Source organism: Euleptes europaea, chromosome 15 (assembly GCF_029931775.1).
Source record: "Euleptes europaea isolate rEulEur1 chromosome 15, rEulEur1.hap1, whole genome shotgun sequence".
NCBI lineage: Eukaryota > Metazoa > Chordata > Lepidosauria > Squamata > Sphaerodactylidae > Euleptes > Euleptes europaea.
The window spans coordinates 41,632,602-41,701,635 of record NC_079326.1 but is presented as its reverse complement, the minus strand read 5'-3'; the positions used below and the strand labels follow the sequence as shown (position 1 = coordinate 41,701,635).

General features: G+C 49.5%; 6 protein-coding genes across 6 annotated transcripts; all 6 read right to left on the bottom strand.

Annotated features, from left to right (window-relative positions):
• Positions 1-5,442: 5,442 nt before the first annotated feature.
• Positions 5,443-8,091, bottom strand: HOXD8 (homeobox D8). The gene is made up of 3 exons (XM_056861388.1): positions 7,525-8,091; position 6,236; positions 5,443-5,738 (listed from the first exon to the last, which is right to left on the bottom strand). The coding sequence occupies exons 1-3, from the start codon at positions 8,089-8,091 to the stop codon at positions 5,443-5,445; spliced, it is 864 nt and encodes a 287-aa protein (XP_056717366.1).
• A 7,595-nt stretch (positions 8,092-15,686) lies between these two features.
• HOXD9 (homeobox D9) lies at positions 15,687-17,230 on the bottom strand. Its single transcript, XM_056861433.1, has 2 exons — positions 16,426-17,230; positions 15,687-15,928 (listed from the first exon to the last, which is right to left on the bottom strand). The coding sequence occupies exons 1-2, from the start codon at positions 17,228-17,230 to the stop codon at positions 15,687-15,689; spliced, it is 1,047 nt and encodes a 348-aa protein (XP_056717411.1).
• A 4,292-nt stretch (positions 17,231-21,522) lies between these two features.
• Positions 21,523-24,280, bottom strand: HOXD10 (homeobox D10). Its single transcript, XM_056861384.1, has 2 exons — positions 23,418-24,280; positions 21,523-21,801 (listed from the first exon to the last, which is right to left on the bottom strand). Exons 1-2 carry the CDS (start codon positions 24,193-24,195, stop codon positions 21,524-21,526), a joined length of 1,056 nt encoding a protein of 351 aa, XP_056717362.1. The 5' UTR covers positions 24,196-24,280; the 3' UTR covers position 21,523.
• Positions 24,281-33,813: 9,533 nt separating this feature from the next.
• HOXD11 (homeobox D11) lies at positions 33,814-35,526 on the bottom strand. The gene is made up of 2 exons (XM_056861392.1): positions 34,884-35,526; positions 33,814-34,049 (listed from the first exon to the last, which is right to left on the bottom strand). Exons 1-2 carry the CDS (start codon positions 35,524-35,526, stop codon positions 33,814-33,816), a joined length of 879 nt encoding a protein of 292 aa, XP_056717370.1.
• Positions 35,527-43,832: 8,306 nt separating this feature from the next.
• On the bottom strand, positions 43,833-45,122 carry HOXD12 (homeobox D12). Its single transcript, XM_056861393.1, has 2 exons — positions 44,564-45,122; positions 43,833-44,071 (listed from the first exon to the last, which is right to left on the bottom strand). Exons 1-2 carry the CDS (start codon positions 45,120-45,122, stop codon positions 43,833-43,835), a joined length of 798 nt encoding a protein of 265 aa, XP_056717371.1.
• Positions 45,123-58,253: 13,131 nt separating this feature from the next.
• HOXD13 (homeobox D13) lies at positions 58,254-60,630 on the bottom strand. The gene is made up of 2 exons (XM_056861391.1): positions 59,898-60,630; positions 58,254-58,508 (listed from the first exon to the last, which is right to left on the bottom strand). Exons 1-2 carry the CDS (start codon positions 60,628-60,630, stop codon positions 58,258-58,260), a joined length of 984 nt encoding a protein of 327 aa, XP_056717369.1. The 3' UTR covers positions 58,254-58,257.
• Positions 60,631-69,034: the final 8,404 nt, after the last annotated feature.

Here is a 69,034-nt window from a genome sequence, read left to right as displayed (position 1 = left end):
GCTTATATGTCGTGGCTTATTCGGCTCGGCAGCCAAAAACTCCAGGGAAGACGGGGAGGAGGGAGGAATTACTAGAGGCCATACTGCAGAAGGCAGGTTCCTGTAGGGTTTTGCCCCCCACCCCCAACATAACCCTCTTGCTCTCCTCATTTGCCAGCAAGACTGACTCGGAAATGTAGCCCTCTGTTTGGCGCAGTGCGAAAGGGCGAGGAAACATCTTCCCCTCCGTTCGTACAAGTCCTTTCATTGCCTTGGGGTCGCTAGAGTGAGAATCGTAGCTTGCCTCTTTGCCCGGTTTTTTTCCCCCAGATTGGGGGTAGGAGGAAGCGACAAATAAGTAGATAATAAAATAAACCAGAGCTGGGGCCGAATCTCCGATCCCTGTCGAGGTGTAGCCCCCTTTTATTTTCTTTCCAATGTTAAAAATTAATCCTGGTGTCCCCAGCCCCGAAGGGGTTTCTCCTAACCGTCCTATTCTTCTGTGTTTCTCAGTGTTTCGCCAGCCTGCCTTTGGAGGGCCCCAAAAAAACAGCCCCTCTCCCCAGGCCGATTTATGGAGCGTCTCCGGTGTGGTCGAAAAGGGCTTCCGCAGAGGTCTGCCAGCCCTGAGGAGGGCGCGCGATCGACCCAAACCCTCCTTGCCTGCGGATCCATGGCTGTGTGCCGGGAATTGTTCTGTTTGCTGCAAATGTCGCAGCTGGATCTACATGCGCGAGAGGCCGAAAGGAAGAAGAACCCTCTCCTCCAAAAACTTTAACCAGTCTCTTTCGAGGGGGACAACAAAATATATGCAGAGAGAAGTATTCAGAAGTGAAGAGAGTTATATTATTTGAACGGGTGGTTAGGATTTGCTCCACCGCCCCCCTCCCCGGAAAACAGTGACACAATCTTTGTCTGTTGATGCAACAATTCAAGAGTCCCAAACATATTTTCTGTTTCTCACTGTAAATCAAAGGGCTCCTTTATACAGAACGATTTCTCCCAATGATGTTTATAGTCCATATTGTGGGATTAGTTAGTCAATGCTTTCCACTGAAAAACAAGGCTCCTGCCATTCTGACCGGTTTCTAACTGGATTCCGGATTGGTTTCTATTGTTTTGGCAGATTGCGTCGCGGGGGGGGGGGAGGCATTCTGGAAAGTACCGCAGATTCGCTCCTTGGCCAAATTTCCAAACGGTTTCCAAAATGGACGCTTTTAAAGAAATCGACAGATTTTAGGGCTGTGGGGTATTCGACGGCTGGAACCGCCATTACAGCTTAGTTAGAAGCTACGATCTGTAGTTAGAAGCCACGATATTGATTACGTTCGTTGTAAAGTAAGTGGATACATTGTTTCCGGATAATGCATTCTTTAAAAGGGGTCCACTTTTACACACACACGCACGCACGCACGGCCACACTCTGTGTTTAGTGGGCTAAGCATTGGATAGTTCCTAATAATTTCTTTCCCCGGTTAAAACAGCCCGTCTGTTAGGAGAGGATCAAAATGGACTGGACCTGCAGGCAGAACTGGGGCCTAAAGTCACTCTGGTCTTGCTAAGATTTCGACAGAACAATCAAACTATTTTGGAGAGGTGCCCCCTTTTAATGTTGCATGTATCTTTTCAAATCTTTATATCGACACAACAGCCAGGACAACTAAACCTTCCGCGCCGGTTTGTGGAGGTTCCCTGGCCTCAGATCCTCCTAGCTAACCACGCATTGACCACTGGGACGTTTTGCCGCATTTATGCAAATTCATGCACCAAATTGTTTTGCGTCTCCATTTTTGCTGCAGTCCCCTCTACGTGTTCGCCTCCCCGGCCCGCCCTGGCGCTCCTAGCGGCGCTGAGGTCCAAGGCATCAGGTTCAGATGGGGAGGGGCGGGGGGGGGGTTTGCACCGGAATGAGGAAAGAACTTAGGAAATTAGACTGCTGCTTTCCCCCCCCAAACAAAAGAGGCTCTTTCAGCTCTAACAGAATTAGTGCAACACAGAAGAGAGAGTCCACCTAACTTTTCACTGACAACGTAGAATCCGGATTAATTGATCGCTCTCTCTACTGAAATCAATAAAAAGGGCTCAGTTTTTTTGGCTGTCTTACTAATACACGGGAGAGGGGGCATTCAAAGGGCTGGCCTTCCTTGTTTTGAGCAGTCCCTTCCTGATCGTGTGTCAGGGAGTGTGCCAAGAGGTCTGTCTTCTTCTGGGCTCTTCACAGACCTCTCTGGGCAGGAGCCAGCAAAATTCCCAATTGACCTGGTGTATTCAGAGGACCTCTGAGTAGGGGGTTATTTCAGAAGGAAGGGGTTCTTCTCCGATGGGGCGTGAGATCAACCCCAGTTTTAAGGTCCCTCTCAGCTACAGTCGCCTGGCCTCTTGAGCAAGAAGTTTTAAAATGATATGACTGATTTGAGAAGACATTTCTGAATGTTGCCGGGAAAAATACCAGGGCTGGCCTTCCGGTGTGAAAAGAACCTGGGAGAAGGAAAATGAGATGTCTGGGGGGATGGGGGAAACAGGACAACAGGGTGGAAAACTCCACTGCAGCCATTGGCAACATTCAGTCCCATTCACTTGGGCTCTGGCTATCATCCTGAGGATACTTACCTGGGAGTAAGCTCCTCGAACCAAATGGGGTTTATACAGGCATACTCCTGCAACCGAATCGTCTGGGAAACGGTGGAAGAGATTCTGCTCTCTTTTTTGCCTTTTGTACTAGAAAAGATGCATCCCCTCCCTTTATTTCTTGCAGGGGGGGATGCGGGTAGAGAACAATGCAAAACAAAGCAGCTGGTGTGCACGAGATGCCTGTCTCCCCCCCATCATGTCCTTATTCTTTGAAAATAATCTATGATTTTTTATTTTATTCTATTTGTAAGTTTCCTGGTGTGTATTTTTTTAAAGTCCTAGACAGGCTCTGGACGCAATCCAAGGAAACCTGGAGTCAGTGACATTTCAGACTCACAGGTGAACTACACATGTCAGCCACCGTCCAGCAGAGAAGAGGCACTCTTGATTAAAGAGGCCTCAAGTACATTTGGACCCACCCCCTCCCAAAATGCTAACCTTCATCTATTAACTTCATGCCATATTTGTGGAAGCAATGAAGAAAACTGCTCAGATGTGACTTTCGGCCTTTGTTTCTCTGCACTGTTCAAGCCTTTGACCAGCGCTGCAGTTAATCAAGTCCCAACGTTATCTGTCCCAGTCAAAAATGGCAGATTGCTCAGTCTTCCCATCTGTACTATGGGGCTAATGACATCGTTCCACCTCGTAGGGATTTCTAGTGACGTATGCGCAGTATCTGACCACTCAGGAAATACTCTGTGCTGTATTACTGTTACTATCATGACTATTAAAACTGCTACTGGTGCCACTAATAACTATTGTTAGTGATTTTTGTTTGTTTGTTATACAAACAGCTGTACTGGGCTGAAGAGCTATTTCTGCTTATCAAAGCAGGCTTTGTTCAACGGTTCTAGGTTTGGCACCCTCTGTTGCACCAGTCCAGATACTGGAGATTAAAATGGAAAGGACAGCTGTTGAAGTAATCTTTACAAAACAAACAATCGTATTCACTGTTAGTAATACTCCAGTATGCTGCTGTTTGCTTTGACAATTAGTATTAATTATCATTTCTATTCATCGTTAACTAATCAGGTATTAATTCTTATATTGAAGGTTTTATCGTGTGGCATTAACATTTTCTGGGAAATCTTGAGAATTTAACTTGTGGTTTGAATGGGAATGCTTTTTAGTCAAGCTTCTATGTTAGTTATAATCGAAACCACACACACAGACGTTTTAGGTTATGTCTCATCTTCGCATATGGAAAGATGACGCTGGTGGGTCAGAGAAAGCCTTCGCCAGGCTTTAAAAGAGGCTCACCAGAGGGCCCTAGAAACACATGGGGCAACTGTGATGGAGACAGCCGGCCAACGCGATTGGATCTAGCACTGCGATAGACTGCTCCAGGTTATAGAAGGCCTCTCTTGGCTAACTCCCACAGACAGGCAGACAATCTTGAACAACAAACCGAGAAACCCCCCATTGTTTTCGTGCATGCTGGAAAGTAAATCTCACCAGGTCTGATGGAGCCTGCTCATGAGTAGGTGGGTGACTGCTTGGTCTCAAGGCTTATAATAGAGCAGCCAGATTCTTAACGTGCTTACTGTAAAGTAAGACCCATCGAGTTCAGTGTAGCGCTTACTGCCTTGTAAGTGTGTACAGTGCCCTGACCTGGATGGCCCAGGCTAGCCTGATCTAGTCAGATCTCAGAAGCTAAGCAGGGTCAGCCCTGGTTAGTATGTGGATGCGAGACCACCAAGGAAGTCCAGGGTTGCTGTGCAGAGGAAGGCACTGGCAAAACCACCTCTGTTAGTCTCTGGCCATGAAAACCCCAAAAAGGGGGTCGCCATAAGTCGGCTGCGACTTGACGGCACTTTACACACACACAAGTGTGTACAGGACGGCAGCCTGAATCAGCACCGGTATTCTCTGGATCTGAGCTCCCGATCAATTAAACTTGGGCGTTTAGTATTACCTCTTAGCCCCAGGGGCGTTGCACTGACCTTCGAAGCTTAACAAGTTTTCTTGGGAAGAAATAGCTTTGGGATACATTACAAAAGAAACCTGCAAGATTGCAGCCTGTGGGACTGCGGTTACAGGGAACCTGAGGGGCTGCTCATGCTCCCAAGGCTGGGATACACGAGTCTCCCATACAGGCCACCCACTGGACCTGCATTCCCCCCCCCCATGTTGAACACTGAGGAAAGGCATTCAAAACAACGGCAACAAAACGCAGAGAGGATTCTGCCTGCTCTCGCGTTGTGCTCAGATTCTCTGATCTGAATGCCCAAAACCAAACTGATTGAACCAACCCGTTTCTATGAGACTGAGAAAGCAGAGAGAAGAGATTGTGACTTTTTTTTTTTGCACTGGAATAAAATTTCATTTTATTTCGATCAGTTACTGATAATTAAGAAGGTTTCATTGTAAGGTAGTTCCTTTCCCACCCACCCCCAAAAATCATTTAAATCTCTTCATTAATTTACTTTACAAAAAAAAAAATAAGTGGGAGAGATAATTTTTCCCCCGAGATAAATACAGGTGCAAAACTCTGCTGATTGGATTCCTAAAACAGATCTGACAATTCGTCCTTAGAGCAAAAGAGAAAATCGCCCCCTAAGAAAACCACGTACAAAATTGCTAGGTTGCTTTTTTTTGGTTAAGTATCAAATTCCAGATGAAGAAAAAAAATATGTGCAGCAGTCAGTTGAGACTCCGGAGAAGTGTAGGAACAAATCAAACTCTCACCTAAGCACAGAACTGTCCTAAGGTAGCTTGAAAGACAAGGTGGGGACCCTTGCGTCAAAGGTGCCTGAGAAGGAGGGAGGGCGGCCAGGAGATGCCCCCCCATGTGTGTGCCATTGTCCTTAGCCAAGGTTCTGGGGGGGATCCTTAATCCGTGAGGCCATCTCCTCCGCCTTCTAGATCATCCTCAGCCTCCTTCTTGGCTTCCCCGCTCTCCTTCATCTCTTGCCTGGCCGCTGGGAATTTGTCCTTGTTGTTCTCTTTCTTCCATTTCATCCTCCTGTTCTGGAACCAGATCTTGACCTGCCTCTCGGTGAGTCCCAGCGCGTGAGAGACCTCGATCCTTCTCTTCCTGGTCAGATAAGGGTTAAAAAGGAACTCCTTCTCCAACTCGAGAGTCTGGAAGCGGCTGTATGTTTGTCTTCCTCTCCGCCTACCAGGAGCTGCTGTTGGGGGGTGGGGGGGGGGGGAGAGAGAGACACACACACAGCGTTTAAAAAAGAAGAAGAAAAAGACACCAAGACGTTCAGGAACTCGGATACCCTATCGATTTCCTCAACACGAAAATAATTATCGGGGGTCTTCCCTGGTGCGCACATTCTAGGGGCCAATTGAACTCTGCCGGGAGTAGGTTTAGCGCACCAACAACAGCGGCTTTGGGGCAGTTTATTCAGGAGAACCTCTGTTTAGCAAAGGCTCCTTCTACACGCGGTTACTGGAGAGTAAGCCCGGTGGAATTAGCAGAAAGAAAGAAAAGAGAGACTTGGAGAAGGGGAATTCGGCCTCCCCCGTTCAACCTAGTGGTCTCATCCGGGTACTCCAGTCAAGCTGTTATGTACGCGGGGGACTGGGGGGGGGGGGGGTCGCTCCTAGGCCCTGCCCGAAACAGGCCCGCGGATCAAAGGAACTAACTCGGAATGGGAAGGCGGGTGTGTCGGACCCTGCCTCCCTAAGCGCTTTGTGGCTGGGCCTGAGAAGCAGGGGTGGATTTGGGGCACAGCGAAGTGGGAAAGGGACCGTATACACTCAGAAGGGGGCGGGGAAGAAAACAGCCATAATAGTATTTATGTTATATTCATAGTATTTATATTATATTTATAATGAGAGAGAGAGAGAGAGAGAGAGAGGCAGACAAAGAAAGAAAGAAAGAAAGAAAGAAAGAAAGAAAGAAAGAAAGAAAGAAAGAAAGAAAGAAAGAAAGAAAGCTTTGTGGCCGGGCCTGAGAAGCAGGGGCGGATTTGAGGCACAGCGAGGTGGGAAAGGGACTGTACACATTCTGAAGGGGGGGGGATATAACAGCCGTACCAGTATTTGTTATATTTATAGTATTTATATTATATTTATAATAAGAGAGAGAGAGAGAGCAAGAGAGAGAGAGAGAGAGAGAGAGAGAGAGAGAGAGAGAGAGAGAGAGAGAGAGAGAGAGAGAGTGAGCAAGCTTTGTGGCGGGGCCTGAGAAGCAGGGGCGGATTTGAGGCACAGTGAGGTGGGAAAGGGACTGTACACACTCTGAAGGGGGGGATATAACAGCCATACCAGTATTTGTTATATTTATAGTATTTATATTATATTTATAATGAGAGAAAGAGGGAAGAGAGAGAGAGGGAAAGAGGGAAGAGAGAGGGAAAGAGAGGGAAGGAGAGAGAGACACACACACACACACAGAGAGAGAGAGAGAGAGAGAGAGAGAGAGAGAGAGAGAGAGAGAGAGAGAGAGAGAGAGAGAGAGAGAGAAAGAAAGAAAGAAAGAGAAGAAAGAAAGAAAGAAAGAAAGAAAGAAAGAAAGAAAGAAAGAAAGAAAGAAAGCTTTGTGGCGGGGCCTGAGAAGCAGGGGCGGATTTGAGGCACAGCGAGGTGGGAAAGGGACTGTACACACTCTGAAGGGGGGGATATAACAGCCATACCAGTATTTGTTATATTTATAGTATTTATATTATATTTATAATGAGAGAAAGAGGGAGAGAGAGAGAGGGAAAGAGGGAAGAGAGAGGGAAAGAGAGGGAAGGAGAGACACACACACACAGAGAGAGAGAGAGAGAGAGAGAGAGAGAGAGAGAGAGAGAGAGAGAGAGAAAGAAAGAAAGAAAGAAAGAAAGAAAGAAAGAAAGAAAGAAAGAAAGAAAGAAAGAAAGAAAGAAAGAAAGAAAGAAAGAAAGAAAGAGAGAGAGAGAGAGAGAGAGAGAGAGAGGCCAGAGTCCGCCTGACGGGCCTGTGGCTGCGGCGCCCAACTTGCGGTCTCATCCAGGGGAAGAGGGGCGCCGGCGACGCGCCCTGATTTAAGCGCTCTGGTTCCTCGCCAAGGTTCGCGCCGGACGATTTACAGTCGGCGTAGTGGACCAGCTCGGCCTCCGGGTGCGTCGTAAAAAGCGCCTGTCGCTGTAAGTGCTCGTATCCGAAAAACTTGGCCGCTTCCCCGGGACAAGGCGGGCCGGCGCAGGGGGCCTGCGGAGGCGGCGGGTAGGCGGCGGGGCTCCCCCCGGCCAGGTGCGGCGGCGGCGGCTGGTGCTGGTGGTGGAGAGGCTGCTGGTGCTGCTGCTGCTGCTGGTGGAGGTGGTAGTACTCCGGGCCGCTGCCGCCGCCGCCGCCGCCTGGGCCCGGGCCCGGCGGCGGGGGGAAGCCGGAGGAGGCGGCGGCGGCGGCTGCCGCAGCGGCCGCGGCGCTGTTCCCGTAGAGCAGGGCGGCGGCGGCGGCGGCGGGCGCGAAGTGACAGTCGTAGTACGCGGGGCTGATGGGCGGCTCGCCCCCGCCGGCCGCCTTGTACTTGGAGTAGAGCGGGTTGACGAAGTAGGAGCTCATCGGAGGGAGGGAGGGAGGGCGGAGGGGGGCAGCCCCGGCGCCGCCGCCGCCGCCGCCGCAGCGGTCGCAGGAGGAGGAGGAGCAGGGCCCGTCGAGGCCCCCGGGCCGCCGCCTGGCTCGACCCCCGCCGCCCTTACTCGCAGCTTACTCCGTCCCCGGGCGCTGGGGCTGGCGCGGCGGCCTCTGCGCTGACCAGGGCTGGAGCAGAAGACTGACCTGCCTGAGTGCTTTTACTATTTCCTATTAGGCAGCCGCCCGCAGGCCCCGCCGCCGCCCCACACTCACTGGCTCGCTCGCACGGACCGGGAGCTCGGGGCCTCTTGGCTGCGCCTTTCGCTGACCTCCCGAGGCAGAAAAGGAACAGCAACAAAACAACCGGGGGGGGGGGGGGAGAAGCCCTTCCCGACCAGCCAGCCTAACTACCCCACCGGCTGCCCAGACTGGCAGCCTGCCCCCGTCCCGCCTCCCCTTCGGACCCCCAGCGGTGTGCGCACTGGCTTGGAAGCGCACGTTTCTCCGCAGGCCACTGAGCCGAGAGAGACGCGCAGAGATCCGCGCCCGATAAGAGAACCGGCTGCCGCGGCGAGCCAGACAGCCAGGCCCGGGCCCCTCGGCTCTGTTTTAGACCCCCACCCCGCCCAGCTCGAGGGGAACCAGAGCGGAGGGGAAGGGGGCAGATGTGGGGCGGGGTGGTGGTTAGAGCCCGGAGCCGAGGCCCCGGGCTCGGTTCCAGGCCGCGGGGTCAGACCTCGAGAGGGAGGGGCTTCTGAACATGTGCAGAGTGTTCCGAAGTACATCTCTAGGACTGGGGAGGAGGGACCTCCCCTTCCAGGTCAGAGGGCAGGGCTTGGGGGGGGGGGGCAGCCGGGAAAGGAGAGGAAGGGACCAGAGAAGCGCTCTGGACAGTGCCGCGGGAGAGGGGAGGATGCGATTCCCGCGCTCAGATCCAGCAGTATTTGTCAAAGGCGGGCCGGAAAGGTCATGAGCCAGCGAAAGGGAGGAGGGCAGCGGGACTGAGCCCAAGCAGACACTAGGCCCAAATCCCCAGCTAGGAGGAATGCATGGGAATTTGCCATCGGTTGCCATGAGAGTTGGGGTTCGAGCGGCCGGTGCTGCTCGACAGGAATCTGTTGCTCTGTATTTTCCGGGAGGGAGGGAGAAGGGGGGCAATGGTGGTGGTGCGGGGGGGGGGGTCGGTTTCAGGCCAGTAGGCCGGTCGCAAATGAGATGCACATTTCCCCTTGACGCTGGCCGCGCTTGGCTGCGGCTCCCAGATTAATTGATACTTAATGGAAATCATGACCATGAATAGCATTGCCGGCATTTCGCCCTGGGTGGACGTCATTAGCCAAGCAAGGGAAGGTGGGGTGGGGGTACGAAGATTGGGATGGTGGGTGGGTGCGAGCTGGCATCGCTTGAGGCCGGGATCGGCAACAAGGAACCGGGGAGGGAGGGAAATCTCTGCAGGATCGCGCAGTCCTTTATTTCTGGCGCGGTGGGCTGTACCTTACGCGCCGCTGCTCGGCTGGAAACCTCTTCCTTCTTCGCAAGAGTCACCGAAGACTTGACTCTTCTTTGCTGGGGGAAAGGGGGGGGAGACACCCCCTTGGAAGCTCCGGGGCGGCCTGGATTGTGAGGGGCGCAGAATGACTGGGTGCAGAGGCCTTGAGACCAGTTCGTGGGAATCCCAGCATATAACCCCCAGTCAGACATACCCAGTCAGGTTCCGAGATGTAATAACTAATGGGGCTACCTACAGTACTACAGATGGGGGAATTAATAACATATCTTTAAAATAAACTTCTGATAATCAAGGGCAATGCAATTTATTAGTATTCTATCGCCACAAAAACGATGCGGGCGAAATACCATGTCAAGTCTGATAGAAATATATGTTAGGCAAAATCTTTATAAATTTCCCATTTATACATGGGAAGTTTTGCCTTGGGTTTGCCACTCTCTAGATACCCATTTTCCCCATCCGAATTCTCAAAACTCTGCATGGGGGCTTATTGTTGAGTTTGGAGAATTTGGATGGGGAAAATGTGCATCTAGAGAGTGGCAAATCCAAGGCTAAACCTCCCGTGCATAAATTGCCTTTATTTCCTCCCTCCCTCCTTACTATGGCTTAATATTTTTTTTGTTTGTGTTTCTTTCCCTCCTTACTATGCTTTAATATTTGGGTTTCTCTCTCTGTGTGTGTGTGTGTGTGTGTCTTTGTTTGCTTTTGTTTTTAACCAACCATGTTTTTTTAAAGAAAAAAAAGCATCTCTCTTTCCCCCCCCCCCCTGCTTATTTATATGTCCTAACAGAATTTCTTATACTTTTGCTCCTGGGAAGGCCGATTCCACTTAGTCAAGGAAGAATTTCTCTATAATAACGCAGGGAATCTTTCAGTGAGAAAGAAAACACTGTTGTAAGAGGGGGGGCAGGGAGATCATACGAATTCAGGAGAATTCCCACCCCCACGCACCCCGCTTCGGTCCCAGTTCTAAAACACTCGAGTTGTACCAACCGTGTTTGCTGAGCTGCAGATCCCTGCCTGGGAATTTGCGGTGGGATTAGCCGTCCCTTGTTGCTTAAACTGTGGAAAGTACATTTCTTCGACGTGGTGAGAAAGGCGCAGGTCAGATGAGCAGGGAATGCTTTTCATGTCTAGACGTAGGCCCTGGGGTTGAAAATCTCCTTCTTTGCAGAGGAAGGGACGGTTGAAGAATCGGAATAAACCAGGCCTCGATATTCGGACTCCACAACTGTTGCATGGATTTCAGATTTATCTGAGCGAAGCTAGTCGCAGAATCCACACCCACCCACCTGAACTCCCCTTACGGTGGTCTTTCTGGAACCTACAATGGCATCGTTGTCCTAGAACTTGGTTGTTTGTGGGTTGGTTTAATTTCCTTGGGTTGGCTAGATATAACAAAACACGTACCTTGAAGAAAACTCGCTGGCCTATGGTTTTAACAGCGAATTTAAAAAATAAATGCATTTTTCCAAGAAAAATACCTGTGTGTTTGTTTGTTTTTACTGCAAAATATCACATGGTTCCGAGGCCAAAAACCAAATGCAAGGGTAATCGTTAATGCAGCAGAAAATCCTTTTGTCCCTGTTGAACCATATACATGCATATATACACACACACTTACATACGTTTATATATAGCTGTTAATTATATAAAGTATGGGTTCCACAGGAAAGAGAACTTGTTTCTTTTTACATCTTTCCATATTTTAATTAATATTTATTATTTGGTACTGTGTTAGTGATTGTTTGGGGTTTCCTCTTTATATTACATATAAGTGCTGAAATATTTAAAAAGGTTGTTTTTTAAAGAGAGTCCCTTTAAAAAAAAAAACCCGACAAACTTACCTTTCCTCCAGTGACGATTCCATGAACAAAACTGAGTTTATTTCGTACATGTTTACGTTTTTCAAGAACAGAATAGAAATTTGCCAAACCCAGTCACAAGCAATTTGGAAACAAAGTGTAATAATAATTACCAACAACCATAAACCGCTCCCGTTACTATTTCCATAAGAATTTGGATTAAACTTGATCATTCCTTGTGTGTGTGTGTGTGTGTGTGTGTGTGTGTGTGTTTGTGTGTTGTTAAACACCGAGAAAGAATTTTCGTGTTGAACTTCCTGTTGTTATTTTAAATATTTTAAAATGGCCTGGCCTCATCTAGAGACAGATTTATTTTTTCACATGTCTCTGGTTTGTAATAATTGAATGTAGCGTCATAAGCAAATTAATAGGGGCGGGTAGATTGGGTAGTGCTGAATGAGCACGCTTCCCAAGCGCATTAGTTTGGTCGTAGTAAAGATCCTTAATTAGGTCGTGCTCATTTATTTTTGGCTACAAACACCAAATTCGTGGAATTTAATAAAAAAACAACAACAGCCTGTACATATTTAATCAACACACAATCCTGGTCAGATACAGAACAAAAAAAAAACTAGGTTTCGAACAATGGAGCAACACCGCCCTCTAGTGGCGACATGAAATCTTGATCAGCAATCCAGTGGCGTTTCACGACTGTGCTCCTTCTAACAACGAATTTGAAGGAAACGTGTTAGCTTCAACTCTTGACTTCCGTGGGTTATAGAAATACCGTATGTTCCCCCCCCAAAAAAATTCAGTCGACTAAGATGACTTAATACGTCATTCAAAACAAAAAACACCCTAAATGAGCGTGCAATTAGTACAACGGTTTTACAAATACTCTTGACAAGTAAAAACCGGGGCACACCGTCCTAAATCTTGAGTGACAAGGCATAATTCGTAACGCATATACAGTGTTGATCCTTGTTAGTAAGGCCATAGGGCTCGTTCATTCATCTGCGTTTAAATGAATCGAGTTAAATAATGTATTGGGGTGTTGTTTTAATATAAGGCCTGGGTGACCGCTACATCTAGAGAACGAGCCTAAACCGGTCTACTCCGAAGTAAATCCAAATTTCTTCCATGGAGATTACTCCTAGGAAAGTATTTTATAGGACTTCGGCTCTGGTTCATGTGTTAAGTTTTCGTTTTATTTTATTCTCAGGTTCACAACTATTCTGCCGTGAACTTGTCTATTTCATTATCTTTCTTACAGCAAGAGATGGTCAAATTTCGGTCTCCAGTGCTTATTAATGTTGGGATTGTAGGATACCCACATTTCTGATTCAATCACAAGCAGGGAGGCTTCTCTGTTAAAAACAAAGTTGTAAACCGATTGTTGGAAGAGTGTCTGCTTTTTCTCTGTAGCCACAGAACTCTCTATGTTGCCATTTTGAAATCCATAAACCTGGACTTGGGGGGGACGGACCTCGGCAAGTTTACATTAGTTTCAGTCCAAACTGGGCCTCAGGTCTTCTTGCTCCGGGGGCCTCGCCTCCAAGGTCTATGTCCCCACAGATCTAGCCCCGCTTCCGGCCTCTCCGTAGCGCCACGTCCATAACCTCATTCATGACTTCCCAAAGCAACTCCCGCCTTTCCACCACAGCGCCCCAAACCCACCCGAATAGGTCTGAATCCCCTCCGTTTTTACGGGCCTCTCCCGCTCCCCTTGGCCTCCTCGGGTGGCAGATCTGAAATTTATAGTCCAGGTTTTAAGACCTGGGCTTTGTCTGCCTGGGTGTTTTATCCTAACAAACACAAACATCAAAAACAAGATGGGTCCCGAAGAAAGAGCCATTGCGTATCGTAAACTCATTAGGTCCAGACGTCTAGCCTTCTCAATGGCTTTATGGTGCCCCGTTTCTTCCTGTTTTTTTTTTTTTTTTTAAAGGAATGATAGGTAGGAGAGCCGGCCATGAATGGGGGAGGGGGGCGACACCTTTCCCCTAGGCCTTTATCACTGTTGTGTGTCTTGGGGTGGGGAGGCGAAGGGGAAAGGGGGGGCAGAGATAGCATCGACAGACCCCACAGGGCCCCTAGGTCAGGTCTCTGCCGCTGCGTCCTTCACAGTTAGATCTTCTTTCAAGTCGTTGAAGGGGCCGGCTTGTTTGGAGGGTCTTAATTTCCTCGCAAATGCCCACCCCCGCCCTCTTTTCTCCAGCTAATTCCGGACGTTTTCCTTCTCTCTTCCCTCTGTCATACATAAGCTCTGTCTTACTTGTGCTCGTGTGCATCACGGGCACGATCCAACCACCCCAAGTCCCGTTCATTGAATCAGCGGAGGTGAGCAGGCGCTTAGGATCGAGCAGGACTTGGAAAGGGCGAGAGGTGTCTGTCTCTATGCGCACACAGGCCCAAACACAAGCCCCATAGCTCTCTTTCCCTATCGTTTGGCCGAAGACCTAAGGGTTCATAAATGTTTGATGGAAGTGGGCATCTTATTAAATACCCATTTCAGTCACTGGCTGGGGAGACCGTCCAAGAGACGTCTGCCTAGCAAGTTAAATTTTTAAAACACACCAGGAATGGTGGGGGGGATGGTTCCAAAGGGCAGCCAGATGTCAGCTTTCATCATTATGAGTCGACCCTATTTGAAGATGTCTCGACCTGTCCTGCAGATTCTCGGAGCTGAAATTGCTTAGCTGAATCGTTGGGATTTGTGTGTGTGTGTGTGTGTGAGAGAGAGAGAGACAGAGAGAAAGAGGCAGCCCGGCTTTGTACCTCGAAAGACCATAAACTATCCACCATGTACAAATGCAAATCAAAGTTCATGATGCCCTTATCAGAAGAGAAGGTCGCGGGCAACGGTCTGGAAGCCGCATTTGTGCGCAGTGACTTCTAGGACGCGTCTCCACGTTTGTCGCTTTAGAGGGCAGAGTGTGGATGTAGAACCATCTTTCTCCCACACCCCGTACCTGGGAAAATACCCTGTCCCTGCTTCAGGTTCAAATAGAAAAAAAGGCTAAGAAAATTCTGCATGCTGACCGCACTGCCCAAAATCTACTGGAGGCCTTCTTATTTAGACTCCATTAATTCCTTCTCTCCCGAGCGAGGGAAATCCTCGGCTTTCTGAATCGCCCCCTTTTTTCCTCATCAATTAAAGCGATATTTCTTCTAGAAATGGCTCCCTGCTGGCTGGTTATAGGTAGAGATACACACACACACACACACACACACACACACACACACTATATGTATATATAAATATATAAAAATGGCAGACCGTGAATGTTTTTTGGGGTGATTTCCTCCCAGCGCCGGAGAGAAATACCCGCGGCCTGTTTCCGGATTGCCAGGAGGAGTCCAAACATTCCCACAAAAGCCTTTCCCAGCCCCCCCCCCAACCCCTCATTCTTAGGGGCGGGAAAAAATCTTCATTTGATTCGATCAATTTTTATTATAACCATTACAAAAAAGGAATGTCCTTAGGTAGGATCACAGGGGGTGGCGAAATAGACCGGCGGTCAGAAGGGCCAGTAGTCCAAAGCGACACTCGGGCCTGCTTCGGGTCGCCACTTCTCTTTCTAGTGCAGCCACGAGGAAGAAGGGAATTTCGCCTTTTAATCCCTCTCGTCCCTTGCAAAGCAAAACGTACAGGAGGAGAGAGCCGGTTTCCTTTTGGGGAAATCCTGGATCGCGCGCTATTGCCATGAAAGGTATCCGGATTATTAGCCAGTATTACTTGTCTTCCTCGTCGCCTTTGCCTTTTATAGTTTTTTTTTTTTTGAGGGGGGAGAACCCCTTCGCTCACTCGCTCCAGACTAGGTCTCTTGGAAGAAACATGTCCCACACTGAATATTTAGATAATGATGCCCCCCCCTCCAAAAGCTAACACTTGCACCCACGACATCTTGCAACCAAAAAGGAAATTCAGGGGAGGGGGAAGTGAGAAATAACCCTTAGAAATACATTCTCCAGCAAGGCAGAGACCTCTCGAACCCCCTTCCTCTCCCCCCCAAAAATACCAGACACAGACCACGTTCACTGCTACCATATAAAATAATAAGAATAAGAATAACCCGAGCATTTAACGTTCGGAGTCAATGCCCCTTGGAAAAATAATAATATTAACAATAATTATTATCGATACTAGCGTGTGTGCGCGTTAAGAGAAACCCCAGTGCATTTCCACACACACACACATACATACATACCAACACACACACACACCGTACAGACAGACAAAACAGACACACCATGCGAGCAAGGCGCTAGTCCCCTTTAGCGCCTTTCTCTTTGTTCATTTTTTTCATCTTCATTCGCCGGTTCTGGAACCATATTTTAACCTGCCTTTCGGTCAGGTTTAAAATCCTGGCCACTTCGTAACGGCGATCCCTGGTGAGGTACATATTAAAGAGGAATTCCTTTTCCAGTTCCAGGGTTTGGAATTTGGTGTAGGGGCATCGCTTTTTCCTGGTGGAACGAGCGTGGATCCAGTTCGCTGCAGGGTTATCTGGAGAAGGGGAAGAGGGGTGGGAGACAGACATAGAAGAAAGGGGAAAGAGAAGCGGGGGGGGGGAGGTTAGCGTTTGCAAGGAGCAGCGGGCCGGCCTTGCGGAGAGAAAAGAATGGAGTGGGGAAGCCGTCGGATTAATTGAACGAAGGCTGCGCGGCTCTTGGCCCGACCGAGGGGGGAATTATCGTAAAAGCTTGAATGGGGCCAGTCTGTTTACTGTACGAATGATGTCTTCTTGATGGCGCTGTGCGTGGTTATGGGGGAGCCTCTCTCTCACTCTTTTTTTTTTTTTTTATGGGTGCTTGTAGCGGCTGGCGCTGGGGGTAGGCGCCCGAGACGTTTTTATAGGTTAGTAAAACTATCAAGTTTTGCACATTGGAGCCTTACAGGTTGGGGGGCCATAAATCAAAGCGGGCACGATTGCTTTGCCTTTTCTCTCTCGCGCTCTCGCTCGGCTTTTCTCTCTCTCTCTCCCCTCTCTTTTTATAACTTACTTGGGTCAAGTTGGTGGTGCTGCTCTTCCTTCAGATCGGTGCTGGGGCTGGGGTTGCGGCTGCAACCGGAGGCGGGCTTCTTGGAGGCGGCGGAGGCGCTGGGGGCGGCCTGGACCCCGTTGCCCGCCGCTGCCGCCGGCTTCTCACGGGCTTCTGCCAGGAAGGGATTGCACGTGTACTCCTGCCCGGTGCCGGTGGAGATCGCCGGGGGCTCCCTGGGCCGGGCGCCCTCAGTCCTTTTGGAAGGAGAAGAGGAGGAGGAGGAGGAAGAGGAGGAGGAGGAGATGGTGGCGACGTTGTTGGAGGCCAGGGGGGCCGAGGAGGCGGCGGCGGCGGCGGACTCCGGCTTGACGATCCCGTAGTGGCGCCCGCCGCCCGAGGAGCCGGCGCCCGGGGGCGCCCCGGCGTTGTGCCCGCCGTGGCCGGGGCTGCTGGGGAAGGAGGCGAAGGGCTCGATCCAGGAGCGCACGTATCTGCCGCCGCCGCCGCCCCCCTCGCCGGGCCCCCCCAGGTGGGACTGGGGCATGTAGGGGTGGTAGATGCCCGGGATGGCAGCCGACGGCTGGGGATGGACGGCGGACCACGAGGCGGAGAAGACCTGGGCGGACTTGGGCGCGAAGCTGCAGGAGGCGAAGTCCGAGCCCTCGGCCACCGCCCCTGAGGCCGGCCGGGGGGTCGCGTGGTGGCCCCCTGGCAGGAACCGGCCGCTCCCCCCGCCGCCGCCGCCGCCGCCGTAGGCTTCCTCGCTCTCATGTCCGATCAGAGAATCGACATAGTAGTTGCTGAGGGCGCCGCTGGAAGACATGGTGGGCAGGAGGATGCTGCTGGGGCCGGCGTGGCAGGGCATGGGGGGGCCCGGCAGGCGAGATCCCCGGCTCCGCGCGGCGTGCAGGATCGCCCGGCCCGCTGCACGATCCCGGGATTTTGCGGGCTGCCTGCCGCAGCCATTGGCCCCGCCGCCCACGTGATCATATTTACCAATACTCCGAGTAAATCAATCCGCTAAACGGTGCGGGGGGGGGGGAGAGAGAGAAAGGGGGAGGGAGGGCGCTGCGATTATTATTTTTTTAAAAAAGCAATCCTCATCAGCAAAAAGGGAAGACGCCCCCCTGGCCATTAAAGGGGGGGGGGCGCGAATCAAGACCCATGGCTTCTTCCTCAAGTGCAGCAGGAGGAGAAACCCAGGATCCTTCCACCCGCCACAGGACTCCGGGCGGGCGTGGCCCCGGCAGCAGCAGCAGTATCGGCGGCAGCAGCAGCAAGTTTTGGGGAGGACTATTTCTTCACCCCCTTGGCGCGGTTCCTGCCATTCATTTTCCGCAACCGGCCCCCGAGCGCAGAAGTTCTTGCAGGCTCGCATGTGCTTGGCAGGGCGGGCTGCCCTCCCGGTCTCCCCAAGCGGAGGGAGGGGAGACAGGCAGCAGCCAGAGGGATCCTCCGCCTGTAAAAACAAACACTGCCAAAAAAAAAAAAAATGAATGAAAAGGAACAAAAAGCCTGGAAGTGTATAACGACTCCTCGTAAAAACGAGGGAATGTTACAGTAAAAGAAAAGAAATAAAATACAAAACACCACAATGCGGGGACTGCCCTCTTTCAAGAGTGGTTTCGCTTTTCCTTTAAAAAAAAATGAAATAGATCAGAATGGAGTGATTGAAAAAGAGCCAAGGAGAGAGAGAGAGAGGGAGAGAGAGGGACCTGCCCCTTATGTTGTTTTAAAACAGGTGGAAGACCTCTCCGCAATGATTTTATGCCTTTCAATAAAAATTTTATGAGGTGCATTTGATTATAGATTAATGTGTGTCCCTAATAAAACGGACGGATGGCACACGCGGAAAAGAAAGCGAGAGAGAGAGAGAAAAGAAGTCCCTCTCTCTTTCTCTCCCTTTTCTCTTCGCCTCCAGGAGCGAGGTTGAGCGGAACACCCAAGTCCCCGACGGGGGATTGAAAGTTTGGGTTCAGACGGAGAGGAAGGAAGGAAGGAAGGAAGGAAGGAAGACCACCCGCTTGTACACTTCAGTAAGGTCTCCTGGTCGGGGGCTCTGCGTGAAGGAGGTTAAGGCAGACAATTAGTAAAGGGGAACCTTCTTTTTCTCCCCCCACCTTCTTTTAGTTCCTGGGTGCTCCCAACCCCTTCAGATGCACTCTCTCTCAGGCACACAAGTACCCCAAAATAATCACGCCAGGAAAACTCAGTCTGTATGAACCACCTTTATTTTTGTACACGCAGCAGACGATATTTTTTCGGAGATGCTTTTCGGAGAGAGGAAAGATCGGTGTGTGTGTGGGGGGGAGGGTTTCCAGGCAGTCGGCCCTTTATCCTCCCCAGCGGCTCCTACGACTCTCGAGGAGGCAGGCTGGGAAATGGGTGCGTTTGAAAGGGGAGGGGGCGCTCACGGTGGGGAGATCGCACCCACAGCTTTGTTAGGAAGAAAACAAAAGACCCCCCCCCCCAAAGAGAGCAGACCTGCAAAATGAAGAGATCTGCCATTCCTAAAGAGATCGTGGCTAGTCGTCTCCCGGACGCTCTTTGGGGAGATTGGATGGAGACCTTTCTCCTGCCTGGCTCGCTTTAGATGCACACTGTGTGCTTCAAACCCACTCCTCTGCAGGTTGAATATGTGCGCAGTTATACATGTACAAATGCAATACGAGTGTGTATATCTATTTGCAGACATTGACATATCGGAAAACACAAGCATACTCCATCACATTAATTACAAAAATCCCAAGCATTCCCTTGCGAAAACCTAGTTCAGAATCGCAGGCGCAGAATCCCCCTCCCCATAGCAACATCATATCTTGTTTTAATAAACAAATAACACTCGCTCATGAACAGTAGATACACTGGTGGAAAAGGTCCATTTTTATGGGGGAACGACGTCGACTTCGCAATCTGTGCCAAACAAGGCAAGGATCCATTCCCCCGTACATCAAAACCCATGTGCCAAGACATGGTGGAAACAGACAGACAGGATACATGGGCATACCATATACATATACACGCTTCAGAGTTCTGTTCGACGCAAGCACACAAAAGACACACAGACAGGAATTGGATGTACACACACTTGACTGTCTACTGCGGGGCCTCCTGGAAAAGCATGCATGGACAACCCACAACCTTTCCAGACCGGGGGGAGGGATGCTCAAACGCGATGTCACAGGTTCCTTTACGAACTGCCTTTGTGTCATTAGGAAAGCGCATATTTTCAGCAAGTTCCCGGGCAATTTCTTGGTTTCGAAACCGATGAGAGGCGTCTGCTGTTGGGTAGGGTCCGGCTTCTTCAGAGCAGGAGGCGGAGAGGCGCTCTTCGCTTCCCGGCCCTTGGTTTGAAGGCTGGAGGCATTCCCCAAGCATTTGGACTTCAGTTTGGGAAGTCACGTTCATTTGCAAATTCCCTTTAAACGCCGTTTGTGCTCCGGACTTTCCCCCCACACACACACACCTCTCTTTCTCCCACCTCTTCCCCACCCACATCCAACCTCCTAAAGTAGCAGTTGGCTATACATACATACATACATATTTGTATATATATGGACTTCATTTTCTTGATGTGCGCTGAACTTACAAAACAAACTCAACAGTGGAATGGCAGGGGCGAAAGACATGGGTGGAGGAGAAATAAACGAAAACGGTGACGGAGATGTCGGTGGGAGCGCTGGATCCTCCAGGGCAATTCTGGGGCTTTCCTGGGTTAGAAAGGCCTGGGTCAGATCTACGAGCAAAATGGCCTCTTTGATTTTTCGCAAGGCTTTAAGAAGCAAACGCAGGACGGTTCCCCTTCCTTTACAAACCTGTATTTCTCTGAGAGCGTGTTTCGTATTCAAAGAAGCCAATGCGCCACGGAAACCACATCTTGGTCGCAGGAGAGGTTTTCTCAATGAGGGAGATGGTTTTTTTTTTTTTTTTTTGGTTCTGTTATTTGTTTGTTGTTTGAGTCTACACATCATTTGTATAAGCAGTTTCAGAATTATATGCTTGGTCCCTTTTATTTGACTAGGCTCGCTTACCCTTTATGAGTGGATGAGGATGTCTGGGCACAGGTCATTATATATATATATATATTTACATGCGTTTTTGGAGTTCTCAGACCCTTGTGCGTCACGCTCAGTTCTTCCCTCACGACCTCACAGGTAACAATTATTAAAGGAAGTCGGCGGACACCAGATTCCCCTCCTTTAAAAGCTCTTTGCCTTCCAAATTCAGGAGTTCGTTCGCCGGCAGGAAAGACCCTCGGGCATAAAGAGAGGCCCAGGGCCCTTCAGGAGGCAGGGCTGCTGGTGGGTTGGGTGAGTTTCTCGAAAGACCAAAGGCACCTCATGACTTTACAGCGTTTATTGCATTATACATGCGAACAGGACATGCACAACGAAGAAGACATATTGCTTGTTATACGACTAAGATTTCCACGTATGCACCACAAGGGGAAAGGGGTGGGGATGAGAAAGTACACACTCGAGGAAGAATGGAAGATTCCATCGCACGAAGGACAAATCGGACGCAGGCGTGAGGAGAGGACGGTTACATCATAAAATGTGCTTTCTTTCTTTATTCCTGCCCCTCCCCCCAGCGAGGACCCCCCCTCCACTTTTTCCCCTTAAGAAAAATAATAATTCTAAAATATTTTATATAGTCAAAAATGCCATGGTCCAGCGTCCTAGCCTCCCCCGTCACATAAATATCACGTGGTTAGTTCTTTTTTTAAAAAAGACATGGAAAAAGTCACATTTTCTGGATGTTCGACAGCTCCAATAAGTTAAGACCGAATGAACGTGTTCAGAGTTTACCCTGCATTACTATGAGAATAATAATAATAATAAATTACACGTGCTAGACTTTCTTTTTTAATTATAGATATATACATATATACTCGACGTAGGAACATACATAGACACTTGTAAGCACTAAAAAGGATGACCAAAAAAACCACATTCTATCAGAAATGTTAAAAAAATGGAATTGTATCAAGGGGTGTAGTTTGTGTTTGTTTGTTTGTTTGTTTGTTTTATCCCCCCCCCAAGTCTTCCCTACAGGGATACCAACTGGTGGTAACACAGCCTGTGGCTCTTGGCCAGCCCCCAGGTGAAGGAACGGTTTAGGAGAAGGTCAGATTAGCGGTCAGTTCTCGGATTCGGTTCTCCCTGCTCATCTTCTTGAGTTTCATTCTGCGGTTCTGAAACCATATCTTGACCTGCCTATCGGTGAGGTTTACGCTCTTACTGATCTCTAGGCGGCGCTCCCGAGTGAGATACATATTGAACAAGAACTCTTTCTCTAATTCCAGCGTTTGGTGCTTAGTGTAGGGGCATCTCTTCTTCCTCCCACTCTTTGCAGTTAACCAATTGCTGGTTGGAGTATCGGACTTGATTTCCTCTAGCCAAACAGAAGGAGAAGAAAGGGAGGGAGGGAGGGAGGGAGGAAGAAAAAAATAAAATAAAAAGAAAGGGAAATAAAAAATAACCTCAGTCTGTTATAGTGTACCCTTGGCCATGAACCCACTTCCATTGTGTCTGGCAGATATGGTGTCTTGTGGGTATTAAACATTGCTTAAAGGAGGTGGGCATGCTGGAATAATGTGGTTCCCCCCAAAAAAAACACACATACACACACACGAATATGCTTCCCAGCTTCGAATTAAACAATACCAGCACCTTTCCGTACCATCCTCGGTATTATTTCTATAGCATTTCTGTACATCGTCTGACACATTCTACAGAGTATAATATACACAATCCCAGCTAGCTCCCAATATATGGAACAATATTTACCCTGCCGTCTGTCAATGCTCACATTTTAGCGAGTCTGACCGAAGCCATAGATGCCCCCTTACTTAGAAAATGGCTGGAGTGGGTGGGGGGAATCGTCCCAATCCACAGCCAGAAAATCAGGTGGCCTTTTGCACCCCCGGGTAACACCAGGATTATTATTTTTTAAGAAAAAGAAAAGAAAAAGAAAAAGAAAGAAAGAAAGAAAGAAAGAAAGAAAGAAAGAAAGAAAGAAAGAAAGAAAGAAAGAAAGAAAGAAAGAAAGAAAGAAGCCAAATAGAAACGAGATTATTTTCCCCGTTCTCCTTTGAGAATATTGTCTTAAGGCTAATTTAATGTTTGCCTGTAACTGGTTCATATTCACTTAGGATGTGTATAACGGTCTAAAATGCAGTCTCTGCAGAGGTAAAAACGTACTAAGGCCATTTCCCCCGTTTTCGCTATTCTGCCATATTACGTTACCCCACTACAAAGGAGTACCTTGACGCCCCCTCTCTTAAAGGACAATGAAATCAACATGCTGCATCTTCATTAAAAAGAGAGAGAGAGAGAGAGAGAGAGAAGAATCCCCCAAAACCAATCTCCCAATCATCCTGAACTTTGGGTGTTAAAAGCAAGGCTATCTACAGTATATGCTTGGCCATTTTAGCCAGCAGGAGCTATCAAAGAAAGGGCCATTCCTGACGGTCCATCTCCTTCAAACTTTGTACAGCTCTGCGGCATCCCGCCCTACAACCCCCTTTTCCTTAAAAAACAAAAACAACTTTATTTTGACTATTGTGTTTAGCAATCAGATGGTGAGAAGATCCACTGGAAAGATCTGGTCCCAGCGTGACCCTGGGGGTTTGGTGGTCGAGCAACCATAACAGCTCTCTGGAAGGCGGTCTGGTCCGAAGGAGAAGGAAAGCATCTAGGACACGATTCCAGCTTTGGGTCCCCCTAAGAGTAGGGAGCCGGGGCTGGCCCCGTCGTTGGGGCAGGATCCCACCCCTCCACTCCCTTTCCTAAAAAGCCACAGAGAGTCCAACACCTGCAGTACCAGACAGAGGCAAGAGAGGGGGGGGGGAAGGAGAGAGAGAGAGAGAAGGACCCCTTTCTCCTGAACAGTCATGGCTGCTCTTCAGCCTGAGCTGCTGTGGTCTCCCAGCCTGGCATGCCCCAGTTCGCCTGCCACCTTAGGACCCCCCCCCCCAACTTCGGTCTGGCTTTATGAATCATACTGACCTTTGCTTTCCTTCTCCTGGGTTTCTGGGCTGGAGACGGCGGCATCGGCCAGGCAGCTCCTGTCGTCTTGGAGGGCGGACTTGGCCTCGGGGCTGTCGACTTGGGCGACTTTGGTGGAGTTGTCCGGGTGGTGGCTGTTGCCGCCCCCGCCGCCGCCGCCGCCGTTGGGGGTTTCGTTCATTTTCTTCTCCAGGGGAAGTTGCGAGGCGAGCTGCGGCTTGGAAGCGCCGCGAGGGTTTAACTGTAACATGACAGCGGAGCTCGTCTCGGGGCTGTTATTGTACTCTTGGGTCTTCCCCGTGGCGTAGGTCTGGCTCAGCCTGAAATATCCCGGGACGGGGACTTCGGGGTTCTCGATGGAGCAGGAGTCCGAGACCAGCCTCTGATAGGAAGGGACCTCGGACGAAGACACCAGCTTGGAGCGCTTATCGGAATACATGCAGCAGTTCGTCTCCTCCTTAATGTTGGTGGCGAAGGAGCAGGTGGGGACCTGCTGCGTAACAGGTTGCTCTAGCCGGCAGGACCTGTTCGGGTCTGTCCAATTGTCTACTTGAGGTATATACGGATGTACATTCATGGCCATGTTTTGATGGTTCACTTCTCTTTTGGCCAGAGACGGTAGCAGTCCACAGGTTTGCATCCCGTAAGTCCCAATGTCTGTGCTGGGAGGCATGTACATGCTGCCGCTGTTGGAATAAAAACTGTCACTCCTGCAGGCACTGATCAGAGAGTCCACTAGGAAAGTGTTGGCGGCAGGAGAGCTGTTGGGGAAGGACATTTTGGGGAGGAATTTGAAGAAGAGAGATTGTCTCCTTTGTAGGCTGACATCTCTACGAAAACATGCCCTGTGTAATTGTGGATGCCTCTGCACAACCACATGACGGCGGAGCCAATGAGATTTGAAAATGGCCTTGAGCGGCTGCCTCCCCGACGGTCACGTGGCGCCCGGGACAGTCCGGGCTGCGGCCGCAAAGGTGGACAACAGCGACACCTAGAACGTCCGGGCGGAAGTGCGCGCGCCTCAGCCCGGGCATCTCCCTCGCACGCAGCTGCAGAAGCCAGCCAGCCTGCTTTCTTTCCCCCTTTTTCCTTTTCTCTTCCCCCCCCACTTCCCCCTTCCTTCTCTCTCCCTCTTTTTCTCCTTCTCTTTCCTTCTCTCTCTCTCTTTCTCTCTCTCTCTCTTTCTCTCTCTTTTTTTTGCAAATGCCAACCCTTGCGCACTGCGCTGACTTAAAGCAAAGAAATGCGCTGAATTGATCCTCTCTCTCTCTGGCCATTTATGCACGGGAGGTTTTGACTTGGATTTCCACTCTCTAGATGCACATTTGCCCCATCTGAATTCTCAAAACTCTGCATGAGGGCTTATCGCGGAGTTTGGAGAATTTGGCTGGGGGGAAATGTGCACTTAGCTGCAAAGCCAAGGCAAAAACCTCTCATGCGTTTTCGCCCTCTGTCTCTCTTCTCTATCTCTCCCCTCCCCTCTCCCTCTTATTTTTATTTTTTAAAATTTCAAGCAGTTCTCCGGATTCAGCCTGACCCTGACAGCCTTTTGCTCCAAAAGGAAAAGGAGGCAGGTACTTCAGCATAAACCTGGCGGGGCTAACGGGAGGGGAAGGGAAGAGTGACCAGCAGAGGCATGGAAGCAATATTCCTGCCTTGGAAAAGAAACCTCTCTCTTTTCTGCCCCCACCCCACCCCCTACAGGATTGCCAGGTTCCTGATGGGTTTTACAAATTGCTAGTGATAAGAACTATCCGTAAAGCTCACCCCAGAAAAACACATCTTCCTTCCTTCTTTTCCTACTTCCCTTTGCTCTTCTTAATCCAACACTTGTTCCAAGAAATAACATCCAGAGACAGTGCCGACCTCCCCACAAAAAAAGTTGTTGTGAGCGGTTGACGGTGTCTGAACTGTAAGTGGTCTCCCGAAGTGTCCTATTTTGGGGACAATACAAAGGGAGAGGAGGGGGGAAATAATGTTTTCCTTTTATGGATTTTGTAAAAGCATCGCTTCCTGACAAGTGCAAGGTATCAAAGGTTGTGGGATTTATTAATACAGATTAAGAAGAATCAGGGCGATCAATAAAATCCTCATCTGCATTCTTCGGCTACTTGGTAATTTTCTCGCTTCTGAAGCTTTTTCAAGAGTTATACCCTCTATTGCCACACACGGGAAGATATTTTATTAACAAATCAATCGAGACTTTGTATAGGATAAGATTAATAGTTAAGCTTTAGCATAATGGTGTTCGCGTTATGAATTATTGAAAATTATACTATTGATTCCCCCCCACTACTAACCAAGAAGGTCAATTTTTGTTTTAATACAAATCGTCAAATATTAAAAGATATACTTTTTCCATAAGTGTCATTTTACAGTGAGACCAGATTCCTTAAAAAAGAAAGGAAAGGCAGACAGAAAGACAGAAAGACAGAAAGACAGAAAGACAGAAAGACAGAAAGACAGAAAGAAAGAAAGAAAGAAAGAAAGAAAGAAAGAAAGAAAGAAAGAAAGAAAGAAAGAACTTCGACACCCTTTCTCTTACTTTATCCTTGAACAAAAATCTCTTTGCCCGTGAACATGGAAGGGGCTTTCGTCTGGGGATGCTGTTCAACTTTCAAAGCCGGCTCAAGATATTGCCCTGACTTTGACAGAAATGGATCAGGATCCAACTTTGACTGTTCAATAAGGAAAAGACCTAAACCCAACCCTCTCCAATGTGCTGAAATCAACAGTCTCGTTACCTAGGTGGAAATCTTTTAAAATATACTTCTCGAATCTGATGTTCTCTGTTTCTCTCTCCTCCGCTATGGCGCTGACTTGTATTCAAACACAACACGCTGGTGAAACCACTGAATGTTTTGTTTTTTAGTTTTTTTCCCCCATTAACAGTTCTGCTGCATGCCCTCGCTGACAGCTATCTCCCAAATTCCTTGTAGATATATTTAAAAAATGCTCCCCTTTTTAAAGAAGGGATTGGAGGCGCACCCATCACGCGTGCCCTGGTCTTACTGAAGGTTGCTTTTAGCTCCATCATTTTATTTGGGGCCTTGAGATCTTCCACACTTACCAGACCCTCCTGGCTACCTTCAAAACAAAGTCAGGGACAGCCACACACAAAACCCCCCAACAAAACAACTAATATTCTTGCAAGGACGTTTTTCAATGGCCCCCACTGGCCGAGAGATTTCCTGCGAGAGGAACATTTCGCTAAACCACATTTCTCCAGGGTTACCCCCCCCCCGCACCCCCCCCAATCCTGGCCAAGTCTTTGTTCATGCTTTCCGTACACCCTCCTTTGGAGGGGGGGGGCTGAACACAATCGCCCCGCTGAAAAATCTTGCGGTGGCCGTGAGACAAACCCCCCCCTTCCAAACCTTTTCGCAGCTGTTCAAATACAACATCATGGCCACGTTAGGAGCCCTCGCCTTTGACGGCCTCCCTCTCCGGCTTCTGCCTTGCTCAAAGTCTTCCGAATATTTCCTACATTTCCCCCACCAAACCCCTCTCCAGATATATTTCTTATTTTCCCCCTGAACCCCTTCAAATCGAAGGCTACTGCGGTGTCGTGATCCTGGATACGGCTTTGTAATTGAGGTGCACCCCAGGCAGGGGGGACGTGAGTTTGCCTCTCTGTGTATCTATGAGTAAGAGAGAGAGAGGGGGGGGGAATTTGGTGTGTGTCTCTCTCTCCTTCCCCCCTCCTTCTATTTAAGATCATTATCAGAGCCATTGCTAAGATTTTGTCTGAGCCCAGGAACAAAACAGAAGTAGAGGTCAGGATGCTTCTTCTTTGGGGGCTGGCTCCCCCCACCCATTGTGCCTCCCTGCAATTTCCTCCCCCCACACACACACACTCCCTCCCTCCAAACAAGACGCCAGACGGCCCACTGAGTTTAAAGGAACCCCATAGTATTTCCCTAGACCCTGTTTTAACGGCGAGATCTAATCGGGGGATTTTATTCCCATCGGATGGCCATCCCATAAGCCTGGTTTGTACTTCTAAGTGTCCTCGATATAACCCAGTGGGGACATCCCATTCTATGTTTAAATATATATCTATATATCTTTTTATCTTTGGCTGTAACGTCGCCCAGTGGTAAAGTTAAAACAATAGAGCCCCAGACTTCTGTGCTCTTGACATCCCTCGAGCAGGCAATTGTTTAATGAACTGATTCTGAAAGCAAGCCTTTATTTGTGTGGGATGCTGTTGCGGATGGAAGCTGCGAGATGCGAATCCCGCAATTTGGAGTCGCCAGTCTTAGCGTTTAAAGCGCTCCAGCTCCTTATCCTTACCCATCAACTACTTTTAAACCAAACTTGAATTCGGCCTGGCGTTTGCAAATGAGAAGGGGGAGAATAGAAAAAGTCAAAATTTAAAATTTGTTGGACACGTCTAGAGGTTGAATAAACACCTCTTTGGGGAAATGAGTTACTTAGACCTTGCCTGTTTAATGCCACTACAGTTTTCAATCATTTTAAGATGGGATTGTAGTAATTAACATTAATAAATAAATCAATATTGAGCCATAAACGAGATATACACTCTGCATTAACGTAAAGGTTTTTCCTCTTTACCGCTCCATATTTTTTTCCTCTAAAGGGGGTGAGCCCCCCAAAAAAGATCCATTTCCAACTCGATTACTATTTGCAATAAAATATATGTTGACACCTCCTTTTTCTGCCTTAATAAATAATAGAGAATGAAACATGGGAGGCCGAGTCCTTCTAAAGTTTAATTTTATCTTTATCCCACATTTTAGTTCAGTTTGGGTGTCTGTGTATATATACATACTCACACCCACACACAAGTAATGTTTTTCTGCCACCCCACAAACACACCATTCCTATTCCCGGTCGTTTCTTTTTTTTTGTCCAGATTTCAAGGCGACGTGGGAGAGGGAAGAATGTAGTTAAATGTGAAGGGGGCAACGCACAGTTGTTGATTCAAACCGTTGGAGGGGGGGAGACAGATATCAAAATTGGCAAGCCAATATTGCTCGAAAGACAGACATCTTTGGGGGGGGACAAAAGGACAACCCTAGAAGCCTTCCTACAGCTTCCCTCCTTCCCTCCATTTAAGCATTTGCTCTAGGCTGTATTTACTAACCGGTCCGTTCTGTTTCATGGCACCCCAACCGCAGAGCTTAGGCATCCCTGTCAGTCGAGAAAACCAATGCCACGGCTATGCCATTTTTTAACTTCCCTTCACCTAACAGGTCGGCAAATGTATTTTCTGCATTCTGCACCTAACAGATTTCATAAGAATGTCCACAATAGTTTAGATTAAAAAAAATTAAAAGCACAAAATGAACATAACCTCGTCATGCGTAATAGCAGCGCAATATCATCCCGTTATTATTCCTTTTGTTTGAAAACAGGTATAGAATAATCCAGCAGTTTCCCTCCCCTTTCTTCCCCCATGCAGATATTTTTTATACAGGGCGTGTATCCATAAAAGGATGCCATAAACAAAATTCTCCGCAGAGGATTGGCTTCTTTGCCTATTGTTTCTCCCAAGTTCTTTGTGCTGGGAAGCCCCCGGTTCGATTTCTGGCCCGTTGAGCCTTGTCCACTGAGGGTTGGGCCCAGTTGATGGTTTAGAGTAGGGGTCTTTTTACACCTACGAATCAGTGGGAACGCTGGATCAATTGAGTCTGTTATGCAGCGAAGTGCTCCTGCCCGTCCCAGATTATAGATTTAAAAATATCCATCCAGTGGTTCCTCCTCAGGCTAATATCAAGACAGCAGAAGACTACATCGATTTCACCGCCTCTGCTGGTAGGTGCCAAAAGGTCCTAGATCTGGACCTCCAGTGGAGCCCTCTTTCCTATTTTTTTAAATATATGTTTACGTTATCTTTGGCTGCAACATCTCCCATCTTTTTACACTCACTAGCCCCAAGACATTTGACAATTGTTTCGAGAATAAAATTGAAATAACCCTTGTCTATTCCTCTCTCCTCCAACCATCAAGTGAATTAAACCCACACCCCCAACAAACAGAGAGGCAAAGTTTAAAATTTGAACTAGCACAGTATGTACACATTCCTGTATACACAAATTACCTATATGCGTGTATTGTGTATGTATATCCAGACATATACATACTGTATTTAAGGCTCATCTTTAAGATTATGGTTCTGAACATACAGAAGATAACCCAAGCCTCCCTCCCCAGATTTTTTTTAAATCAGTTCTGTAACCATACATGCATGAGATAAACGAAATATTTCTCAGAAGAAACCTTTCTAGCCTATTGATCTGAGGTTCTTTTACACCCAGAAGCATCCCGTTCAAAATCTGAGACTACAAACCTACGCCAAGGTCGGGATGACTAAACAAAGCCCAGAGAGCGCTCTATATGTAGAATATTTAACCAGAATTTTAAATTGTCGGAACAAAGCCTTTATATAAATGGCAGAAAGAGGCGGAGAAGGTGAGAAAAGAAAACACATATTCACACACACACACAAATCCGCGTAATGTTATCCTTGTGCGACGTCTAAGGAAGCCTGTGAATTTAAACGAAAGCCAGGAAAACCCTTTTCCTGAATTACTTTGTCTCCACGACCCGTTTATGCTGGATTTGAACTCGCAAAAGATTGCTTTGTTTATCCCTTCAGAATCTGCGATCTCGTCTCGAGTGCCCTCCTGTTTATTGCAGGCGGATAGTCTATTCTAGGTAACTGGAGTAACAATGAACTTCTAAAAAAAAAAAAAAACCCACACCAACCTCTGGAAAACAACGTCTGGGGCACTCATTTCCTAGGAATGACTTTGAATGTGTCTAGTGTATTGGGCCACACGGTGCCTAATTATCAGTGGTTATTTCTGGAAGGGCGGGAGCGGTTCAACTCTACCTCTGATCTTCTTTAAAATTATTCTTCCAAACCAGTGTTTTGGAAGGACCGAAACTTGCCATTTCGGTTGACAATGTCAGAGAGGAAATTCTTCACAGGTCCTTTTTTTAAAAAATAATAATAATTCGGGTGACCTTTAAAAACTATAGGTTTCTGTTCTTTCAACGGGCAATAAAATCTAGTTTCTCAATTGCGGCTCAAGGTGACGATAGGATTATCATTTTCTTTAAAAAAATGTTCCTGTCTCTAGTAAATAAAGCTTTCTTTAGAGACATGGCTGCTCCTCGCCCTAAACACCCCCAACCAGCTACCAATTATGTAATTAAGAAAGAAAACCTGCCGCATTTTGTAAAATTGTGTTATCCGTTCATATTTGCCTATTCTGACAACCTGATAGAACATTCTAAAGATGAGCTACGGAGATTTGTATTCTTTGGGTGTTACTACAGAACTTTCAAAAGAAACAATTAGAATTCCATTCTGCTGAGGAAATTTAAGAGATAAACTAACTCCTCTTTAAAATCATGTTGTTGTTGTTGTTTTTAAATCCTATGTTCCATATGGTAAAAGACCCAAATCTCACTTTTAAAATAAAATACGTCTTGATCATGTCACGGCTGTGAGTTACTTGTTTAATAAATCTTGTTTATGCTTTATTTTCTCATTTCCCAAGCCCTGAAATCTTATAGTTGCTTATATATTAGGTATTTTATTGGTAGCAGGATTATTAGGGGGGGAAATATACTTGGAAAAGCAGGACAATTATGCATTCTGGAATATTAGCGCGCCCTCTTGTGGAATTTAGCTATACAGCACATGGGGATTTTTCAAACTGGCTGCTCTATTCTTCTCTTTTTATTTTGAACCCGTTATTTTATTATTCTGAAAATAACGCGGAAGTAGGTTAAATTAGCAGGACAAAAATAACAGTCATGGTGGGTAAATATTCCTTGGTGTTATTCAATTCTATTTTAGCCTAAAAAGTAGAAATAGTTCTGATACTTTCATGTTTGGAGGAGAAATGTAGTTCTGGAGGATTGAATCAATTACAAATACTGCAGATATTAGAAAAATAGACCAGATATCTGCTTTTTCACGTGGTAGTTGAAAGTCTTCGATCACCTCAAGATCTTATTTCTCAAGAAGAGAACATTTTCCACTAGAAAGAAAGAAAGAAAGAAAGAAAGAAAGAAAGAAAGAAAGAAAGAAAGAAAGAAAGAAAGAAAGAGTGCAATCATATTTTCGCCAAATTGTCTAACATGTGCCCCTATCTGACTGGAGAAAGAAAGAAACAAAGAGATCTATATTATCCGTAGTTCCTATGGAATACAAATAAATTACATTTTTGGTTCAAACCACATCCCCTGGTAGAACTCTATTAATAGAATAGGGTTGCATCCGTTAAAATGAAATACTTTGTCACTCATCTGATGCCTGAATTAAGATCACCCGAGTGAATTAACACGGTAACAGGGTAATTTTGGGGGAAATAGCTTGTTCCCAAAAAAAGAAAAGATATTAGATTTAAAAGGGGTTTTTTTTTTTATAGGAAGAAGGTTTTCCCTATAAATTAGCGATTCCTGCTGATGAAATGACCTGCAAAGATCATTCTGGGAAGGGACTTATCAAAGGCAAGGACTCTGGTAATGAAGGGTTATGGATTCGCTGATGTGGATCGCTCTGCAGTAAGAAGCGTGTTTGTGTGTGTGCATGCGTGTGTGGTGTGTGCGGGCGTGCGGTGTATGAGTGTGGGAGACAGAGAGAGGGAGGGGAGGGGAAAGCGGGGAGTGAGAAACAGGGAAACAGAGGGGAAAGAGGCTGGGTGGTGGCCGAAAATCAGAGAGGAACCTTTCGCGCTCCTAATTATTCAGAAAGGTTAAAGGTGATGACCTTGACGTCTTGGAAGTTCAAAGGCATAGGCTTTTCTGCCTTAAGATTTTCAATTTTTAATTTTGCCCCGCGCTGGTCTAGAGTTTGGCTGCTTAAGGTTTGTTTTGCATATCCTCTCTTCGTTGGCCACTCCAGTTTGGCGTCTAAACGGGCACGAAACGGAATGAGAGTCTCTTCTATTATTTTTTTTAAACCAAATCTCCTGCCTCACTCCACTACTTAATTGCACATTGCGGAAATCATTCCCTCTGCCTCTCTCTCTCTCTATTTTGGCCTACCATAAGGTGTATAATATAAGCCAATTAAGCTGTTTAGACCCGGGGCTTTTATGGTGTTGTCTAGACAGTTCAAGGTTTTGTAAACAGCCTGGCCAGGTCACGCAACATAAAGCCAGGAAAAGGACCTCCACCGAATACTTCTTGCCAAATAAAAAGTTGGCAACTTAGTTTGACCCTCCTTTCAGGTGGAGAATTCAATTTTTTCCCCACTGGGTTGCCTGTGTGCTTGTTGCAGGTTTGGCCTGGGCGGGGGTGGGGAAATTACTTACAAAATATGCCCTAGTTTAGTAATTCCCCAGTCTAAATAGGTCGCCTTTCTTAATTCAAAGCTTATTAAAAACTGACAATTTCAGTCTGGTTTACTTTTCCTGTGCGGCGTGCAAAGCGTAGGATAGAATGAAAAGTCGAATCGGCCTCTTTCTTTTGAATGAACCCTTTTTATCGGGAAAGGATCTAGACAAAAACAACGCATTTTTAACGCTCCTTTTTGGCAACGGGTTAGATTATAAGCATGTGCTTACATCTGGAGGGATCGTCCCCTTTTACTTTTCGAAGATGGGACGCGATAAGGTCTCAAAACTGCAGGAAAGCGGGCCGCCATGTTGAGTTTCTCCTCAACTGGGCAGCGGTGCCGCCGAGGATCGCTCTGTTTAGCCATTATTCGGGTTAGAGGCCCGAACTGCCGGCTTCTGGAAAAGTCTTGGGGAGGGGGATTAACGGAGGCCGGACCAAACCCCGCAGTTCTTCCATTTCATTTGGCACCAGCGGAGACAAGGCTATGATTCTCCAAAGATGGCTTTGCTGAGAATGCAAACGGAAGATACAAGTCCAACTTTTCTAGCAACCGTTTATTCACACCAACAAGACAAGTGTCCCATGCTTTTATATGGCAACAGAAACAGAGATCATATCTATACAGGGGTATAGATATACATCGCACATACATTACCACCTTTTTCAACAAACCTGGCAAAACGGGTATTCCTAAAAACTGGCGCAACAGGAAGGGGGGGAGAGAGAGACGCATGTGTTTAACCCGCTTCTTTTTTTAAAATACCATATACATTTGAGGTGTGATGGTTTGAACCAGGAAAAAGGGGAAGGGGAGAAAGAACATCGTGAGTGGTTTTTAAAAAAAAACAAAAATCAAGAAAATTGACTTTTGGATTTACCCTATTTCCCCTTAGGAGGAATCTGCTCCGCCAAGTCAATCTCCAGCAGACGAAGAGTGTGTTTTGGAAAGTGGAACTTGTTGTGTCCGCAGGGTGGCTGTCACGTAAACCTTCTCGATTTCCCAACTCTCAGGGCAGGTTGGACCGCCAGGGAGATCCTCTCCTGCCTGCCCGCCCACCCCGGGTGCGTCCTCTCAAAACAAGGGGTTCCCAGTGAAATACTGCAGCCGGTCTCTGTTCAGTTTCTTTTCTTTCATCCGTCGATTTTGGAACCAGATTTTCACTTGTCGATCCGTGAGGTTGAGCATCCTGGATAGCTGCAGTCTTTTCTCTTTGTTAATGTACACGTTGAAGAAAAACTCCCGCTCGAGCTCTCGGATCTGATACTTGGTGTAAGGGCACCTCTTTTTCCGGGATCGCTGGGGGATTGCTGGAGAGTCAGGAGGGAGGAGGGTGGGGGAGAAGGGGGGAAAGAAACAGAAGAGAGAAGCTGACCCCGAGCTGTTCCAGTCCAAAAGACCTTCAAAAGAAGCTCTGGATTCAACATCTTGCTTCAGGCATCCCCAAGGCGAGAAAGCTGGCTGCTCCCCAAAATGTCTGAGAACATCCAGGGAGTTTCCGCAACACTTTTGATAACTTTGCCCCTAAGTGGTCGGGGTAAAATATACGCCCAAATTCCCCTTTAAATAGATTTGTGGCTTACAGCAATAACATTAAAGAGTTTTGTTTAATATAAATAAACTGTTTGAAGTGACGTCTCTTCCAAGGCACCCATCCAGCTAGGACCCCCACCCCAATTTTACACCGGGAGTAGCCCAACGCATCCCTCAGACGCACGCCCGTCGTCTCATTTGACAACGAAAAGGGGTTTATTTCTGAATTGTTGAGAAGGACCACCCCAAGAAAACCGCCGAGCCTCCCAATCAACCCTTTCGTCACAATTAATGTCCTTCTCCAAGGATACCTTGTAAGCCCACCTCAAGGGCTTTCCTATCGTAAACAGGCTTTACAACGGCAAAAGGAAACCGTATAGGACATATAAAAGCACTTCGGGTGCTTATAAAATCGTACGTAAAAAGAGGGGGGGAAACACACACACACACCACCTCTGGGGCTTGACGAAGTGACGGCCTGATGCCTCGCGGGGGTCTCTCGCTCCCTCTCTCTCCCCCTCCCCCTCAGTCCGGAGCTCCCCCCTTCCATCTCCACCCCACCCCACACACCCCCAGCCCCGAGCTCCAGCCGGGTCCGCCGCCTCGCCTACCTGAGCCGCCGCTCTTCTCCGGCCCGGCCTCCCCGGCGGGGGTCTCGGCGCTGCCCTGGCCGGCCGCTTTCTTCTCCAGGCCGGGGAGGGGCGAGTCTTTCCCACAAGTGGCCCCTCCGGCGGGCTTGAGGTCGCCCTCGGCGCCGGCCTGCTCCGGGCCCGGGGGGGCGGCGGCGTGTCCAGCCTCGTAAAATTGGTCGAAGCCCTGCGGGAGGATGCCGTTCCTGCCCACGGCGCCGTAGAAGTTGGAGGCGGCGGCGGCGGCGGCGGCCCCGGGGTGGGCTCCGCACACCGGCTCGCCCTTGAAGAGCACGTCGGGGCGGCGGGCGGGCGGCGGCAGGAAGTCCCGGCCGTGCATCACCTCCTCGTAGTAGGGCGCGTAGGGGCCCCGGTAGGGCCACTTGCCGGCCCCGCCGGCCCCGGCCCCGCATTCCCGGAAGGCGGCCGCCACGTCGCGCATGGGGGGCACATGGGCCGGCAGGTTGGAGGCGTAGGGGAAAGCCACCTGGCAGGAGGGCGGCTGCGGCAGGAAGGGCGCCTTGCCGGGGAAGTCGGAGGGCGACACGTAGTAGGCGGCGGCGGCGCAGCCCGGCAGATACATGCCCGAGGCGCCGTGGCTGCCGCAGTCGTCGAAGTCGCTCATGGCGACCGGCGGGGCCGCCGCCCCGGGGCCGGGGCCGGCGGGCAGCGGCGGAGCCCAGCGCCCGGGCGCCGGAGGAGCCCCATCTATCCGCGCGCCAGGCTGTGGGCAGCCGCGGCGGCGGCCGAGGGGCGAAAAAGCCCGCCGCCTGCCGAAGTGCGAGTCATCCTGATGGACTCCGAGTCGGTAATCGGGTCACGTGACTGCGGGGGGGGGGCGACGACGACGGAGAAATCTCCTGATATCTATATCGGGGCCCCCGCCCGCCGCGCCAGAGGGTCCCTCCAAGAGCGCCGCCGAGCTCCGCCGAGCGCCAGCAGCCGCGCGTTTGGGAGAGCGGGGCCATCGCCGGCGCTCCTCTTCTCTCCTCTCCCCCCCACCACTCCCAACCCTCCCGCTTCCCCTCCTCCCCCCTCTCCCCCCCACCCTCCCCCAACTGGTGATGATCTATAGGTGGGGCTGCGAATCACCTGGGAATGCCAGCCTACCCCGCGCGCCCGCCGGCGCCCCGCGGCGCGATCTCCAAGCCCCGTGGAAAAGCTCCCGACGGGGAAGGGGGCCCGCGCCGCCGCCCCCCTCTTGTAAGACGCGACTAGGGCATTACTTGGTAAGGAAAACGCCGACAGACACCGGAAATGCGGTCGGGGAACCTGAAGGGACAAGGAGGTGTGTGACAGAGCTGAATAGCTCCAAGGCAAGTCCTCTCCTCGCCCAAGTCCACCGCCGATCACACCCGGATCCCCCCCCCTTAGCAGATGCCGCTGTTCCACCCACCCACCCAACACGAGTGCCTGTTGAGGCTTCCCTCAGCCAAGCCTAGGTCTTTTCCTACGTCCTTGCCTGGGAGTGTCTTTGCCACCTCGCTTCTGGCTCCAGTATTCATTTACACCATGTTTCCCTCCAGCTCTTTGGCTCAATAATCTCCTTTCCCCCTCCCTTCCCTAGATACCCAGTGGAAGTTTTTCGGAGAGATCATACCCAAAGTCATGCAGTGGTCCCGCTTTCCCCCAAATAGATCATCTGGGCTAGGCTACATCAGACATTTTTGAGGTGGGACCAAGTAACCAAACAGAGCAGCGATTCCCTTGTGGAAAATGCCAGATCCCATCACTTCCACACTCCCATAGGTCACCAATGTCATTTGAAGGGGAAGGAAATATTTCTCTTTCTTCCAGATCCCCGCAGAACAAAACAGAACCACAAGATCTGGGTTGTGTGTTTTTTTCCCCAGTGGCCTTTTATCCCCCTTCTTCTAAAAATACACAACAAGAAAGGGGGAATAAAATACTGCACGCAGAGAGAAAAAGACAGAGGAAGAAAGAGAAAGAGAGAAGCAGAGAGAACCCTGAGAAAACCCGGGAAAGAAGAAAACAATTCCCTCGGAAAACATGTAACATCCAAAAGTCTCTGAGAGAGAAGATCCATTTCTTTGCCCGGTTGTGGTACAATGTCAAGTTTACCCCGCTATCGCCCCTTCTACACACTGTCAAGAACGCCTCAAGTGCCAAACATATTTTCTCAAGACAACGAGCTGGAAAATCCAAGTTTCGCCCCCACCCGAGAGCTAGCCTTAAAGTAAGACAAATATGACCTATAAATAAATAACGATCAAATAGACTGATATTTGAAGATCAAGGCCATAGAGTTGACTTGTGGGGAGGGGGTAACCAAAAAGAAAAAGAACCAAGGCGAAAGTCAAGGCACCGCAACCCCGCAAAACCCTACCCAACACAATTCACCGGCCCAGTATGACTGCAGATTTCGAATGACCAAACTACAAAATTCTTCGCGGTCTTCCAAGGATTTAATTAAATTAAATGGGCACAGCAGTAAACAGAATTGCTCGCCTGGATGTATATACTTCGGCTGTTTAAACATAGAAACATGTTATCTATAATTTAATAATGCACCCACAGCGGGGAGCCAGCAACAGAAATGATTATATTGTATTGTATTACATTATATGATGGTATATGTCATATCAACCTAGCCGAACCGTTTGCCACCGCAGATAGACCCAGGACGGTGGGTAGTCAATTGACTGCAAGATATTCAAAACACGCCAGGCGTCTTGATTGGCATCCGCAATGACAGACCCATCATGCGTATTTTGCAGAGCTCCAGGCAGGAAGCCGAGAACGCCGCTCGGTTACTGGCAAAAAAACATCTTCGTTTCTTTGCCTGGACAACGCCCAAATCTGCGTCTCTTTCCTGGTTTGGAAAGGGAAGGAACTAACGGCCCCCTGCGTCCAAACGCTGCCCTTCAAATGCCCCGCATTTGACTGCGCTTGCCTTGCCTTTGCAGGGCGCCAACAAGGGAAAGACACAAGAACCTTCAGCAGAGAAGCACTTTAGATCCGACCATTGCAAAGACCACCATGCACAGACCATGAACAACCAACCACCACACAAATACTAGATCACCTCCTCTGCTGTGAGTGTCCAAGTTTGGGTTTTGCTGCAACGAATAGACCTCCCTCCCTCCCTCCCTCCCTCAAGTTGACTGCGCAGCTAAAATGGCTGCTGAGCCTCCTCTCGCCATAGGGAAAGGCAAAGACCTTCCTCCGGATGGAGCCTTGAGGAATCCTCCAAGACCGAGCAGAGCAATGCTCCTGCAGAACAACAGACAAGCCCACCAAACACCCTTCTTTCCCCCTGCTTCCCGCCTCCCACTCGTCTCAAGTCACCACCCCACAGGAAACCAACAGCCAGGTCCTGGCCAGCACCGCCATAGGCGCTTCTCCTCTGCAGAACCCTTCTTTGCAATCAGCTGCAGATCCGGACCGGAGTCGACCAGTGTCTCCCCCCCCCCCATTTCAAGTTCAAGGACGCGACGACCGCTTGGCCCATCATGGCGGACGAACCAGCCCACGACTTTCGCCACAGACCTCTCCCGTTCTGGAAACGCTCGTTCGAGACCCCCCAAGCTGGGGTTTCCTTGGCCAAGGACGAACCTGGACTGGACCGATTTCTAAAGCTTCCCTGCTCTGAATAACAGAGCAATCCTAAAACCGAGCTAGATCCTTCTACGCCCATTGACTTCAATGGGTTCAGAAGGGTTGTGGCTCGGCTTAGGATGCCGCTGGAAAGTCCTAGCGGGCTTTTGACACGACCAACAGAGCCCTCATTCGACGCGTTAAGCACACCACAAAAGACAAAGCTGCACAAAGCTCATAAAAGGCATGGTTTTACCGTTCGCCGTCTTGCGAGCGCCGTGGTCCTTGTCTCCGGGATCGAGTGGGGGCTTCTAGTCCAAGTGGCATTTCCAAAAAACCCTCGGTGGAAAATCAGGACGATCCGCATGAGACTCGGAGGAGGTGAAAGGAAGAAAAAAAAATATTCCCAGGTCCTGGCTGGAGAAGGTGCGGTATTTTGTGCCACCCAAGATAAGACACTAACTTGACCTTAACTTTGTTATGGCGCCTCCAGTATCTGGAGAACGTGAAGAGACACCGTCTGGCAGCTCTCGTAAAACCTGACTGGAGAAGAGATTCTGACTCATTTCATTTATTGCCACTACAGTTCTGCGAGGAAGCCTTTTTCCCTCCCTGCCAAACTTTAATTATTTATGCTCTTTTAGGAAAACACAAAAGCGCCCGGAGCCGTTTTCAAACCGTCCGAGGGATGGTCCTTTTTTTTTTTTTTTTTGCCTTATCAAACTCCCAGACATGGCTAAAGCGCCTCCATTTAGCCTATCAGAAAGAAGGACCGGTCCCCAACAGCCAGCAAGATGCGGATTTGGGGGTTGACTGGAGAAGGAAGATCTATGGGCATGTATATGTCACGAATGAAGCACTACAGTCGTGTTGGTGTGTGATTATCTTGTGTGCCTGTGTGTGTGCGTGTGCGTGTGTGTGTGTGTGTGTGAGAGAGAGAGAGAGAGAGAGAGAGAGAGAGAGAGAGATAGCCTTCTTATCAACTCACACCCCCACACACAACCACAACACACACAATATATCTCTCTCACATACACAAACACACACACAAACAAGTTATACATGCCTTTATGACTACCATACCCTGTAGTAACATTGGATTTCTTTCTCTTTGTGAACGGGGAGATGATACAATTTCTCGTTATGCTGAAGTAACGGATAGATGCAAAGGAAAAAGGTGCCTCCGGAGGCTGCGATCCCAACCACTGTTACGCAGGAACAAATGCCAAGATAATGGGGGGGGGGTCTTTCTAAACGAAGGCACTTGAAGATCGAAACCGGGTGCAAATCCATTCCGAATCCTTTCAAAATGGCCCTTGGAGCCCGCCAGGATGGTAATTGCATCTGCAGAGAGACGCCTTTGCGGTAGCCTTTCCTATGTCTAGTTAAAACACCTTTGTTCCCAGTAACACGGCGACCCCCCCCCCTCCATGTGATGAGCTGTAATCACGTATGATGTAGATACACACACACACACCCAAGAGCTCAGCAGACCTTGGCAGCGCATCTTCCTGAAACGGTGTTATGCGCCGACCCTTCTCTACAACAACTATGACAGCCCAATCCTTCCCCCACCCTACTCAGAAGTAAACCCCACTGGGTCCAACGGGGCTTGCTCCTCTAGTGATTGTGCATAGGGATTGTGCCCTAAATAGCGTATCTATCTCTGTGCGGAATTAGCCCATGTCTGAACACGGAGACACGGTTCAGCCAGGAACGTGTCCTTCAGTGACGTAATCAACAACCCAGGGACATAGGAGGACATAGATACACACCCTAGATAACGTTCCCCAGGGCCCCTGTCTCTCTTCCTGTTTCTGGGTCTGTTTTCCCTCTCCGGGTATTGCTTTCCGCACCTATAGGGATTTCATATCCACGGATACCCAGAACTGCCAGGCAAAACAAGCGACCAATGCATAGTATTCTTTCAAAATTCAGCTATGCTGCAATTTTGGAAGGGACCCCCCCCCCAGTTGAATCCAATCTCTGAAAGCAACAATACCCCCCCCAAAAAAGGATTACGATCAACGCTTTCTTTTTGGTTTACGCTGTGGGTACCAGAAGCCTGGATTGGTAAGGGAATCGCCAGAAAATACCACCCAGAATGACCCTAATGAGAAACCAAAGTGGCTTGTTTTCGGGGTTAATTCCCGCAAATAAATCCAGATTAACTCGAGCTGTCGGTATTTATTTCTTGCCACTGAATTAAAAAAAATATATTGATTAGCGAAGCTCTGTCGTAGAGAGGAGAAAACTGGACAGGGGGGAAACGGGTGATTTTGGTTTCATTCGGCCTGGGCCCTTGGGGTGGGGGTGGGGAAACCCAGCGCCTACTTTCTTTCCTTAGTATTTTGAGGCCTAATAAAACATTTCTCCTAGATATATAGATGGAGATGGAGATATAGATATAGAAGGTCACAAAGGACAAGATTCGCTCTTGAACAGCTTCTGCAGAGGACGGATCGCCCGTTTGGAATCGCGGGCTGCTTTATTGCGCCTGCTTGAATGTAAATGGGATACCATGTTTTTCCACTGTAAATTTATTGTATGAACTTGGTCGTGATGCCTTGAATGAATACGCGGAATTGCACGTTCTTTCAGGTACGAAACAACAACACGAACAGCGCTTATGGACGCTGCAGTGAAATAAACTCACATTTTGATAAAAAACAAAACAAAACCTGGGTTTCAAAACTGCATTTGAGAGACTATACATTTAAAACAAAAAACAAAAAAAAGTGTTTCCATTAATACAAAATCGGTAAAGTATATAAGCCTCCTCTCTATTTTATCCTCCCCACCTTCTTACACAGAATAAGAAGGCAATTGCCGCCCCTTATAATCTCCAAACACGAATCATTCTTCTCTTGGTCCTGCTGAAACTTCACAGAAGAGAGGAGAAAAATCGAATCACAGGTAAACCTTTGGCATTTCCATCTCAGCGGACACTGTTTTGTTTTAAATTTACAGTATTTGGTTTACAAAACACGCACACAGCTCCTGCCCTGCACCAAATTTACAGTACCCCCCTCGAATAAAATCAAACACACACACACCCACAAAACCCGGCTCCCTTGTTTTTTGTAGACCTCAACATGGAAATACAATCCCTATTACCTGCGTGTTTACTGGATGGAAATGCATTGTGCTTAAGCCTGCTTTGGGGGGGGGGCATTGGGAGGTGGGGAGGAGGCGGGCCGGGAGACTAGAAGAGGCTCCAGATGAGCGGCACCCTTGATCTCTTTGTGCCTTCGGTCCTTTGGTTTGCCTGTATGTTTGGGGGCAAGGCCAAAGTCAAGCGGAGATGCGCAGGAAAGCGGGCGGGCGCCACCGCCAAGGGCAACTGCGAAGGCCCAAGGGGAGTCGCGGCTCAACAAATGGCGAGACTGGCGTGCAGGCAGACGCAGAGGAAGCGGAGAGTCGCCTTTTTGGCCGGTGGGGAGGGACAGGAAGAGCAGTAGAAGAGCAGCCCTATAGCAAGGCCACGGGGGCGTCCTCGCTTGCAGGAGAAGCGGGGAGATGGAGGGGCTCCCCTCGGCCTAGGACTGTGGTCTCTTCTGGTTCAAGGTCCTTCCTCCCTCCCCGTCCGACTCAAGGCGTTTGCCGAGGGAGGGGCGCGCCTGGGCGTCGTTTGCTGGCACCCACAAAACAAAGCCAAAAGAAAACAAACGCGGCCCTCTTCTCCAAGGCTCCTTCGGTTCTGGGGAAGCGGGCAGAGCGGAGGAGAGACAGGGTGTGCCTTGGGAAGGAGATGCCAAAGGCCGAGGTGGGAATGATCTTCGGAGCGACCGAGGGACAAAGACCCCTGAACGGATTCCAGGAAGGGAAGTGTCTTCACCTGCCCCCCCCCCAGTCTCCATCACCCTCTGACAAGTCAGTCCCACCCAACTATATGCTTCCAAGGCCTTGGGGGGGGGGGTAGGCCACGGGCTGGATTACAGTCCTCGGAGGGCTTGTGCTTTAGCTGGACTTACCCCCGAGTAAACCCGCCTACCCTAGGGGTATAACAATTTCCGCAGCCTCTAGCCTCCCTCGATTCTTAGGAGAGAGGCAGAACCGATCCCTAGCTAGCTGCCTTTCCAGTCAGAAATGTATCTGTGTGTGCCTCTCTTTCTCTCGCTCTCTCTCTCACACACACAAGAGACACACACACCCCAGGGCTGCAGAAGGGAGATTTGTTGAAGCAATTGAAAATACTCGGCGGGAGGTCGATTGCTCATATTCGAGGCACAGGAGAGGCCGTCCGGCTCTCTGGGGTGCCTGGCCGAGCAATCGAGGCAGCTTTAGACCCCAATCCTTTATTGCAAAGTCACCTATCTGGATGGCAGAGAAAGTTGCCGGTGGGTTTGCCCTTGGGGAACGTCCCCCCCTTAAAAAAAAAAGGAAGCAAAAATGGGAAATTACTGCGGTTTTTTTTTAAGTATGTTTTTTTGTGTGTGTGTGAGATTCTCCCCGGCTCTGGGTTTCAACGGCAGTTTAAAAAGAGCCATCCGTGGCACACGGACAAAGAAACGGCACCCGCTCGCTCCATCGCCAGGGGAGACTCCCAGCGATTTACCTGCGTCTCGGGTTAAATCAGCGCCACCGGCCATTTATGCCTGGGAGGTTTTGCCTTGGATTTGCCACCCCCATCCAAATTCTCAAAAATCAGCAATAAGCCCCCATGCAGAGTTTTGCATCTAGAGTGCAGCAAATACAAGGCAAAACCTCCCGTGCATAAATGGCCACCGAGAAACGCCCCGCGCAAAGCGCCGTTTAAAAGCGGCGCGGGGAAGAGGCGGCTGCCCAGCTCCTCCAGACTACAGAGAGAGAAGAGGGATGAGTGATAAAAAGAAAAGTGGGTTGGTGTGTGTGTGTTTATGGGGGGGGGGACTGCCAGCCTCTCCTTTCTTCGTTGTTGTTTCTTTTACTCCCCCCACTTCAGCTAAAAGGGAAGACTTTTGCCAATTTCCAAATCCCCCCCCCCAAGGGTTTGGTTGGGGGATCCAGCGAAAGCGCAAGGGAGGTTTTGCCTTGGATTTGCCGCTCTCTAAATGCACGATTTCCCCTATCCAAATTCTCAGAACTCAACAATATGCAGAACTCAACAATATGAGAATTCGGATGGGGAAAATGTGCATCGAGAGAGCGGCAAATCCAAGGCAAAACCTCCCGTGCGTTCGGATAGGCTCCCTACACAAAGACCGCCACTGGAGTTCATGTCTGGGTTTTCTCCTGGCATCCGTTTCTCTCTCTGTCTTTCCCTCTCCCCACCCCACCCCCAGCCCAGAGGGAGCAAAACCCAGCCCAGAGGGAGCAAGTTCACTCTGAGCCGCCAGAGGCCGGGAGGGGGGTGGCGGCGGCGGCGGCGAGGGTCCCCCGGCCCCCGGGTCTCTAGTAGAGGGCCAGCGCCTGCTCGCGCATCACCGCCCGCTTCTTCTTCATCCGCCGGTTCTGAAACCAGATCTTCACTTGCTGGTCGCTCAGGTGGAGCCGGCTGGACAGATCTTTCCTCTTCTGGCGGTTGATGAACTCGTTGAGGAGGAATTCGCTCTCCAGCTCGGCGATCTGTTGCTTGGTGTAGGGCTTGCGCTTCTTCCTCGACCTCCCTTGAGCGGGACACCAGGCGAGATCTGCAACAGACAATTCGAGAGGGTTGGGGGGGGGGGCGTTTGTTGGCTCAAATCAGGGCCGGGCCTCTCTTTCTGCCGGTGGGGTGCCAGAAGCCACATGCAAGGAGGAAAAGAGGGAGAGGGAGAGCCCTTCGTTTGCAGTGAGACCCTGGGGTGGGGGTGAGGGGCTTGGAGGCGACCCTCCTAGTTCACTGCCGCGCACTTCCTGGGGAGCGAGCGCCGCCGAGCCTAGCAGGGTTTACTTCCGAGTAAACGTCGGAACGGGACTCCAGGCTCTTTGCCTAAGACTCGCGTTTCCCAGCGGCCTCGAGCTGCGCCCTAGAAAAAGGTTTGCTCGGAATGAAGGCCCGCTGCGCGCAACGGGGACAGATTTCCAGGCCAGGCGAGTTTGGGAGGACCGGGGGCTCCCGGCGTCCCGGCAGCTCTTAAGCAGGGCTCGGGGCTGGTGGCCTCGAGCGGCAGGAAAGCCCCCCCTCCCAGGGAAGTCCCTACCGTCCAGCAGGGCGGCTCTGTGGCCAAGTGGGGCCCCGGTGGCAGGCTGCAGAGTCACGTTCAAGTTGACTGGCTGCTTGAAGTCCTCCTTCCGGCCGGAGGCGCCGCAGTCCGCGTCTAGCAGGGCGGCCGGAGGGCCGGGCAAACCCCTGGGCTGGCACTTGAGCCCCTTGGCCGGAGCCAGCAGCGCCCCGCCGGGCTCGCCGGCCAAGCCCTCCCGGCCGAGCCCGCTCCTCATCTCCGGCTTGGAAGCGCCTTGGTGGGCGAAGGGCTTGGGGGGCCCCTCAGAGGCCTCTTTGCCGCCGCCGGGGTTGAGGGCGACGGGGAGGCTGCCCGCCGCCGCCAGGTAAGGCGGAGGCGGCGAGGAGGCGGCGAAAGCGGGGCCGGCCGGCGGGGTCCAGGCGACGGAGCTCCGGGGGTAGGAGAGGGCGGGCAAGGAGGTCGCCAGGGGGTGGCCGCCGTTGGCCCGCAGGCTGGGGAAGTAGAAGGGGTCGGCGGCGGAGGGCAGGTTCAGGAGGGAGCCCACGCAGCTCGGCCGGCAGAGGCTGCGGTCGCACATGTCCCCCCGACGGCGCTTCGGCCGGCCTCCGCGTCGGTCACGACCGGGAAGGAGCCCCCGAGCCCGGCACGGTTGGACGCGGACTCGGGACCGCCGCCGCCGCCCCCTCCGAGACCACCATTTCCAGCGCCTCTGCCGCACGCAGCCGACGAACCCTGTCGCCAGAAGGAGTGGGGGGGACTTCTGGAAATATTAAGAGAGCCCCGACGCATCGGGGAAGGAGAGGGGAGGGGGCGAGGCTCGTCTCCAGCCCTGGAAACAACCGGGGCAACCGTGGGGGGGGGAGGGGATGCCCTGGCGGTGAAGTTTCAAAAGACCCCCCCTCTTCCCCCCTCCCTCCCATTCAAACCTTCAACCTGCCCGATGGCGCCGCTTCCTCCCCCCTCCCTGTCGGCCTCGATTAAGATTGGCTCTCCGTTTTCTGCCTCCATCCTCGCTTCCCCCCATTGTCTCCAGTTCTTCCGAGAGTTTGCAAAGTCCCCACCGTGTGCGCGAGAGACACCCTGTGCGTGTCTCACCGTACGTGCGCGCTCCCGCCCTCTCTGTACTCTACTCAAAAAATCCTCTCTGTACTCTACTGTACTGTGGTATACAATGCAATATTTTAGTATACTGTGCGATGCTATGCCATGGTATGGTATACTAACTCTACTAAACTATACCGCTATGCTGTGCTTTCTACGCTATGCTAGACTATACTGCTCCGTGGAGAAAGCCATATTTTTGCAGAAACTGTATAGTGTAGTGTATTATATTACAATATACTGTCTAAAGTAGATGACGTATAGACTCTTAGGGCGAAAACGCATGGGAGGTTTTGCCTTGATTTGCCGCTCTCTAAATGCACATTTTCCCCAGCCAAATTCTCAAAATTCAGAGAATTGAGAATTCAGATGGGGAAATGTGCATCTAAAGAGCAGCAAATCCAAGGCAAAACCTCCCATGCGTTTCCGCCCTTATTCTCTTGCTCCATAACAACACCGCGGTCGCCATTTGTAGCCGCTGAAGAGGGGAGCGAGTTGCAGAAGCGAAGGGAAATATTATGGGACAATCGAACATTTATTGTCTTCGGGTGGGCAGAAAGTCGCCGCAATAGCAGATCAATGAGGATTTCGGGTGGAAACTCTGCAGGGCGCAAAGGGCGTTGCTGCAAATAGAAATGTCAAGAGGGGGGAACGAAAGCTGCTGTCTTCCTGATACGTGCTTGCACATTTGACAGATAAGGTAGCAGTCCCGATTATAAAGGTCGCCGTTCGAATAAATACGAAGTGTATAATAATAACAAAGGCATCCAAACGCTAGCTAGCTACTATCTGCTTAGCTAGGTGTCTGGTGAAAAGAAACTTACTCTCCCAGACAAGAGGTCAAAAGGGTTTGTTTGAGTATAGCCAATCCTAACCGACCGTACCGCTGGACTTTGTAGATCCAGATTCCACCCTTTGCAGTCACTTTCCAGTAACAATTCCTTAAAATCTGAAATCCAATTCCCCCCCCTCCTGTCTCGCTGACTCACCCTGTGTAAGACGATCTACATGAGATTGTTCTCCCTTTCAAGAAACAAATCTGCTTCTACTTGAGAATCTTTTCCTTCGCCCTGTGAAATTACGCTGTTGACTCGTCCTCACAAACACAAGCAGTCCCGGGTCTTCCCGAAACCTGCCTGCCACATTTCCTAAGGTTGCCCTAAGATCGGGGTTTGTTTGCAGGGCCCACCCCGCCGGCTGAAAGCCCTGTCCGTGCCTAAAGCTACGGGCAGAGGTTTTCTCCAAAGGTGGGGACGGAGGGAGGTCCGCTGGTTCGGAGCGCGAATCCTGCGGCCTGCCAAAGGAGGAGGCGGGAAAGGGCGCGGCACACCGGACCTGGGTCCCCCGCGGCTGGGAAGGCGAGGCAGCAAACGTGGTCACTGGCGCCCAATCGACAGATCTCCTTTGCCGGACCCTTCTCTGGGCAGAAACTGGGCCGGAGGGAAAAGGAATGGAGGACTCTTTTGGACCTCGGAGGTGGCCGGCAAAGCTGCAGGAGCCATGAAAAGAAAAGGGAGCCCGCGCTTTTCGCTCCAGCCGGGAAAGGAGGCCGAATCTCTCCCCTCACCCTGGCAGTGAGCTTACGTTGATTTAATGATCTGTAGGGAGGGTGTTTGGTCCGAAAAAAGCTCAGTGGGCCTTATTCCCAAGGAAATCAGTGCAAGATTGCAGGTCTTACCATGCCCACACACTGTCGCGGATCAGCTGTTTTTAACCAGTAGTGGCAGCAGCGGTAGGTACGTTGGACTAAGATTTGGGAGACTTGGGTTCGAATCCCTGCCCTGTCATTTAGCTCACTGTGCGACTTCTTTCTTTGTTTCTTGCTTGCTTGCTCGCTTTCGTTCTTACTTGCTTGCTTCCTTACCCCCTTACCCCCTTCCCTTTCCCTGCCATATTTATTCCCTTCCTTTCTCTTGCCCTCTCACTCTCCCCCATAATCTACCTCACAGCCTTGTTGTTAGCTGCAAAGTAGAGAAGGGGAGAGCCATGTACAGCACTCTGAGCTGCGTGTATGAAAAGCGGGATAAAAATCAAATGATGACAACAACAATAACAAGATAGCGCACGTACGGGTTCCCCCCCCCTCCATGAATACAGACAACTTGAATGGAAAACCTTCTTAGATACATTCGAAGTATAGTAGCAACGACTTCTGGCTCCAGAGGTTTCCCTCTAAAATGGGTTGCATCCAGTATATGGAAACCTGTATTAAAAGATTCATGTCTTTTTGAAATGGGGAATGAATTCCCTCAAATGTCCTTAAAATTATGTGCAAGGAAACCCAGGTCGGTGCAGCGCGGACCACCACAAAAGCTAAAGCGAGGGGGTAGACCACCGTGGCTAAAATCCAAGACCTGCTCCGGGCTTCTGGAAGAGAAACGGAATTCAGTGGGATCAACAAAAACCGGGGCAGCCCCGAATTTAAGGCAAACTAGCAAACCCCGGGGGTGGGGGGAGAGAAGAAGGGATTCTTTTTAAAAATAGCAAAGTCGTCAATTATTTAACGCATCGATACCCCCCACGCACCCACCCCATCCTCTCTTTAGCCTCAGGCGCCCAAAACGACTTGGTCCAGCCCCGGCACAAAAAAGCCCGCGCGGGCTTCCAAACGAATCCCAGTGGCTCTGCCGGATTACCATCTGCCTTTCGAAAAAGGTGCTGCCCCCCGTCTCTCTCTCCACCTTCTGCATTTGGGTCCCTTCGGTGCCCTTTCCGATGGGGTCCCTCCATGTTCTTCCCTGTAATGCGCAAAACACCCTAATATGGCGAACTGCAGGTTTCGCTTCGCCTCGCGATGCTTTTGCCCGCTGGAATTGTCCATGTTGGCTTTTCTCTCTTTCGACGGCGATCGCGGCTCTGGGTGTGCGTTTGTGTGTGTGGAGGGGGGGGGAAATCTCTTTATATTTTAAAGCAATGGTTCCCCCCGCCCGCCGCCCGGCTTCAAGCCCGGACGACAGCCGCCGCCAATCCCTTGGCCTTGAAAGAAATCTTTAAATCATTATCCCGCAGCTCAGGCCGGACCACACAGGCGCCGCCGGAGGATATTGTCGCCCTTCTCACGGAGACGCTCTGGTTAAACTCGGGGCTTCGCCTTTCTCCAGCCTGTTCCGGGGAAGGGTGAAGGGAAGCTTTAGCTTAAGAACACGGAGCCAGGTCTTAGCACAAAATGGCCTGGTAAGCTCTTTCGAGAGGATGCATTAGGGTGGCCAACAGGACTGGAGAAAAATGGACCACTGGTAAGTGGGAAAGGACGGCTGAAATTTAAGCATGCAGAGGAGGTAAAAAACCTCACTCAGGAAATTATATCCTGTTAAGTATGTCTCTTCATGCTGTGGGCACCTCTGGGATATACTCATCTTTTAGACCACTGGTTCCCAACCAGGGGTCCGTGGACCCCCAGGGGTCCGCGAGAACTAAATTAAGGTCCGCGAAACAAAGTTATAAACCCATAATAAATTAATATTTTCAATTAAAAGTTCTCTATTAGAAAAATATATGTTCAAATATTATTCTAAGCTTAATGTTTAACTAACAGTTATGATTAAAGTTTATTTTCAAATTCTCGGAATTTTTATTTTGAACCTTGGGGTCCCTGCACCGAACAAAAAAGTCCTAGTGGTCCCTGGTCAAAAAAAGGTTGGGAACCACTGTTTTAGACAGAAAGACAGACAGACAGACAGACAGACATTATGAAGAGAGGGAGAACATAAGTTTAATTCCAAACAGAGTTATACCCTTCAACACCCATCGCGTTCAGGGTTTTTTACAAAGGTGTAACTCTGTAAGTCTGGCCATTTATGCCTGGGAGGTTTTACCTTGGATTTGCCTCTCTCTGGATGCACAATTTCCCCCCTCTGAATTCTCAAAACTCTGCATGGGGGCTTATTTTTGAGTTTTGAGAATTTGGATGGGGGAAATGTGCATCTAGAGAGCAGCAAATCCAAGGCAAAACCTCCCAGGCATAAATGGTGTCTAATAAGACCCACTCTTCCTTAAAAGGGGTCCTGTCACTTTTATGACCAGCCAGGTTTACTCCAACATGAGCTTTCAATCCCTTTTAAGGAGTTACCAAGAAGCATGATGATGATGATGATGATGATGATGATGATGCATATCTTTATGTGAATATACCTCATCAGCAATCTTTATGTACATTAGTGGAGTCTCACATACTCCCAGTCCTACACACACACCCATCCAGCTATCTTTCCATCCATCCATCCTTCTAGTCTATCTATTAATGCAGTTGACTGAGCTTTAGATTTAATTATGGTAAATGTTCAGAAACGTTAGAAAGTCCTTTTTTCTAACGAGCTGTGCCTGGCCTGGAAGCCTTAATCCAGTTCCCACCAAAGCTCTTTAGTAGGGCAGAGATTTGCCATGGCAAAGCAGAGTTGCATTCAAGCTCACTTACTACAGTGGACTGAGAAAGGGATCACTCCACTTAAGGGGACACTGTAAATGGCAATTTTAATGTCTGATGCTTTCAAGATGCTCAAACCAAAGCTGTTCTGATTTGAACTCAGAATAAGCATGCCTCACCTATACAGGTTCCGAAGTATCTCCAAACATTCTTCTACTTGTCTTAAAATTTAAAAAAAGGCAAATCACACTAATCAACAGTAGTTTTCTAGCAAACTCTTCAACTAATACATTTCTAGGGCTCTGCACATTTACATGGGAGCTACCGCCACTTATAAGAATGAGATTTATTTCTGAATAAACATGCCTGAAACTAAAGTGGCATTGATTTCATTGCGGAATTAAGTGCTTAACTTTGGCTGCATGTGCGTTTGTGTGGTGTGTACATGCATATACACCTACTATGCGCACACACTTGTGTGCAATTGTATACATACATATTCATGACAATAAAAGGAAAAGAAAACCTATATGCCAAATACATAAAGAGAAAGAACTGGGAACATCTGTGGTAAAAACCACAAGTATAGTTTATAGTCTAAAAAACTTGTGTGAAGTAACATAAATATACAACTCATGTAGATCATTAAATATTTATTGACATGAACTTCATCTCAGTTGTCTGAACACACATATATACCAACAAATTAAGCCTCATGGACTGATCCTGAACACAACATCCTCTGAAACTAGTTTTTATCAATAGAAATAATTTACTTATTAACCTGAGATTGATCCGTTGATCTCTTAGGAAGCACCTCCTGAAAACTGATCTATGTGCGATTACTCTGACATTTTGTCCCACTGCATATAATGGGACAAAGTACATGTATGTAGGACTGCTGAGAATTCTCAACATTTTTTGTATAGAAGTTCTGGGTTCCAGTTGCCACTGATGAGGGACTGGGGGTACCAAGGCCTGTCTAACAAGCTAGCTACCCATTTCTGAGGTCCCACCACTACCTATACTAACAAATTATTCTTGAGTAAGAGATTTCAGAACAGCTAAATGCACCTGCCAAAAGAGGTATGGACATGCCCCTGGAGAGATACCACAGGATAATTGTTTTCCTTTATGTATGTTTAAGGGGAAGGAGGCTTGAGATCAGTCCATTCTTCCAGAAGAGACTGATCAGTGTTTAAAACTTCTTGAAGACAATCTGAACATTTGCCATGACTGAGGGAGTCAAGTATGACCGGGAAGCTTGCATAGCATGCCTGATAATACCAGCCTATTCTGAAGTATTCCAGTAAACCCAATTGATTTCACAGGATAGTGTAGGATTGTCCTTCAAGGGTCTTATAGGAAACAATTTCCCCTCACCTTCCCACCCACCACCTCTCACACCTGCAACATGGAAATAACTTAGTTGATCTGAACTGTTCTTATTTCCCAGTCATACAGTTTTGGATCTCAGATGTGCAATGAAATCTTAGCTGTGTGTTTGCGCTGCCTTCCATAGGATTTACTCTTAGTGCGATTAGGGTGCAAAAAATTTACTTCCAAGTTAAGGCTGCCAATGCTGAAGACTTGGTCTCAGAACTCTTTCTTTCTTTGGTTCTTGTAGGTTATCCGGGTTGTGTAACCATGGTCTTGGTATTTTCTTTCCTGACGTTTTGCCAGCAGCTGTGGCAGGCATCTTCAGAGGAGTAACACTGAAGGACAGTGTCTCTCCTTCAGTGTTACTCCTCTGAAGATGCCTGCCACAGCTGCTGGCGAAACATCAGGAAAGAAAATACCAAGACCACGGTTACACAACCCGGATAACCTACAAGAACCAATGAACTCTGATCGTGAAAGCCTTCGACAATTTCTTTCTTTCTTTCCTTCTTTCCTTCTTTCTTTCTTTCTTTCCCTTTCCCTTTCCCTCCCATATCTATTTGCATATTTGTATAATATATATGTTAACACATTCAACATGTGGATGAGTAACATTTTTTCCTCCAATAATGGGCTACACCAAAGAAAAATGACTCATTCTTCAAACTATTTTTATAGGACTACAGAAGCACACGTTTTCAATAAAACCTCAACTAGTATTAATAGAAAGAACCCATGTAGTTTCCACATTTTCTTGCAAGTTTCTCAGCGAGACTTACCCCGCAGTTACTGTATTGAACAAGGCTTATTTCCCTCCAATATGTCTGCCATTGATAACATATGGAATTGGGAGTTTTATTAAGTAACATTAAAAAATAAATCACGATGGGTAGTCTTGTTAGACTGTCAATAGAAGTAGAATAGAGCAAGTCCAGTAGCTTTTTAAAGACTAACAAAATTTCCGACAGGGTATGAGATTTCGTGAGCCACAGCTCACTGAAAAAGTTTGTCTTTAAGATGCTGCTGGATTCTTTTCTCTCTTTTCTACTATTAAAAATAAACTTAATGCTGCTTCCAAGAGGGACCCAAGTGTGAATGTTCCATTAGCATACATAGAATCATAGAGTTGGAAGGGACCACCAGGCTCATCTAGTCCAACACCTGCACAATGCAGGAAATTCACAAATACCTCCCCCCAAAAAACCCCAGTGACCCCTACTCCATACCCAGAAGATGGCCAAGGTGCCCTCCCTCTCATGATCTGCCTAAGGTCATGGAATCAGCATTGCTGACAGATGGCCATCTAGCCTCTTCTTAAAAACCTCCAGGGGAGCTCACCACCTCCCCAGGAAGCCTGTTCCACTGAAGAACTGCTCTGTTAGAAAATTCTTCCTCATGTCTAAACGGAAACTCTTTTGATTTAATTTCAACCCATTGGTTCTGGTCCGACCTTCTGGAGCAACAGAAAACAACTCGGCGCCCTTCCCTCCCCCTTAATGCTCTTGGCATTTTAAAAAAATGTCCCTCGAGACATTTATTAGTTTTTGACGAATAAAGCGTTTCTAGTAAGTGGTGACTGGGAACTCAACTTCTTCACGGCTTCTTCAAGGCTCCGAGGTCTATGCTACAGTTTGTCCAGCAGATGGCAGTATTGCACTACATATTGCAAGGCCCACACAGCCGTGGGCAGGAGTAGTGATCCTCGGTATATTAGCGGTGGCCGGCTTTGTGTCTATAGCATCAGAGGGTATTAGCAGCCACTGTTGACTACAGGCAAACCAGCAGTTTGGCTACGCACTGAAGGGGCGACCCTTGACACAACCCCCCCGCATTCCACCTAAGTACTATCCACCCTGGTTAGCGTCAGCTTGGCAAATAACAAAGGAGAGGATAGGGGATTTTCACCTCCACACTTAATCCTTGAACTTCTGTTGCTCTGAGTTGAGGGGAGGGGCTGTGGCTCAGTGGCAGAGCATCTGCTTGGCATGAAGAAGGTCCCAGGTTCAGGCCCTGGCATCTCCAGGTAAGGGACTAGGCAAGAAGGTGAGGTGAAAGACCTCTGCCTGAGACCCTGGAGAGCCCCTGCCAGTCTGAGTAGACAATACTGACTGATGGACCAATGGTCTGATTCAATATAAGGCAGTTTCATGTGTTCATGTGAACCCTAGTCCATATTGGATTCTAGAGTAGAGCTATTGAAGTCATGGGACTTGCTGTGGATCAAGCATATTGTAGATGGCAGATCAATAATGCAATCCTAAAGAGAGTCACTCCAATCTACAATACGCTTCCTCCAGTCTTGGGTGTGTGTGGGGGAGTTTTGTATCTCTCCTCAGAACGAGGCCTCCCTTTCCTAGGCATGTGAATACACGAGGCTGAATGAGGTACAATTCTTCTCTCCCCTCCCCCTTTCTAATTAAACCTGTCACTTTCTGCAGGGTGGGGACTCAGTGTGGTGTAGTGGTTGACAGTGTCAGACTAATATCTGGGATATCTGGGTTCAAATCCCCACTCCTGACATGGAAGCTCGCTGGGTGACTTTGGACCAGTTACACTCTCTCAGTCTGACCTACCTCACTGGGTTGTCGTGAAGATAAAATGGAGGAGAGGAGAGCGATGTGGGTTGCTTTGGGTCCTCATTGGAGAGAACGGCGGGATACAGACGAATAAAATAAAATAAACTCCTTCCACTCTGTTGACTCAGCAGACAGTTCAAAGTCTGTTTTCCAGTGTTTCCTCCATTTATGCAGGGTAGGGCTGCCGCAACCCCACCCTCGGTGTGTCCCAGAGCAGTCCCAGTTATTTCTGCAGGCCTATTCTTGAATAAGCATGGTGTAGTGGTTAAGAGCAGTGGACGCTAATCTGGAGAACTGGGTTCAAGTCCTCACTCCTCCACGTGAAGCCTGCTGTGTGACTTTGGAACAGTCATAGGCCATTTATGCATGGGAGGTTTTCCCTTGGATTTGCCGCTCTCTAGATGCACATTCCTTCCCCCCCCCCCAATCCGAATTCTCAAAACTCTATGTTGTAGCTTAGTTTTGAGTTTTGAGAATTTGGATGGGGAAAATGTGCCATGATCAAAGTCAGTATTGTCTGCTCAAACTGGCAGCGGCTCTCCAGGGTCGCCGGTAGAGGCCTTTCATATCACCTACTTGTCTATTCCCTTAACTGGAGATGCCGGGGATTGAACCCGGGACCTTCTGCACGCCAAGCAGATACTCTGACACTGAGCCATGGCCCCTCCCCAAACAGTAACTGGATGTAAAGCAAAAACTTGAATGAGAGCTCAACAACAATTTTTTTTGAAAGAACTATGAGAGCAAGGTCATAATGAAGTTGTTGGCATATGAGTTTTGTGTTTGGATTTAGATGTGAAATGTAACCAAGCTGGGGGATTTGAATGTAGGAACAAAGCGTTTTTTAAAGGCAGAAGTGCTGGAAAGAACAGCTTGTGTTGTCCTTTACTACCACTAGCATGATTTACTACCACTATTATTGCTGCACTGCTACCATACGTCTTAATGTGGACTGCATTCAACAAAAGCAAATCTTTCAAAATCCAAACATTTTCACTAACTTATATTTGGACACATGTCAAACTCATCTTAAAGTTGATTGATTTGGGCTCCACGGCTCTTTAACAATATAACTTTAATTACAGCATGTGGTGATGTATACTAAGAAGGGCAATATATAATATATAATATTAGTATAACTTGCATCATCATTTGATGAACCTTTTAATATTGATATATATTTCTTCTGAAAAATTAATTAGACTGGAGGAGAGGAATTTGCCAAAAGCATGATGGTTATTATATACTTCAGGTATGACAGGAATGTGTTTAACTTCCTGTAATGCTAGTATAATAGCTCTTTCTTATTAATCCTTTTTAATCTCTCTTTTAAACCCACAACCGAGCTTTTCAACACACGTAGATGTGGGTGCTTTTAAATGGAAAGATAGCCCTTTTAATTGAAAGAGGGGGGTGTTAATATCCAGGGGAAAGGAATTCCAAGAAAGCTTTTGGAAACCTAGAAACAAGTTTACACAATCTTGGGTACATCACACACCCACAGGAACGGCAGCAGTCAATGGGAAGGCCAGGGAAGGAAGTTTCCTCCCAACAAAAGACGTTCAAAGTACTAGATACATTGGGGGTCTCCAAGACCCCAACATTCCACACACAATTGAAAACCGCAGTGGGTTGAGATTCTTGAACAGGGTTCTTGAATGTTAATGTGTAGCTTTCCCAGTGTTTTATATACCTAATCGCAGCCATCTGAATTTCAACATATAAATGAAGGCTAAACTAGAAAGCATGGCCCTTCCTCGCAATTTACCTGGTGTGGAAGCAAAGCTGGTTTCTCATGTTTGAACATACTTAACTTTTTAAACACTAAAAAAAAAGAAAAAGAAAACTTCCCCGAGGACAAAAGCCGCCTTAAAAAAACACACACACACACAAGCAAACAGATGGCTACACGAAAAATGGCTGTTTTCTTCCACCCTTGGCATTTAAAAAAGAAATCGTTTTATTCGTGGCTGTTTAGAAGTAATATGGCAAAATCGTTAACAGCTTGCGAGGTCGAGGCTCTTGCCAAGCAGAGATGAAAGTGGAGGAGAAGATTAAAACAAGCGCTTGAAAGAGGAAAAGGGAGGGAGAAGAGGAAGGTTATTTTGTATGGAATGGTTTTTTTGTTTTTTTAAGGGACACAATTATCCAGACCAAGCCGGGCACCTTTCATCGCTTTTAATGGCCTAGGAACCAACCCTATGCGCTCACACACGGAAGCGAGTCTTTTATAAATGCAATGGGGCCAACCCCCGAGTAAGACTGCATTGAAGCCTCGAGCCCGTGTTTAGATTGCTTCTGCTGAACTTAATGCCCTCCCCAAGTTAAAAACCGACGCCTAGATTCTAGTACAGCGATCATGTACGTGTGTTACAAAGTGTATTACAACACACACCGTAGGGCAGGGTGTATCCCTCGGTCATTAGTAAAGGCACCTTAGTAAGAAGGCGAGTGAAGAAAACGGGGAAGTGTGCCCGTCTTTCCCCCTCTCTCAGTAGGGAACAGATGATTACTAGACAGCCGCTCTGGCCTTGGAAAGTTTATGTCTCAATAAATGTGTCAGTCTTCAAGGTAATCACAAGAGTCCTCGATGCTAATTTGGGTGCCACCGCCTGACAGCTCTCTCTCTCTCTCTCTCTCTCTCTTACACAGACACATATTTTGATACTATTTCCCAGAGCGCCGTAGATGGTCCCTTTTTAGCTTTGCATACAACGAGATGATCGAGGAAATAAAATACAAAAAAAAAAACCCCAAAAAAACTCTAAAGGCTGGTTAAGGTAGGGCTTATTTTTTCCCCGTCATTTATTGCTTCTTTTCATTGACACCCGTTTCATTTCGTCATTTAAACAATCTATCCACAACTTTGCACGTCTTGGAGCAGAACTTTTTTTCCAAGGCTGGGAACGGTTCGTAAAGTTCGCGTTGGCGCTGAAGACACAATGGAGAAGAAAAAGGGCGTCCCATATTTATATAAAAATACACTTCGATGTATACACACCTTTATACAACGAAACACGGAGGCGCGGTTGGCTTTAGCCGCTGGAACTCCAGGCCACTGTGGTTCCTTCCGAAGGGGGCTGCTTCGAGCGAGGGGGGGTCCCAGCGCCCCGTGGAGGAGGGCAATGCCGCCTCGCCTCCCCTGCGCGACGCAACAGCAAGCGAAGCGAAGCGAAACCGAAACCCGGGGGAAGATCTGGGCGAAACGGAACCCGGCGATTTCCACGCAAGAAGCACCGCTTTACACGGGCGCAAATCGCACTGAACGCTACGGGGCTGCCTTCCGAGTAAATCGCCTGGGCTGGGAGCTGCGAGGCGTTTGTTTCGGCCGGATCCCGGCAGAGAAGGCGGTTTCTTCCAACTGTGCCTAAAACAACCGGTTTAGACCGAACAGAACCGCAGAAGGCAGAGGGCTTCTTTCGAAACGCCGATCTGAAAAGTTTCTTTTTAAAAGAAAAAAACAATAACCCCAAAATAAGGATGAACGTAAGCGGAGGAGCCACTCCGATTGTAAAACGCACGGCCCAGGGAGTGAGTCGGCAGTGAATCCTACCGGTTTCAATCCAGCTTCTTTCTTTTTCCGAGCGGATGTGTTTTAAATCGGAGTGGCACGCCTTCGCAGCTGTACCCAATGAGACAAGGAGAAGGCCTAGTGGGATCCATTTGGGACGAGGCGGTTTAGGAAACGCAGGACCTTCCAAGTCTTTTCACATTTCAGTCCAAGACTGAGGTCAGCCGCCCTCGCCGGCTCAGCAAACCGCGGAAAAAGAAGCCTTGGCTTGGCCGGGAGTCTCCCGCTGCCTCCGAGGAAACCAGCGTCTGCGGATCCATTGATAAATTTGGGAGACGGATTGTAAGGCTGGGGGTGGGGGGAACCTGCTTTTAGTACCTGGAGATTCCCAGACAAGTTGCACAGTTTTTAAACTGTTCGTGACAGCTCCATAGCCCATGGGCCTGGAAGACACACACACACACACACACACACACACAGGTAAGGCGCACCGAACCTACCCGATACAATGAAAGGGAAAAAAATCAAGGAAATCGAGACTGGCAGCATTCCACGAACCCTAGACGAAACGGCGAACCTTGCCTTTGAAACAAACACACAACCAAAACCCAACACGCTTCACAAAACATCACCACCCTGCCTGAGAGGGGTGGGGTGTGGAGGGGGGAGGGGAATATTAAATATGTTTCAAGTCCTTTTCTCTCTCTCCCAAAAAAAGTCTTTGGAGCCTATAGTGGACGGAGGGCGAGTTATTCCCACTCGTTTAGGGGAGGGGCTCCCATCAGGAAACGGTGTCCTTCAGCTTGGAGACGATCTTCTTGTCCTTGACGCGGCGGTTCTGGAACCAGATGGTCACCTGCCTCTCGGAGAGGTTGGTGGCCGCCGAGATGCGCCGCCGCTTGTCCTTATTGATGAACTTGTTGACGGCGTACTCGCTCTCCAGCTCCTTCAGCTGCAGCTTGGTGTAAGGCACCCGCTTCTTGCGCCCTCGCCGGTACACGCACATGTCCGGCTGGTTTAGCGCCACGTCCCCTAGAGGAGAAGGAGACACCAAGGGGGGGGGTTAGGAGAGTTAGAAAGAATCGCACCCCACAAGGGGCTCCGACCACCTGGCTGGGGCCAAAGCAGGAAGAGAGATGGCTTAGAGGGGGCTCCGCAGTTGCGCGTGGCTCTAAAGGAAAATAATGGGGAGGGGGGAGGAGAGAAATCTATTATCTGCTCATTCACAAATCAAAATGTGGATATTGCAGTGTCTGGTGAGCCCCGTTCGGAGTCTGGCTAAGGTGGTTGGCCTGTGGATTTGGAAAAGGGGTCAGAGGCCATTTATGCATGGGAGGTTTTTGCCTTGGATTCGCCACTCTCTAGATGCACATTTTCCCCATCCGCATTCTCAAAACTCTGCAGGGGGGCTTCATTGTTGGCCATTTATGCATGGGAGGTTTTTGCCTTGGATTCGTAGCTCTGTAGACACACATTTGCACATTTTCCTCATCCGAATTCTCAAAACTCTACCTAGTAGCTTATTTTTGAGTTTTAAGAATTTGGATGGGGAAAATGTGCATCTATGGAGCAGCAAATCCAAGGCAAAACCTTCCATGCATAAATGGCCGTTGAGTTTTGAGAATTTGGATGGTGAAAAGGAGCATCTTAAGAGTGGCAAATCCAAGGCAAAACCTCCTGTGGGTAAATGGCCAGAGGTTCCTCCAGGGAACTTTTCCAACCACAAAATCGTCACCAAAGGATCCCAATAAGCTTTCGAAAGGCCTGTCTTCTTTCATGCGACCCCTGCACCTAAACATGCCTGAGGGCATACCCAAGAAGGGTGTTTAGGACCTGTGCTTTGGTATTTGGAGATTGAAGCCTAATGTTGGGGGGGTGGGGGAAGGGAGAGAAAGCGCTGCGAATGTCCCCTTCTACATTATGCAAAAAAATCCAAGGGACCTTTGTACAAATAAAAGCAGGATGTCCGAGCCTGCTTGCTGGGAAGGAAGTCTCTCTGGACTCACGGTTTCAGGCTTGCAACGTTAAGGGAAGTCCCATTTGAATCTACAGAACTAAGTTAAGTGGGGACCAGGGAAGGGTTGCAGAATCAGGACCGCAGCTCAAGAGGAAGGAAGGGGGGGGCAGGAGCTGGCTCCTGAGATTTAGCCCCACTGAATAAACGAGGGTTTCTTCAGAGTAAGCATGCACAATTAACGTGGGAGAACTGGCTGCTAAACAAATTCTTCGGACCTGAAGTATCTGAGCTCGGGGCTTCTGAAGAATGGTGGCAGGAGCGCGCAGGGGGAAGTAGCCCGCTCTCTGGGGGTCCAGGGCAGTTGAAAGACAGCCCCACCCCCACCCTCCCCGGCCTTCTTGACCAGCTTCAGTCCCTCCACCCCCGACGGTGCCCTCCTCCTCCTCTGCCTGGCCCTGCCCTACCTGGGAAGGAGGATTTCCAAAAGTGGGAGCCCTGGGCCTGGTCTTTGGCGCAGTACACCTGCCCGTTCCAGCCGTTGGCCAGCGTCCACGACTGGTAGCCCTCCATGGAGATGTAGGTCTCGTGGCGGGGCTCCCCCGCCGCCGCGGCCGAGCCGAAGGTGGAGACCACGTCCAGGTATCCGGCGGGCACGTGCTGGTAAGGGCTGGCGGCGGCGGCGGCGGCGTAGCCCTGGTAGAAGGAGACCTCCTTGGCCCGCGAGGAGACCGGGTCGCCGCCGGAGGGCACGCTGGTGCCGGCCAGGGCCGCCACGTCCATGTACTTCTCGCCGGGGAAGGCGGCGTGGGGCGAGGCCTTGAGGGCGGCGTTCTGCTGCAGCCCCACGCCGTGCGCCATGCGGCAGCTGTAGTAGCCGTTGCCGAAGGGGTGGTAGCCCGGGTGGTAGCCCAGCGCGGCGGCGGCGGCGGCGGCGGCGGCGCTGGAGGAGGGGGCCGCCGTCGGGGCCCCGCCGGAGCAGTCCTTGGCCGGCGCCGCCTCCGAGGAGGAGGACGAGGAGCGCGCCCCCGCCGCCCCGGCCGCCGAGCGCTCGTACCCGAAGCCCGCCGCGCCGGCCTGGCGCCCCGACGGCGCGGCCCCGAAGACGGGCGCCGAGAGGAAGTTGCGGCACTGCCCGCTGCCGCCCCCCGACTCGCCCCGCAGCGCCTCCATCTCCCAGCCGCCCGCCGCTCGGCTCATCGCGCCTGGGGGCCCCCCGGGCCGCCCGCCGCCGCCTCCCCCTCCCCGCCGGGGCCCAGCGGCGGCCCAGCGGCGCTCATGGCGGGCAGACGGGGCGGCCGAGCCAGGGGCTGCGCGGCGGACTGGCGGCCTCCCCTCGCCCCGCGCTCCGGAGGCCTTATAAAAAGGAGGGGGGCCGCGGCGCCGGGCTTCGCGGGGAGCCCCGCCGGGCCGCCCTCATTGGACGGCGGCGCCCACGTGGCCCTGGCCCGGGGAGGGGGGAAGGGGGGAGGAGGGAGCGCCGCCCCTGCTAGGGAGCCTCCCGCCGCCCCCTCGGAGCCCCCTTCCTCTTCCACCGCCGCCGAGTCTCCACTGCCGCGGAGCGCTGGGAGGGGGAACAAAGCTGTTGCATGCGTGTGCGTGTGCATGTGTGTGCGCGCATACCCACACGAGAAGGGGGAGCTGTGCTTGTGCGTGCCAGCAAAAAAAAAAAAAACCGCAATTTAATTTTTTCTATCCGGGAACTTCCGCGAGCCACGAAGCAAAGCAAAGCAAACCGTGGGTTGCCCACGGATCAAGGAAATATGCGGGGGGGGGGGAGCGGTTAAATGAGATGCAAATATTAATCGCTGGGGGTTGCCCCTCCCCCTCCCTTTGACGGGACCTGGCCCGTCATTTGGACCAGGAGGGCTGGAAGAACCCCCCCCCCACACACACACACACACACACGGGCATTGCGCTGCCGGACCGCGGTCTCAGCCCTCCCCCATCTTGCTTTCCCTTCTGCACAGACCCAGGTCGGAAGACGAACCGGGTCGGCTGGGCTGGCTTACCAGGGTCGCGATCCCCGCCGCGCTCTGGCCAAGTTCCGTGGTTCTTGGCGCTGCCCTCCTGTTCCAGCCCAGGTAGCCGGGCGACCCCAGAGCTGGCTGGAAGCCTCCGGCGAGCTTCAGCTCTGGCCATCAAGACATCCCCTCCCTCTGTCGTTCTGCCCCTTCTCCAGCTCTCTCCGATCTATCTTTCGATTGGGCATCTTTGGAGATCCCACTCACGCCCCACGAAGTCTTGCTTTCCCGGGTGCACCAACAGGCAGCTCCTTCAGTCGTCCCCTTGGCCTGTTTTACCCACCGCTCCTGGCTTGACTCAGAAGTAGGTTGGCATCTGGTTAATTGGGGGGGGGGGTGTCTCGTACGGTTTCATGCCTGGTTTCCAACTCATTGCATGCATGGATTCAGGTAATCTGCAACTCCCGTCAATGTAGAGAGCACCCAGACCTCTATGAGAGCAACAGTCCTGGAAAACCGGACCTCAACTGCCGGTCTACTTTCTGCGCCTGCCACCTCCTACACTTGCCCTATATATTTGCCATCTTGGCTGGGGGTTCCTTAAGAATGCCCCCACACACACAACCACCACCACCTCAATTTGCTGCATCTTTTCAGCCAGTTCTCCTCCATTTTGATAGAGCTGTTGGCTGAAGCGAGCTCCCAGAAGGGTCTGGAAGCCCTGGGCTTCATATTCGCCAGTGGGCTCCGGAGTGAGCCTTGCGGGGGGAGTTTAGACGAGCTGCGACTCGGGGGCCTTTTATGCAGGGGAGGTTTTGCCTTGGGTTTGCCCCTCTTTAGATGTACATTTCCCCCATCCAGATCCTCAGAACTCAACAATAAGACCCCATGCAGAGTTTTGAGAAGTCAGATGGGGGAAATGTGCATCTAGAGAGGGGCAAAACCTCCCATGCACAAATGACCTGCGCCAAAGCCAAAGGGGGCTACTCCTCGATCTTAACCCTAGAAGTAAGGCTGCCGCCCCATGCGCCCTTAATTCGGGACTAAGCCCTATGGTGGGGTTTACTTCCGATTGAGAGTGTTTGGGAAGGATCTGCAGGTCAGGGACGTGACTTGGCACTGTATATTTTGTACTTGTTTTACTCTATATTATTTAGTAATGTAAACTCAATTTGTTTGATGGTCTATGACTGCAAATAAAATTATTGATTGATTGATTGATTGACTTGGCACTGTACCCCTGTGTCACGTTCCTATGCATTTTGTTTGTTTTCTTCGGGTGTAAGCCCCATTAAGGTCAACTCTCAAGTAAGCGTGTGTAGCATTACGGCCTTACAGCGCGACCCTCCCAGATTTACTCTGAAGCAAGTCACACCGGGTGCTGGGCGTGTTTAGTAGGACTTCATCTCTACCAGTTGCTCAAAAGCTGGCAAGCTCCGTCCTCCGCCAGGTGTGCAAAAGCCTGCTAGCTCCGTTCATCGCTGAGGCCTCGGGCCAAGAGTCTCCTGTCCAAGACAACTCGTGGGAGGAAAATCCCACCGACACCCGTGAAGGGTCTTCGAACTTTAAAAGAAGCCCACATGTGAAAAAGCTTCTCGATATGTATTTCGCTCTGCCTTGGGCAATGACTTGGTCATCGCCAATGCCAAACAACAGTCCGTAAAACAAGAAAAATCAAACGAACCTTAAAACACCTCTAAATAAACCAAAGCGTGCCAAATTCCTTTTTTTTCTTCTCCTACAGACAGGGAGAAAATGGGGAGAAAGACCCTCCAACGGACAGGGGGGTCCATGTAAGTCGAAGTCCTTGAAGGAATTGCCAGGATGCAGATTTAATTCCTCTACATGATTTATGCACGGGAGGTTTTGCCTTGGATTTGCCGCTCAGCAGATGGGCATTTCCCCCATCCGAATTCTCAAAACTAAAAAAAAAAGCCCCTATGAAGAGTTTTGAGAATTTGGATGGGGAAAATGCCCATCTAGAGAGCGGCAAAACCAAGGCAAAACATTCAATACATAAATGACCCACTAGTCTCTTCATGAGGAATCAAACCTGGAATTCGGGGCTGGCCGGGCACAACCCAAGCTCGCCCTCGGGGAAAGGGAAGGAAAGCCGGGCCGTCTCGGCGCTGGTTAGAGCCAAGTCTTTCCCCACCGTGGTTTGCAGTCCTCAGAAGACTTGGCAGTTGCTGGGGACAGGGTGCGGGGAGTGCAAAGCGGTGCCGTCCAGAACCGGCGAGAAAGCGGCGCGGGTTCGTGGCCATCAGGCCTCGGTGGCTTCCTGGCGACTCACCGATCCTTCCTCATCGAGGGGACGGGCCAGGAAGCGAAGCTGCCAAGGGTCACGCAGTTCACTCCTGACTTCAGACCGACCCCTGCTTGTTTCCAGGACGTGTAAAGTGGCGGGCAATTAGGACACCTATTTAAACAAACAAACAAAAACAAAAAACATGGTTTCTTCCACTCCGCCGAATCTGGAACTCTTATAGAAAAAAACTGAATATATAAGAAGGCCGAATCCTACCCTGGAATCTCTCTTCGCACACCTTAAAAACGGCAAGCCACGGGGTTTCTGGCTTGGCTGGGCTTCCAAGTCATCTAGGAGGAAAGCGCTTGCGTAACACGATTCCGTTTCCGTTCCGACAGGCAAATCAGAAGTATTAATAATGGTTATTGCCCTTTTCCCACCAAAGTTGGGCTTTTTTAATAGGACGCGATCCAGGCGCTTGGAAGGCAGCCCCCCGTGAACTCTCTCTCCGTCCCTCCCTCCGTCCCTCCCTCCCTTTGAAACCCACGGGGCTCAACTTGACGCGGCCTCCATTTGACTTATTCTCTGCAAGTTCCTCCGTTTGACCTGATCTCTCCAGGATCAGAGGAGCACGCCTATAATATCATGTCCTTTGGAACACAGGCAGGACAATGCTGCTGGGCTTGTTTGTGGGCTTCCTAGAAGCGCCTGGTTGGCCACTGTGTGAACAGATTTCTGGACCTGATGGACCTTAGTCTGATCCAGCATGGCCTTTCTTATGTTCATGATGCATACCTATTCTCTCCAGGATCAGAGGAGCATGCCTATTATATTAGGTCGTTTGGAACACAGGCAGGATAATGCTGCTGCAGTCGTCTTGCTTGTGGGCTTCCTAGAGGCACTTGGTTGGGCCACTGTGTGAACCGACTGCTGGACTTGATGGACCTTGGTCTGATCCAGCAGGGCCTTTCTTATGTTCTTAATATGATGATCACAGATGATTGCTGGCGACTCCATATCCCTCTTGGCCGCTCCTTCTAGGCGGGTTGCCACTGCCCATCAGCAGACCCTGGGATCAAACATCTGAGGCGTTTTATTTTTTTATTTTTTGGTGAGGTGTGTAGAAACGTGGGGCAGGATGCTGCGAACTGGAATCAAAACAATGAGCTCAGAGGGGAAGGGGCGGCGAGCCCAAAAAACGAAACACACACCCGGGCCTTTCATCATTTTGGCAAAACTCCTTGCCCTGAAGGGGTTGAGGAGTTCCAGGTGACCGATGTCTCCGGGCTGGTTCGCAGTGATTGCCGTGGCGTAAGAGGTCGGGGCGACCTTGATCTTGAAGCGGAGGGAAGAATGTGTGGGGAGGGGGGAAGGAGAAAGGCAGAGACTTTCTAAACTTTCCTCACTTGGCCACCCTGGCCGATTTCTTTCATTTCGAAACTCTCTGAAAATAACTGTTCCGACTGACCGGCCGCTTTGCAAAGGCACTAGAGAGTAATGTGCGGGGGGGGGGGGGGAAGCATCTTTCCTGAATATTTTGCCTAGCTCCCCCTCCCTTCCACACAGCCCTTTGGCATTGACTCCGGGTGTATTGGGGTTGACATCATATATCTACTTTACATTTTCCATCCAGGCATTAGGATGAACCGTTTTTTCAGCTGGCTCTGGAAAACGAATGAAGGGGTTTCTTGCAAAAGGGGAAAGGGGTGTGTGTTGCCATTTGTCGGTGACCTGCAGAGCGACCTAACCAAACAGCTATGCGAAGCCTTTTCCTAATTAAACGAAGCACTTGTTTTTTAAACCTTCCTCTGATCCCCCCCCCACACACACACACGTCTCCCCGGCTTTCGTTTTTCTCTTTTTCTTATTACAACACATTTGTTTGAAACCACGCAAACTCCAAAGTATCCCACTCAACTTAAGTCCAAGGCGCCGGGCACTGGAAGATTCCCTACCACATATTCCAAAACTCTACCCAGAACCATGGATTCGGAGTCTCCTCTTTCGTTTAGATCCCCATAATTTTGGCACCCAGTCTTGAACACATTGCCGAGAAATTAGTTTCAGGGACCCTGAGACTTCTTAAAGACAATTAGGATCGGAGCTCGAGGACGAGTCTATCACCGTTTAGGCAAGAAGGTAGTCATCGGCCATTTATGCCTGGGAGGTTTTGCCTTGGATTTGCAGAGTTTTGAGAATGTGGATGGGGGAAATGTGCATCTAAAGAGTGGCAAACCCAATGCAAAACCTCCCATGCATAAATGGCCATCCCGCCTGTTGCAAATCCGAATCTGCCCCAGGGACCATTTGGATCCTTTCCAGTTAAAGCCAATCGCTCATTTTTGTGGGTTTTTTTTTTTTTAAGCCCGGCCTGACTGGCTAATATTCAACTGCTGCAGTGAAGTGGCTCGGGGAGAACCAAAGAATATATTAAAAATATGTCTACTGCTGTCACCTACCCATTACTTTGTTTATTAATTGACTATTGTTTTAATTCGTTATTTGCCCGGAACGCTGGTGAGGGAACAGTGAAGAACTGAGTGGACTTTTAGCCTCTTGGGGGTCAGGAATGGAACCAGCGTGGTGTAGTGGTTAAGAGCGGTGGTTTGGAGCGATAGACTCTGATCTAGAGAACCGGGTTTGATTCCCCACTCCTCCACATGAGCGGCGAAGGCTAATCTGGTGAACTGGATTTGTTTCCCCACTCCTACACATGAAGCCAGCTGGGTGACCTTGGGCTAGTCACAGCTCTGATAGAGCTCTCTCAGCCTCACCTACCTCTCAGGGTGTCTGTTGTGCGGAGGGGAAGGGAAGGTGATTGTAAGCAGGTTTGATTTTCCCTTAAGTGGTAGAGAAAGTCTGCATATACAAACCAACTCTTCTTCTTCTTCTTCATGGCTCAAACAACCAGCCCTTGATCGCCTTCATTTTTTTCTCCGTTGATCAATTTATGTGAAGAAACACTCCTGGATGCCTCGGCTTAAGAACGGGACTCCAATCCAGAAATATTTGATAGAAGCCCAAACATTTGAAACAAGCGAAGGAGTCCTCCTTCTCCAAAAGTTTTGATCTTCAAAGTTTCTTCCAGATTCTGGATACAAACTAGCTACTGATCTATCTCCTCGGATCCAGTGGGGGACATTAAGCAAAGGCATCGAAATAGACCTTCGACTGGATCCTTGGAACAATATAAAACGAAAGACATCCAATCTAATACAAGCGACTTTAACGACATATCTTTTTTCCCCTTTAAAGCAAAGTGTATATTAGGTCCGGAACGGGTATCAGAAATTATCTATAAATGTTAGGGGCATGACCCAGACGTAACCCTGTTAATTTCAATTGGAAAATTACAGAAAAGTTTACCCAAAAGTACATTCCTTTCCAGTAGGATGGCATCCTTAAATTCCTGTTTATTGACTGGGTTTGAAAGTGACGAACTTTAGCTACACCCAAGAGCAACCTTCTCTCGCTAGTAATTCATGGTACAGGTAGTAGCGATATGGTAGGTGCAGCCGTAGCGACCTATAGTCCATCCCCGTCCCAAGGAGAGAAATGGTTTGCTGTTTATGTATGCCCTTATGTATGGCTATCCATTCGCCACGAAGAAAATTTTTTTTAGAAAACACAATCAGGTGGGCCAGAAAGTTAGAGGAACAGGATAGGTACCCTATCCCTGCAAGTTCGAGTTTGGATGCAACTCTCACCCTACGGGAGCCAAAACAGTACCTCTCTTGGCGAACGAAATGAACGTGGTTGCAAATTCGCCAAGAAAATACAATTTCTTGCAGTTTAGAAAGGTAAGAACCCCCCTGTAAAACTCTTCTCAGCAGATCTTCAAGCTAGCCCATCAAGGCACGTTGTCAGAAATAACATCAGAAGAGTAGGGTGCTAAAAAAAACATTTAAAAAAAAAAACCTACAACCCCGAATCCCGAACTTTCTTCCCCTCTGCAGTTCGATTTCTCCAGCGATTTCATTCCAGGGTTCAGTACCCAGCCTCAGCCACTAGATGGCCCTCGAGTTTTCCTGTTAATAGTTTAGGTTTTGACGAATGAAATTTTTTGCTGGATCGCTGCCCAGAATGCCAGCTAGAAACCTGAAGCCTCCAAATATCTGGGTTAAAAAGAATTTGTTTTTTTACTGCAAAAGGAAGAGAGTTCTCAGGGGAAGAAAGCAACTGTCGCATTAGTACAAAATTTCCGCTACGGTTGTCTGCCAGCAAGTCAATAAAACCGGGACTGGCCTTGTTTTCTTTAGGAGTCTCAGAAGGGCGGGGGAGGTAAATACTTTGACAATACACGCTAATTTCTACCCCCCCCCCCAAAAAAAAAGACAAGGCAAAGGCAAAGGGAAACGGTATTAAATCTGAGTCGTATTCGATGCCGTTGTCTCACAGCACAGAGAGGGGTTGAGATCCGGGTTTCAGAAGATGGCAAACCTATTTATTTTTAATTCCTCCGGATGTCCCTCGTTTTGTATGCGTGTGCAAATTTAACATAACGTGATGGAGATTTAATTAACTACATGCTCATTGTAAACTGTAAAGGCAATAGGCTGAACCGAAACGTTCCCCTTTATTAGTTTGTATTTTGCACGCATCTATTCTTATAAGTTACATGTTAGGTACTGTTTTCACACACGCACAGACGCACACCTCTTCCTTCCGAGGAGGGCAAAAAAAAGGGGGAGAACTGCGAGTCAATCGGATGCGACGGCCCACACTGCATGGGAGGTTTTGCCTTGGATTTATCGCTCTCCAGATGCACCTTTTCCCCCATCCGAATTCTTAAAACTCTGCATGGGGGCTTGTTGTTGAGTTTTGAGAATTAGGACGGGGGAAATGCATCTAGGGAGGGGCAGATCCAAAGCAAAACCTCCCAGTCATAAGTTAGCCAGGAGGGGAAACAAGAAAGCCAACAGCCGATGGGAAAAGCTCCCCCCCCCCACTTTGCCTGGCTCAGGACATTTATGCCTGGGAGGTTTTGCCTTGGATGTGCCGCTCTCTAGATGCACGTTTTCCCCATCCGAATGCTCAAAACTCAACAATAAGCCCCCATGCAGAGTTCTGAGAATTCAGATGGGGAAAATGTGCATATAGAGAGCAGCAAATCCAAAGCAAAACCTCCCAGGCATAAGTGGCCTAAGAAACCCCCGCGGTTCTCCTTCCAGCTCCGAGAGACGCAAGCGGATTGACCCTACACTTGACCCCTTCCTCTTCGGGACGACCCCGGCGGTGAAACCAAGTTCACACACACACACACACACACACACACACACACACACACACACACACGAGATCTGGACACGGGAAGGTCTAGACAGACGTAAACACCGCCAGAGCTTCGCGACTGGCTTCCTCGTCGGAGCCTGGCTTCGGGACGCCACCTTTA

What these genes read in the sequence shown, in the direction of transcription:
- HOXD10 (XM_056861384.1), bottom strand. Translation starts at nt 24,195, where the DNA reads ATGTCCTTCCCCAACAGCTCTCCTGCCGCCAACACTTTCCTAGTGGAC. An exon ending in CCAGGAGAAGGAAAGCAAAG is followed by an intron (nt 21,802 to 23,417) that starts GTCAGTATGATT and finishes CTGTTTGGCTAG; the next exon opens with AGGAAATCAAGTCCGATACT.
- HOXD9 (XM_056861433.1), bottom strand. Translation starts at nt 17,230, where the DNA reads ATGTCTTCCAGCGGCGCCCTCAGCAACTACTATGTCGATTCTCTGATC. An exon ending in GCACCACCAACTTGACCCAA is followed by an intron (nt 15,929 to 16,425) that starts GTAAGTTATAAA and finishes CCCCTTCTCCAG; the next exon opens with ATAACCCTGCAGCGAACTGG.
- HOXD13 (XM_056861391.1), bottom strand. Translation starts at nt 60,630, where the DNA reads ATGAGCCGAGCGGCGGGCGGCTGGGAGATGGAGGCGCTGCGGGGCGAG. An exon ending in TTGGAAATCCTCCTTCCCAG is followed by an intron (nt 58,509 to 59,897) that starts GTAGGGCAGGGC and finishes CTTCTCCTCTAG; the next exon opens with GGGACGTGGCGCTAAACCAG.
- HOXD12 (XM_056861393.1), bottom strand. Translation starts at nt 45,122, where the DNA reads ATGTGCGACCGCAGCCTCTGCCGGCCGAGCTGCGTGGGCTCCCTCCTG. An exon ending in CAGAGCCGCCCTGCTGGACG is followed by an intron (nt 44,072 to 44,563) that starts GTAGGGACTTCC and finishes TGTCTGTTGCAG; the next exon opens with ATCTCGCCTGGTGTCCCGCT.
- HOXD8 (XM_056861388.1), bottom strand. Translation starts at nt 8,091, where the DNA reads ATGAGCTCCTACTTCGTCAACCCGCTCTACTCCAAGTACAAGGCGGCC.
- HOXD11 (XM_056861392.1), bottom strand. Translation starts at nt 35,526, where the DNA reads ATGAGCGACTTCGACGACTGCGGCAGCCACGGCGCCTCGGGCATGTAT. An exon ending in GGAGAAGAGCGGCGGCTCAG is followed by an intron (nt 34,050 to 34,883) that starts GTAGGCGAGGCG and finishes CTGACTCTCCAG; the next exon opens with CAATCCCCCAGCGATCCCGG.